This window comes from Eptatretus burgeri, chromosome 4 (genome assembly GCF_056783735.1).
Source record: "Eptatretus burgeri isolate ZD-2024b chromosome 4, Ebu_testis_v1, whole genome shotgun sequence".
Taxonomy (NCBI): Eukaryota; Metazoa; Chordata; class Myxini; order Myxiniformes; family Myxinidae; genus Eptatretus; species Eptatretus burgeri.
Genome location: NC_140964.1, coordinates 135,330,292 through 135,393,696, shown reverse-complemented (window position 1 = coordinate 135,393,696; position 63,405 = coordinate 135,330,292). Strand labels below are relative to the sequence as shown.

The window sequence follows — 63,405 nt, the reverse complement described above, 5'->3', positions numbered from 1 at the left end:
AAGAAACACAATGCAGATCTACTACCGACTACGCGAGCACACGGCAACACTTACACAGTTTTACTTCACAGACGGCGCCGACAACACATATACTCCAAAGCAAAAGAAAAAGGGGCCACCCTCAATGATAAGGGGGCAGACGGGCCTGGGGCGGAGACCGCGTCGAGCCTACCCGTCTGGTGATGAGCCGCAAAATGGCGGCGGCGCCCCGACTCCGCGGGCCTCGCTGGCACTGCCTGGAATGGGGTGGGAACGAGGCCCCCTTCTCACACTATCTCAGCGCGGGGGGAAACAGGGGGGGGTTGTTGATGCTCGGGGGAAAGAGGATATCTGGCTGGCTTGGGTCCCGCGACGAGCGACTCCACTGCGACCTCGACCGCGTTCCCGGCCTCCCCTCTCCGCAGCTCCCCGACTCTGACACGAGCGCAGACCTCCACAAAGCTCCTTGGCTTCTCCAGACTCTCCGGACCCCGACAGACACTCTCTCGACTGATTTCGCCGCCGCCACAACTCTCCAACTCTTCCCTCGATTCGCCCTGCGCTCGGCGCTTTATAGTGCGACAGAAGAAACCATATGCAGATTTTTGGATCAGGATCGGCTCGGGGGCGGAGCCACGCTCGCCCATTGGACAGAGGAAAAGTGGGCGTGAATCATTCCTGATCCTTGAATCTGCATATATCGATTATACTACGACGCGCCTGGAGACGGGGCCAAATCGCCCCACGCTCGCTGATAGGACGGAACAGAAGTGGGCGTGAATCATTCTTGATCCGATTTCTCGGAAAGGCCGCTTTTTGCACCCGCTGCTCGGTGCGCGCCCTGTACGAGTCCAGGATCGGTGCCCACAAGCGGCGCGGGAATGGCGGTGATGCGATGGTTGCGAGAGCGAGATGTGACGGTAAAGGTCGTGGCTGTTGGCGTTGTTGTTGTTGTTGTTGTGAAGCGGAGTTGCGGTTGGTGGTTGTTGTGTGATGGCGGTTGAGACGTGGTTGGCTCAAAATGAAGATAGAACAGAAAAACGGCTATCTTAAAGGGTCGCAGCCCGAATGAATGACATTTATTCCCTCTAAACAACGGGTTTGGGGATAACTACACATGTACTTACAGAGATATCTCACCTACGGGACATGAATAGTGGTTTGCGAATTTCCTCAACCACAACAATATCTTTCATTTTTATGGAAAGCCACTCTGCGCATCCAGGAGCTGAATGTTAGGTCTATATGTGTGTAAAGTTTCATCAAGATCGGTTCACTGGTCAAGGAGCTTATTGGTTACAAACAAACAGACAGACAGACAGAAGGACTGCCATTTATATCGTAGATTTGGCGATTCACCCTACCCCACGTGGTCTACCCATTGGCGTATTTCGGTCCAAAATAACCAGGACCCCTCGACCCCGGACTTCTCCGGGCCGGCGATCTGAAATTCCAGGGGATCGAGCCGAGGCGACTCCGCTGCTCCGTCTAGTGGTCGTGCTCGAGGCGACGCGCCGGCGAAACTACAACAATATATATATATATATATATATATATATATATATATATATATATATATATATATATATATATATATATATGATGTGTGTATTTACACACCCCAGGGCAAAAAAATGAGGCAAGCTGCTTTTGTTTTTCAAATCTGGAGCCACGAATGTGCAGTATATATTCCATTTTAAATTTATTACATATGTTACAGTCGTGAAAAGCTTTCCACGTGGTTTTCATCAATTTTTATGAAAAAAATTCTCCAAAGTTTTCTTCTCAAAAAAAACGACAATTACTAAATTTCCATAGTTTTACATGTCATCTGTTGAGGCTAATATCGCAGATCAAAATTTTACACATAAGAAAGGAAGATAAGACTGTTTTGAGTTGTTGTGTGTTGCAAAAACAATTTAAATTTTTTTTTTCTTTTGCTGTTGGAAGTACTGCACACTTGTAATGATCTGTAATGCATTTTTAGGGTGTTGTCATGTTTTTTTGACTGTTTAGTGCACATGTAGTGCCTAAATGGCTCTAATTTATGACAGTTAGTGTTGGTCATATTTTTTGTGTGTCAATTTAGAAATGTTCCAAAGAAAGAAATTCCATGCTGATGGGGCCATTAAAAATCGAATTGTTTGCTTTCGTTAAGCAGGCAAGACATATTCTGAAATCCACAAGCTCCTGAAGAAGGGGAAAATCCCTACTTCTCGACCTACCATGAAGGGAATACATTTACTGTTCCAGAAGACTAGTTTCACTCCAAGGAAGAAGGGATGTGTCAGACCAAGAGCCACTACAACTTCAGATGAAAATCCTGCGGAAATTCAGAAGAGTCCAGAACTGCTGAAAACAAGACAGTTTCCAGAAGGACGATCAGAAGAAGGTTGACTGATGCTGGTTTTGCTTCAAGATGTGTTAAGAAGCAGAACTTCCAGTGGTGGAGGTGCAGCGTGGCTTAGCGAGTGGTGGAGCTGCGGAGGGTGCAGGCAGTGGCGGAGGTGCAGTGGGGTGCAGGCGGTGGTGGATGTGCAGTGGGTACTGGAATCGGTGGAGGTGCAGCATCTGCAGGCAGTGGTGGAGGTGCAGTGGGTGCAGGCAGTGGTGGAGGTGCAGTGGGTGCAGGCAGTGGTGGAGGTGCAGTGGGTGCAGGCAGTTATGGAGGTGCAGCGGGTGCAGGCTGTTATGGAGGTGCAGTGGGTGGGGGATGTGCAGCAGGTGCAGGCAGTTGTGGAGGTGCAGCAGTTGCAGGCAGTGGTGGTGCAGCAGGTGCAGCTCATGTTGTATGTACAGCAATAGAGATTGGGAGAAATGAGGTAAGGGAGATAGTTTTTGTGGGTGATGCGATTATTAATTCTGTAGATTCTTCATTCTGCAGGTATGATTGTAGACATAGAATTCTGTGCAGTTTTTAAGGAGCGGGAGTTGGGGACATTGAAGGAAGGGTAAACGATATTTTATCAGGTCATGGGACGAAGAAGATGGTTGTGGTACACTGAGGAGCGAATTATTTCGGGAAAGTTTATTCAGAGGTTTTGAAAAATAGATCCTGGATATTGGGGAAGCGGCTGAAAGCAAAAGGTTGTGAAGTCATGTTTTCTGGGATCCTCCCAAGATTAGGAAACTAAAGAAAAATTATGGGCAGAGCATTAGATGTCACCCAATGGCTGAAAGAATGGTGTAGGGAGGAAGGTTTTCCATCTAAGAAGCAGTGGGAATCATTCAGGGGGCATAGGGAGTGTTTCAGAAGTGATGGCCATATGATAAATAGAAAGGAGGCAGCAAGGTTTGCAATGGGAATTGAGGAAGGAATTCAGGCTTTTTTAGGTTGCAGAGGGTGGGGGAAGCTATAAAGGAAGGAACTGATCATGTAATTGTGATGAGTAAGGCCAGGCAAGAAAATAGAATTTCAGGAAGGGAAAAGTTAAACATATTCTTCAACAATGCCAGAAGTTTGAATAATAAGATGGAAGAGCTTGAAGCCAAAGTGGATAGCGAGGAGTACGATATATTTGCAGTGAGTGAGACATGGTTTCAGGAGGAGAGTAACTGAAGGACAGGATAAGAAGGCAACAAGGTGTATTGGTGTGATGGGAAGGAGAGAATAGGAGAAGGAGTTGCAATCTGGGTAAAGGACAGCTTTGTATCAAGAGAAAGGGGTGACATTAAGGAGAGAATTTAGGTGAAGGATTCTGTATGGGTGGAGAATAGAGATTGTTTATAACAGTAAATACTGGTGGGATGCTTTTATGGGGCTCCGGGTGTGAAGGAAGGAGGAGTACATGGAGAATTGAAAAGGGCATGTGGTAAGGGAAGAGTATTGATTATGGGGGATTTTAACTTGCCAGTAATAGATTGGGTCCTGAAACAGGGAAAGGCAGAGCAGATGAGGATTTCCTAGTTTTAGTCCAGGATTGCTTTTTAACCCGGTTTGTAGATCAGCCCACGAAGGGGGGGGGGTGCAGTGTTGGACCTCCTTTTCAGTAATGATTCCAATATTGTTACGGATTTGGAAGCCTCTTGCACACAAACAGCCAGCGTCCCCGCAGTTCAGTTATTTCGATAAGTATGTGTTTATAGTTAGAATCCTTCCCTTGTGTCTAATGGGAATTTCGTGTGTGCGCTGCGAGTTATTTTTAGTCAGGTTTTTTTGTCAGGTTGTCAACGACAACAGCGGCACCATCACCTCGCTCCACCGACGCCATAACGCACGTGCCTCTGGCTGTGGACGTGGGTGGGACCCCTCGCTCCAAAGCCGACTCCGCCCACGAGGGCAAGGGCGTGCCCTTCATCCAATCAGGAGGCTCATCACCTCAGATCGGGACTCCACCCACAAGGGTTGGAGTTGTCCCGCCTACCGTGGGCCTGTCCAATGAGGGACGGCCAAAGAATCGTGCGACGCAACCATCCAATCAGGAGGCGAATGGCCAGGGAAGAAATCCCTCCCACCTCACGAGAGGAAAAAAGAACGGTCGGGGCGATGATGCTGTCTGGGTCTGCCTCGCCTGGTGTCGTCTTATCCGTGGAAGCTTTTTCGGCCGTTCATCGCCTGTCACCTTGTCGTCTCGCCTCGTCCCCCTTCATGCTGGCTGGCGTCCGTCGCTCTTTCCCTCGTTCCTGGTGCTTGGTGCTGCATTGAAGCGGTGGGTTCGAGTCCCGCTGAGCCAGCTCGACTAGACCGCACGAGGCGGACAGGTGCAAGTGCAGACTCTTGCCCTCAGGTCACCTTCCCTTCCGAGCTGAAGGGCCAAATAAAGGCCGCAGCCACCATTTATTTTGGGTGTGTGCGTGTGTGTCTGTGGGCCTTGTCTATAAGTAGCAATTGTTTAAATGCCTTGTACATTACTTGCATTCCTTCTTGATAGTTGGTTTAACTCTGCTCTTTTTGTGCTCCACTGCCCCATTATAAATGAACCCCGATTGTTCAATGTACCAGCTCGTTGTTGTGCTTTCTAATATTGAGCCAGCACGGTTCGTGCTTGAGAACCAGTAAGCCGATTGGGCTGTAAGTTGTCGTTTGGACCGACGGACTTTGGTAATTCCGCTCGGTTACACCGGACCGAGGTCGCGAGAGCAACCCGTTTCGAGCAACGAGTCCGTTGAGGGTGTGACTTACCCGGTAATTTGACGACATGGGTACAAAGGTAAATTCAAATTTGGCTATTAACCCTACCCCACACCGTCTGAGAATTCGCGAGCATGGTCCTTCAGTGTACCCTGACCTTTGGAGTTGTCCGAGAGTCACAACCTAAATTCTGGGTGTTCGGTGGGAGATGGCTCCACTGCTCCACTTGGCGGCCGTTCCTCGCCACCGACCCCCGGCCCACAACAATATGATGGTGGAGGTGGAGGAGAATTTCGGAGCAAGTGACCACAACATTGTGTGTTCAAAGACTCTGTGAAGGGTTAGAGTTCAAGATAGTAGAATAAGACTATTAGATTTCAGGAAGACAACCCTTGAGGGTATGAGGAGAGAGTGGGGTGATGCTGATTGGGAGAAGCTCACAGTAGGACAATCAGCATCGGAAAAATGGGAAACCTTCAAGGAGCAAATGTGTGCAGTGCAGAGTAAGTACATTCCAATAATGTTTAAAACTATGAGCAGAAAAAGGCCAGGGTGGTTGAGTCGTGAGATAAGGAATGCTATTAAGGAGAAGCAGAAGACATTTATTAGGTTGAAAAGAACAGGACAAGAGTTCGATTTATGTCAGTATCAGAGTAAACAGAGGCAAGTCAAGAAAATAACTCGACAAGCCAAAAGAGAGTTTGAGAAGGATATGGCTAAGAATATTAAACATAATAGCAAGGCATTATTTAAGTATATCAGGGGAAAAGAACAGGTTCGGACCAGTGTGGGCCCATTGAGGAATGGCACCGGGAGAGTCATTCATGAAGAAAGTGAGATGTCAGGCTTATTAAACAGATATTTTGCTTCAACTTTTACACAAGAACAGTCAAGAGAATTGCCAATAGCTTACCTGAGCAGGTAAGCGAGATGTTAATGGATATTTTCAATAGTTCACTGGAGTCAGGACAGGTTCCGGAGAATTGGAGAATAGCAAATGCAACACCATTATTTGAGAAAGGATCCAGAGAATAATTGGGAAACTATAGACCTGTTAGATTAACTTCAGTTGTGAGGAAGGTGTTGGAGACATGAATTCAGGACCAGAAAAAGAACCATTTAAATAAATACAAACTTATTTAAAGTAGTCGGCATGGGTTTACCAAAGATTATTGTTCCTGTCTAACAAATCTTTTAGAGTTCTCTGAAGCAGTAGCTGATTGGGTGGACGAGGGAAAGGCAGTGGATAGAGTATATCTAGACTTTAAGAAGGAATTTGATAAAGAAACACATCGGAGGTTGTCAGCCAAAGTGAGTGCTTGTGGAGTGGCAAGTCAGATAGCTAATTGGATTGCAAACTGGCTTAGTGATGGGAAGCAAAGAGTAACTGTAAGTGGGAGGATGTAAGTAGTGAGGCACCTCAGGGATTAGTACTCGGACCATCACTATTCATTATTTACATCAATGATTTGGATAATGAGGTGAAGAGTAAGCTTTCCGAATTTGCAGATGACACAAAGCTTGGTGATAAGGTGGATAGCAGAGGGCGGTGGTGACCAGATTCAGGAAAGTATTGATAGTTGCATCGATTGGGCAAAATATTGGCAGATGGAATTTAACCTGAGCAAGTGTAAGGTGTTGGGGGATGAGCAATTGTAATGCCAAAAATATTTGCATTTTCTTCTTTGGATCTTGTGTTGATAAATTAGGGTGGTGTTGATGCAGCACAAACATGATGGGCTGAATGGCCTCCACATATGTCTGATTTCCTTGTATTTCGTTGTTTCAGCCTCTCAGAAAAACATTCAGGACAGATTGCACTTTTTGGCCAAATATGGGAACTGTGATTCAGATTGGTTTCAGAGAGTTCTGTGGAGTGATGAATCAATATTTGAGATTTGCCGTGATGCCCCAGAAAGTTGCCTTCACAGATCTGACGGGAGATTCAACCCTGAATGCATTTCAACAACTGTGAAGCATGAAGGAGGTGGAATAATCATCTGGGGTGCATTTTCATCTGCTGGTGTTGGTGAGTTGAAAATGTGTAAACAGTCAATTACAGCCAATAAATACCAGAAAATATTAGACAAAAGGATTCTTTCACAGCCTCCAAATGTTGTGTCCTGTGAGAGAAAAGCAAAGAATTGTCATTTTTCAACAAGGGGAAAAGACATCAAACGTCCGAGCACCTGTTGTTTCAGTAATTGTGCTGTCTAGATTTGAAGGGCTCGCCCATATTTATTGACAACTAGAATGACCACCTGTCGACCAGTCAGCCATCTTTGATCAGATCAGAAAATAAGGAGAAGTACACGTGTATGCCATCATCGACTGTACTTGTGCCAAGTTTGAACAAAATCAGAACGTGCATCTCCGAGAAATGGTTGGGAAAACATTTGAGGAAGAAAATGGCCACCAGTCGGCCATCTTGGATTGGATGTCGAAAAAAACAAAACACGTATGTAAAGCATGAGACACATTAGCTCTAAGGCTTGGATACGGCAGCCGTACCCCCCCCACCTCCCCGAATTGACAGAAACGTGCAGCGGCCGCAGAGTTTCTGAGGTGGCCTCATGGTGGCCCTACACCGTATGGCTATCTTTTACAGGCCGTAGGGGTCTCCGTGGAATTAAAGCGCGGAGTTATAACTTTTTTCATTTCTAGGTTGGCCGTAGCAATTCGACAAGCCGTAGCCATGATGTAGATGTGTTCCACGTCGACCGTACTTAGGGCGTACGGTGGGCTTGCATTTTCCGTGTGGCTGCCGTAAGCTCTTCTTCATGAAAAATGAATTTTGCCAACCCCCAAAAAATTACGGCGGCCGCACTATTTCCACGTTTGCCTTAGGTCCCCCCTGCGGTCGTCTTACGGGCACCTTGAGGCTACCTTGCATCTGCCTTGAAAATTCTATGACCGCCGCAGGGACGCCCTAAGGTCACCGTGCGACATCAAATCAAAGACCGTACGGCACCCCCACGTTTTCAGTCTCCACAATTTCTAAATACCCCATGCGGCTACCCAAAAAATAAAAACATGTGACTGCTACATTGTGTGACCGTGGAAATACTGCGGCCGCCCTATAATTGCTAGTGGCCGTAGATTTTTTTAGACCCTACGGCCGCCGAGCCAAATGTGACTAAAGCATAAGCAATCATTCCGGTAATGTAATTTTTAAAGTTTGCTTTTGAAAGATAAAAATCTCAAATAGAATTTGGGATCCAAATGGCAATGTGCAATTAAATTCACAGATAAAAACAGTGGGAATGGGCTCGCGATTTTCTTCCCTGCAACTCCTTCAGCAAGACACCGGTGTGGATCTATCTATGTTTGTATCTATCTCTCTACTTGCTTTGACCATTGAAATAATTTCATAAATGCATTTTCAATGACATCCATTTCATGGTCACAACAGACACAGTGTACATCAAAACATTGGATTTACATCTCATAAGCTGAGATAAAACAATCTGTTCTTAGGATTAATTGAATATGTTGCAATGGTATATTTTAAATCCACTGAAAGGCTGGATCTGGATTCAGACCTTAACCAAAATCTGAGTATCGACACTCCTGTTGCCATGGTTATCGCACGATATGTTCACTTTCAGGCATCTGTGGACACTCACCTTCGTCCATCTGCCTGCAACAAATTCATTTTACAGTGTTTTTGAAATCTCTACAAAGGGCGACCTGATTGTCTGCTCTAACATGTGGTTCCCCCTACAATACCTTCCCAGTCGGCTCACTCAGTGCGGCGTTCAAATCCATAAAGGCCCTGTCACACCTTGACGATTTAGCCAACGTATGCCTGACGTGTGCAAAATTGGGCTAAAACGCCGGCACACATCGAATAAGTTATGGGTAAGTTTGTATACGTTAAGAGCACGCTGGCATACGTCGTAGTATGCTGGTATACATCGTAGTACGCTGGCAAACGTCGTCGTTCGCCGAGCTGTTAGACAAATTTTCCATGCTTGAAATTTCCCGACGTATGCCAGCGTATGCCTCACACATTCCGCATAATGCTGGCCATAAGTTGTAGGCACGTTACGCGATCGTTGACACACGTCGACACACGTTACTTGTAAGGTACTCATAAGTCGAAACATGTCAATGTAATGGCTCGCGTCAGTGTTCCAGACTCCCTGGCTTTTTTTTTCTTCGGTGTGACGATCATGTTGACACTTCAATTTCTAGTGCGGTTATAATATAATATAATGAATCGGCTTCCGCTCAACAATTTAAATCATCACCGTCATACCGAAGAAAAACAAAAAAAACAGGGAGTCTGGAACACTGACGCTAACCATTACGTCGACGTGTTTTGACTTTTGAGTAACGTGTGTCGACGTGTATCAACGATCGCGTAGCGTGCCGACCGCTTATGCCAGCATATGCGGAACGTTGTCATACGTCGAGTACGTCGAGAAATTTTCAACATGCTGAAAATTTCTCGACGTACTCGGCATACAATGACGTATGCCAGCGTACTACGATGTATGCCAGCGTGCTCTTAACGTTTACAAAACTTACCCATAACGTACTCGACGTGTGCCAGCTTGGTTCGGCAAAATTTTCATACATCGGCATACGCTGACTAAAACGTCAAGGTGTGACAGCAGTTTCACACTTCGATGTCTAGTGCGGTTATGATTTGAATCGTCGAGCCGCAGCCTGTGCAAAATTGTCAGCCAATGCCACGTGATCGTCAGCGATACGCTGCCGCGCGCTATGCATAAGTTAGACTATCGTTGGGCATAGGTTGTGAACGCTGACAACACGCTCAGCATTCGTTGGTATAAGTTATCAAAATGTGATTAAAACGTTCTGTGTACATTACTAACACGTTATGCATACGTCCAACACGTTATTATACGCCCAAAAATAAAAAAAAACATCAATGGTTCAGCGTATGCCAGCGTTTTACATATATTTTGATACGTTGCCAAACGCTGGCTAAAACGTCAAGGTGTGACAGTGGCTTTACACACTGGGGAAGTCATTCTAAATTGAAAAGTCATTCTTATCGCAGCATCGCACGCTGGTGGTTCTATTTTCACCAATGTGCTCACTTCACCAACCGCACTCAATATTGTTGTGGGCCGGGGGTCGGTGGCGAGTAACGACCGCTGGACAGAGCAGTAGGGCCGTCTCCCACCGAACACCCAGAATAGAAGGTCGTCACCCCAGAGTCGAGGACCGTGGTCGCTCAAAAGGACCGTGGTCGCCAATAATTCGACTGCGTGAGGTCGGGTCCACTTGTTTATTCCATTTTACCAAAGTACTCACGCCATCTAACTACCGGGGAAGCCACAAACTCGTCCGGATTTGTCCGAACCAAGTCGCTGTTACCGACTCGGATCCGGCGTAACTGAGCGGGAATTACCAAAGGAATTTCCAAATAATTTACGGCACAATCGGCCTCCCTAATTCTCAAGCACGAACCATACTGGGCCAATGGAAGAAATGACAGGCAATGGACTGGAACATTTCACACGAGGTTTATTTATAATAGGGAGGGAGACAGAGCAGAGTTATCATGACATTATATGCAATGTACAAAAAAACAAGGCACTTAAACGATTTTACTTAAAGACGCGACCCACAGACACACACACATCCAAAAAGAAATGGACCCCACCGGGTCTTTATTCGACCCCTCAGCCCAGGATGGAAAGGCGAGCTGGGGACTAGAGTCCTGTCGGTACCTGGCCGCCTCGTGCGCTTAGGCCCGCGACTGCACGTGTGGGACCCATGGTCCATGGGAGCTTGGATGGCGAGCAGCCGAGACTCCAGACTCGGCAACGAGGATACGGCGCCCAACATGGGGTGAAACAGGAGCAATGGCCACGAGCCCAGACACTAACTCTTTTCACTTGACCGACCGTGCGACCACCAAGACCAAGACCGCTTGAACCACGACCAAGACCGCCTCTTATCCCTGGGCTTTCTGGCTTCACATTGGCTGGGGCGCGCGTGCGATGCTCGCCCTTTGCTCATTGGGCAGAGAAAACACTCCATGCCCTTTTTTGGAGTGGGGCTCCGATCTGGGGCGATGAAAGCGCCGCACACGTCTGTGCTCGGCACGCATGCGCGTGAGGAAGGCCGATGGTGGCAGGAGCGAAGGAGTATGTTGTTGTTGTTATTAGTTCTAACTAAAAATAACTCGCAGCGCACACACAATTAATCTCCCGTTAAACATAGGGACTGGACCAGAATTATAAACACATACTTATCGAAATAACTGAACTACGTGCACTCTGGCTGTTGTGTGCAAATGGCTGCCAGATTCATAACAATATCACCAACGTTTACAGTCAATTTTCAATCTTTCTCCTGTGCCAACCAGTATGTGAGATACCACAATGTCCAACAAATTCCAACCAATTTTCGACATCATCCATCCGCAAACTGCTGCTCTGGTGCTTCTCACACCAAACATCTCGAGATGCACCCCGACAAACACACACCGACCAACCAGACATTCCTGTCACAATCAACTGCCAAAACCAAACCAGCAACCAAAGATGCAACCAAACAAGCTGACACAACTCACCCTTCCGCATCGATATCATCAATTGTTTCGAAATATATAATTCCAATTATATATTTAAACGACTTCATCGAGCTGACATCGAATCCCATGATGCAGTGCTCAGGTGTCATATTCGTTGGCAAGCCAAGCAAACGAGAAAAGGTGAACAAGACCGAATAAGGCCAAATAATTAACGAAACCTTTCCTCGACTGGATGCACACTCGCCTCTAAGCTCTCTCCTCTGGGTTCAATTCCCTACCTGGTGTTTCACATGATGATCCGAACATTTCAACCAGGAGTACATTTTACTGTATCATTCAATTGTCATAACAGATCTCTGCTTTCCCACCCTGCCTGCCTGTGAAACACAGGGATTCTCATCAAGGCAGAATTCACCCACGGGGCACGCTCACCATGCACACTGTCTGAAGCCTTAGCACAGCGCACTTGGAATGTGGCAGGGAAGAATCTTTCTCCCATCTGCTGATAATAATGTGAAACTTTTGGCAAAAGGCCACTGTATCTTTCGTCTGCCAATTTACCTTGTGTTTAAATTACTGGCAAACCGTTTGGAGCATCGGTGTGGTGAAATTAAAGAAGAAAAAGACAAAGCCGCACTTCGTGACTTGTGACTTGCTGGTGGAGCAATATCTGGTAAACTGCCCTGACTGAAGGCATGGTCCCTCGGTTCTTGTCGTTGACTGGCGTTGTAGTTTACTGAGGCTTGAACGGTGAGAGTTGAGAGTGTACCTCGCTCTGTGTGTTTGCTGGTTAATTTTTATTATACTTCGCTGTAATCGATTGTTGATGTACCTTTTTGTTTGTGTTTGTAGAGATGGCTTCAATCAAGCAAATTATAGCCTGATTCAAACTGAAGGCCTTTCTCTCTCACTCATTCCAATTTAATTTGCTTGATTCCTTCGATTGCTTCAATCGACCATGGACAAGAACTTCAAACCGGAGAAGTTCGATGCGGACCCAAACGCCGGTGCCACGGAGATGAGGTGGTGTCATTGGTATCGCACCTTCTCGAACTATCTGACGATCATTGAAGAACTTCATGTGTACAAACTGGCCGCCCTTATAAATCATCTCTCGCCGAGTGTATATAGACTTTTCTCGGAGTGTAACACTTATGAAGATGCGATCGACGTGCTGCGGGCGCTCTACGTGAAACGCAAGAACGAGGTATACACAAGACATCTTCTCACCATACGCAGGCAAGAGGCAGGTGAGACAATCGATCGGTACGTGCAAACTCTGAGACAGTTCGGCAAAGACTGCAATTTCCAGGCTGTAACTGCCGAGAAACATCGAGATGAAGCAACCCGAGAGGCGTTCATACAGCGGCTACGGTCTGCCCCCATTTGACGCTTACTGGAAAATGCACGACTAGATTTTGAAGCGGCTGTCGACCAAGCCCGAGCTATGGACGTGGCCCAGCAACAATCTGAGTCGTATGGGTCACCGGTCTTTCCAATGAATGCTGCTACCATGGAAACTCAAGGAACTCCCCGAGTTCCCCCCGAAACCGGAGATGGAGATAATTCCGGGAAATCAGACACCCCAACCTCGTCAAACTCCTCTGCAACCACTTCGGCTGGTAAATGTTTCTTTTGTGGGTATAAAAGACACCCACGAAGCAAATGCCCAGCCAGGATGCCACCTGTATCAACTGTGACAAGAAAGGACATTATGCCAACGTATGCAAATCTACTCTTAAAAGAAATAAACCGACTTCAGCTGCCCTCTACTCTCAAAAGAAGGTAACCGCTGCTTCCTCGGGTAGTCTATCGAAAGCTATCATTAAAGTACGAATCAATGGGCATATGGCTGAGGCGTTGATCGATACCAGTAGCTCTGAAAGTTTCGTCAACAGCTCACTCGCAAGAGACAGAACATGGAAGATTTACCCTACCGACAATACGGTATGCATGGCTTCGACATCACTACAGCCGAACGCACGAGGATATTGTAACGTTGAGCTGGACGTAAAAGGCTGCACGTATCGTGATTTAAAGGTACTAGTACTTCGTGATTTATCTGCAGATGTAATATTGGGTCATCACGTCCTCAAGCAGCACACTCGTGTCGAAATACCCTTTGGCGGGGAAAAACCTCGTCTAATTCTAAATGCTCTGACTACCGCAGAAGTATCACCCCCACCCCTACTGCTGCAAACTTATCTTCGGACTGCAAACTGATTGCGATCAAATCACGACGATATATCACTGCCGATACGAACTTCATCGCTTCTGAGACTAAGCGATTACTGGAAGAAGGGAACCGAGTGATTCGCCATGGCGCGCGCAAGTATTGGTGACCACCAACCAGAACCATAAGAAACGAATGGTTGTCGATTATTCTCAAACGATCAATCGCTACACCCACCTCGATGCCGACCCATTGCCACGCATAGACGAGATGGTCGAACGCGTGGCCAACTACAAAATATTCAGCACCATCGATTTGCGAAGCGCCTATCATCAGATTCCCATTCGAGAGGAAGACAAACCTGACACCGCGTTCGAGGCAGGTAGGCGACTCTATCAATTCAGGACAATCCCATTCAGTGTCACTAATGGAGTAGCTTGTTTTCAACGAGTCATGGATAATAATGTCATCTCAGACGAAAACCTAAAAGACACTTTTGTTTACGTGGATAATTTCACGGTGTGCGGAAAGAATGGGGAAGAACATGATGCAAATCTGGACAGATTCTTGATTATTGCAAGAAAATATAATCTGACACTCAACTATGACAAATGTGTATTCTCAGCAAAGTCAATCGATCCACTCGGATTCACGTCAGCCGACGGCGCGATGAAGCCCAATCCTGACCGTTTGGGCCCGCTCCATGAACTCCCCCTCCTCATGACCTGCAGTTATTGCGTTGGGTGATTGGGATGTTCGCGTAGTTCGCTGAAACGATTATATTTGGACATTATCGTTGGTTCGTATTATTATTATTATTATTATAATTATTATTATTATCATTAGTGCAATTGTACATTGCCAGTTAGTAATGTTCAATATGCAAATTCATGGCATTTTAATGTGTACCATATCGTGTGAAAGTAATCACACTAATATTGTCTATTTTCCCTTTTGGTTGCAGATAAAATGCCATTGTCATTGTCAATAAAATGTTCAACTTGACGGTTGGGTTGGGTCTATAGATAAGCTCGGTCGGGAGTTCCTCCTTCTGATTCCCCATTTATTTATCTTTCTTCCCCTCTTCCTGGTTCTCTGTCCTCGTGGTCGAACCAAGGTCCTCGTGGTCGGGTCGGATCTCCTGAGGAAGAGGTGTGTTCGGAGTTTCCTCATTAATACCGAGAAAGATGTGTAAACGTTAATTTAAATATAAAATAATAATTTTCTGTTCATCGATGACGGAAATGAAGGAAAGTTAAAGGAGTTTTTATTCAATGTTTGTTGAGGTGTTTGGTTGTTGATTTAATGAGGTGTTTTTCACTCGTTTTGTTTTATTCACCACATTGTTTAATAATCACATCATCACGAAACTTCGTACAACGGGGATTAAACCTCATTCTTCCTTTTAACCACAAAACTACCAGAAACCTTTTAAAATTAACTTGTAAATCCAATTTGATCTCTAAATGAGGAGGTGAAACGAGGGGATGTGCGTGTCGAAAACCGCCGCCCTGGCTCCGAGTACACCACACGATACCCCGCCAGATGTCGTGAACATCCTGGTGCCAGTGGGCGAAGGATCACTACTGAGTGGATGGGTTTGGCGTTCGATAGACCGGCCTCATGGGGCATTATGAATAGTCCTCCATGGGGCCTGGGAACACGAGTTAGTGGAAAGTTTTAGTTTGGAATTTAAAATGGATTGGGGACATGGACAGACATGGACCGCGTAGTGGGGACATAGATAGCAGTAGAGTTAAAAGGAGCGTGCATTAAAGTGACGGGGAGCACGAGCTAGTTAGGTGGACGTAGTTGTTAGAGTGTGTTGTAAAAAAAATCGAAAAAAGAACATGATGAGTGAATGTGGGACAGCGGGCCCAAGTGTGAATGGAGTGAATGTGGAATGCATGGTGCGAATGAATGATTGGGGGGAGGAGTGAATCCCACCCAAGGGAACCCCGGGGTCAGTGTAATGTTAGTTAAATTTACCAAAAGGAGGTTGTTTTGTTGGTGTTGCAAGAAGGCACGATACCTCTTTGAAGGGTGCAGGAGTCCATTGACCGACTGGGAGTGTGGCTGTGGAAAGGTGACTACTGAGTAGAGGGCACCCCGGGCACGGAGAAGTCGGCCAGAGTAGGCCATGGGTCCAAGCGACCGGGATAGTGAAATGGGCACGGGCGACCCTCGGAATGGGACCCGGAGCACCAAAATGCCACGTGGGCATATGCGGGGGAGTAGCCAGGAAGGGCACTCCCCGCGTTCATACAGAGTAGGTAGGCTCAGAGACCGCATTGGAGTTCGGCATATTGGAATCCCTGCCAAGTGAGCCACGCTGCCCAGCCACGAAATTGTGCAAGGGCACGAGAGGACATTTGTGGGCCGGGCCCAAATTAATACCGAAAACCATCACAGGCAACGAGAATCATGGTTGCTGGAACCGATAGTTTAAAGAGACAGGCGTTTTGAAAATCCCCTGGGATAGATGAAAGTTTAATAAAGGATAGGGTAGATAGGAAATGTGTACCCCTTCGCACCATCCATCCCTTCGCTCTCCGTAGGCCGCTGGATCCACCTTGGAAGGATTGCTGAAATCTGTGGAGGCTGTTCCGATGCTCCATTGGGTCTCGAGACAGATCCACCTCTCTTCCTTGTTTCCCTCAAGAAGGATTTTAGGGGTTGGGAGTAGACGGACAGGATAGGTTAGCTGGACAAAGACAGCAAGGGGGTTTGGGACAAGCAACTATAAAGAAGAATATATAAAAAATAAATCAATAAAAAGGGGGAAGTCTAAATTTTGTTGTTGCAAACTAAGGGAGTGGGTATGGACAAAGACAGGCAAAGGCAATAGGTTGGGGGGGGGGGACAGTTTGAAGGTCCGAGCCCGTTTTCAGAGTGGCCGGCACCACCGCACTCCCTCCACAAACCTCATGGGACTAGACCAGAGGCCGGCCAGCTTCATGAGCCGACCTGAGTTGTGCTGTATCTGCTGGTCCGCATTTGCCATGCCTTGTTCGCCTGCCTTTGCCTTGACCCCATGCCTGCTTGCCCTTGTTGCATGACCCCCCATGTCACCCTCTCCACCATGTGCGCCAGGACCATCCATCTTAACTGTGTTTGCAAAGACTGCCCAGCAGGCAGCTGCACCACCAGAGACTACATTGCGCAGCCCGGCTTCCCCCCTTGTTCTTCTTGCATAAAGGCCAGTTCAAATGGCCTGCCGTGTCAGGATGAGTTGCCTCCAGCAGCTGAAGACTGAAATGAAAAAAGAAGGTTCAGTGAAACAAAAAGAGGGACCTTTTGAGCAGGCTCTGACGACGTCTGACCTTCCAGCTGCTGGGCAATCACCGACACCAACTGTTGACCTTGCTGTGCCTCTTTTCCCACAGATAACAGGTCCTGGGCTATGGTTAGTGTCAATAGTTAAAGATGTAAATAATTAAAAAAACCCATTTGTGTGTCTGTCTTGTGCCGGCAATTTGTATATGTTGTCTGAGTGAGTCTGATAGTTAACCTCTGCCATCGAAGATGGATGGAGGTTACTGTTTTCACCACCTTTCTGTTTGTTTGTTTGTTTGTTTGTTTGTTTGTTTGTTTGTTTGTGAACAGTATTACGGAAAAACTCCTCGACGGATTTCAACGAAACTTGGTGGGGGGGGGGGGGTTAGGTGTGGTCTGGTCCAAGGATCATGCCATTAGATTTTGGACTTGGTCCAAAATCCAATATGGCCGCTATGGCGGCCAATTTGAAAAAATATTTGAATTTTTTTTTTTGCATTTCTACATGTTTTAAGTGATTTCCAACCCCCCCCCACCCCCCAAAAAAATTGTTAGAGAAAAAAAAAATTGCAAATTCTTTTTAAACAAACTTTCGATTTTTTTTTTTATTTCTACATTTATATTTTCTATTTATAAAAAATGCATTTCTACATGTTATAAGTGATTTCCAACAAAAAAAAAAATGCCAAAATTATAATTGCGGCTGATTTTGGAACTTCAGGTGGATATACCCACGTAAAATCAATTTCTGTCTCAAGGAATCTAGTTATGACGAATGAATTGAGTATGTAAAAGTTAAAAGTAAAAGGGAAAGTTGCAAACTATAACTCGGTGAGCACTGTTGACATCAAATTGAATGAATAGGATATCAGGTTCACTTGAGTGAACGAGCAGTATTAGCGGCGGAGGTTTTGCACTCTACCGAGTGCTCCCCCTCTAGTTTAGTTATGCAGTGCACCAGGTTATTTATTTTTGGGACATGTATTCAAATGTCGCACTCTGGGATCCGTAGTTAAAACGTACTCCGGTAAAAACCTACACCTGCATGGCACACGAAAACTTGCGACTCGTGACGAGTCTATAGAAGGGGGGGTGTGGTAGTGTTATGAATCTGGCAGCTATTTGCACACAACAGCCAGAGTCCCCGCAGTTCAGTTATTTCGATAAGTATGTGTTTATAGTTAGGGTCCCATCCCTATGTTTGATGGGTGATGAAGTGTATGTGTGCTGCGAGTTATTTTTTAGTTAGAATTAATAACAACACCAACATCCTCCTTCGCTCCTGCCACCATCGGCCTCCCTCACACACATGTGTGCCAAGGTGTGCGGGGCTTCCATCGCCTCAGATCGGAGCCCCGCTCCAAAAAGGGCATGGAGTGTTTCCTCTGCCCAATGAGCGAAGGGCGAGCATCGCACACACCCCCAGCCAATGGGAAGCCAGAACGCCCGGGGATAAGAGAATCGAGTGATGCGAGAGAAGAGGTTGTTGGTCGGAACCCCCCCCCCCGTGTTCTGTCCTGCTGGGCACTCCTTGTCGTGGTCGTCGGTCTTCGTCCCTGGTCTTTTCCTCGGCACTTGGTGCGAAGCTTCGGAGCATCCGACTTCCCCACCAAGAATCTCGGGCTCCACAGGGGCAGGTCGGCAAGCTGCACGATGCGGCCAGGTACACCACGGAACTCTGTCCCCCCAGCTGAAGTATCCTCCTCGGCTGGAGGACCAAACAAAGACCCGGTGGTGTCCATTTCTTTTTGGATGTGTGTCTGTGAGCCCAGTCTTTAAGTAGAAACGGTGTGAGTGCCTTGCATCATTGCACATTTGATTATATTCAGTGTAACTCGGCTCTTTGTCTCCCTTTCCCCATTATAAATAAACCCCATGTTAAATGTACCAGCTCGTTGCCTGTCGTTTCTATCATTGGCCCAGTATGGTTCCGGCTTGAGAATTAGGGAGGCTGATTGTGCCGTAAATTGCTCATTTGGTCCGGCAGTCTTTGGTAATCTCCGCTCGGTTACGCCGGATCTGAGTCTGTAACAGCGACTCTGTTCGGACAAAGTCGGCTGAGGGTGTGGCTTCCCCGGGAGTTCGACAGCGTGGGTTTTTAGGTAAATTGGAATTAGACAATTAACCCTTCCCCACGCCGTCGAAATATTGGCGTCCAAGGTTTACTAAGGGACCCGTGACCTTCAGAGTCATCCGAAGGTTACGACCTTCAATTCCGGCGTTCGGTGGGAGACGGCGCAACTGCTCCATCTAGCTGTCGTCCTGGCCATCGAACCCAGCACCACAACAATATAACATTCCTGGTTAACATTACACCAAGATTACATCCTCGGTTATTTAGGACTCCACAAGGAAATCATTCAGGATTTCCATAACCCAGAGGGAAGGGAGCATATCCTCCACCCCTCCAACCCCCCATCCACTGCCGTGCTGTCTCCAACCCTCCACCCCGCATTCCTGCCGTCTCCCCACATCCCCCCTGTTCTCGCGTTGTCTCCCCTGATTTCCCCCCCCCCCAACTCTCAGGCAATTTCCCTTCCCCCCCCCACTTTTGTGCCGTCTCCACCCCCGCTCATGCCGTCTCCCTCCTCCCCCCCCCCCCAGGAGAGAGGTGAGTGAAGAGAGTGACACCTCACCAAAGGTTGCTATTCATTGAGGGAGGGAGGTGTATATGTATGTGTGTGTGTGTAGGGTGTGGGGGTAGGAGCCAAAAAAAAAAATAATAGAGACAGGTGAGTGGTGGATCTGGGGTTGCAAAGAGAATGATGTGTGTTGCTTGATGAACGAACTCACAAACAAAAACAAAAACGTGTCAGAACAGTTGCACACACAACAACACAACAGAGTTTGTAAAGTAATCCGCTGGCACGTCTGGAAAAACTTTGTTCTTCCAGTCCCCGAAAATTTGTTGGAAAATGAACCAAAAGCATTCACTGAAAACATTGAAGTACCGCTCACGTACGACCTTATGATCCCATCAGGTGTGAACATCGAAAACAAAGCATTGTGACCAGATATCATACTTTGGCACAAAAAAAGAGAAGAAGGCATTGTTTTTGAGGTGTTCATATCAGTGATTTTGGACTGACGATGCAGAAATCAAGAAAATGATGAAAATACGAAGATCTCAAGCATAAAGTGAAAAGATTCTGGAAGCTGAAGAATGCCAAAGTTGTGTCAGTGATGATGAAGAACCTCACGGGAATGATGAAAAAGAACCTCACAGAGATATTGAAATCCATCCATGGGAATATCACTTTAAATGAACCACAGTTGGAAGCCATCCAGGGGTCAGTAACGATCTCTAAAGAGATCCCTTGGCACAAAACTTTTAAAACAGAAAACTTCACAACTTGGTCCATGAATCGTAACCCCTTACCAAAATGAAGGGGGATACTTCTTGAGCCCACCTTGGGAGGGCTCTATTCCACATTCTGAAACTCACATGTTGATACCACACACACACACACACACACACACACACACACACACACACACACACACACACACACACACACACACACACACACACACACACACACACACACACACACACACACACACACACACACACACACACACACACACACACACACACACTTTGAGACCGAGCAGGTCTCTGTTTCAGCTCCTGAAACCCACCCATGTGTGGAGATAGCAGGCAAAACCAGCATTTTTCATGTACACACACACACACACACACACACACACACACACACACACACACACACACACACACACACACACACACACACACACACACGTTCATGCACGTAGTTGGATCCGGATCAAGACCTCGTCCTTGTCACACACCCAACGTGTCCACAAAATTTAATCTGGATCTGTCCACAACTTCTTCAGATATTCTGAGATGAACAGAAACATAACCTCCTTCACCTTTGGTGGCAGAGGTAAACATGCAATGGGCCCAATCTGTTCTCGTGGGTCAGGCATTACATGGCGGAGGTGTGCGCTCTACCGAGTGCCCTTATAGTTTCAGAATAAAATTGGCTCTTCCTGTAAGTTTCTTCTGCTGGATAGTGGATTTCACAGTGAAGATGAAACCATGAGCACCAAGGAGCCTTCTCAAAAGACTTCTGGGATAAAGTTGTGGAAAGGCACAGATCAGGGTATGGGTATAAATATATTTCAAAAGCTTTGAATATCCCTTGGAGCACACACAAGATGATCGTAAAGACGTGTAAGGCATGTGGCACCACCAAGACCCTGTCGAGATCAAGCTGCCCCCCCCCCACAAACTAGATGACCAAACAAGGAGGAGACCGATCAGGGAGACTACCAAGAGGACAATGGTAACTTTGATAGAGCTACAGGCCTTTATGGCAAAGACTTGTCACTGTGTGCATTTGACAATATCCGAATCACTCCACAAATCTGGCCTGCACGGTAGGGTGCCAAGAAGAAAGACATGACAGAAAAAAAATCCCATATTGAGTCCCATTTGAAGCTTGCAAAAAAAAACTCTCCACAGATTCTGAAGCCATGTGGCAAAAAGTTTTGTGGTCTTACGAAACCAAGACAGAACCTTTTAGCCGAAATGAAAACGGTACGTTTGGTGCAAACCCAACACAGCTCATTACCCAGAGAACACCATCCTGACTGTGAAGCATGGTGGTGATGGCATCATGTAATGGGGATGTTTCTCATCAGCAGCGATTGGGGCACTTGTTCGTCCAAGAGCCTGGGCACTTTTATTTACCCGTCTGAGGCCATAAGGTTCGAGGATGTTTTCTAATTCAGAATTTTATGCAGATTCAGAAATCCATTTCTTGATGGTCAAAGCCTCTGCGTTCTTTGTGAAAATAACGTTTTCTTATTGTTATGGGTGGTGTTTTTTGTGAAAGTGAGAAAAAGCATTTTTGGTCGACATGATACAAAATTGCCAGGCTACAAAGTCATGGCCATATAGGGTATCAAATCATAGGTAGTGACCTGAATAATACAAATATGAATAAACATCATTACATTGTGTTTAGGTGAATTCATTGGCAGTTTTACCTCAAAATAGTTGATAAAAATTCATTCGCTAGTATATATTTGTATTAAAATATCTACATGATAACTTTATCTTTCTCAGACCAGCTGTTATTGTTCCAGTTACATAACAAGTGTCTGGTATAATTAGAAGTATTTCAATGAAAATACATAAAGGAAAATGAATATTGACAACAATGTTTGAACAAGACTTTTCTGGTTTTCAGGCAAGGCTAACAATTCAGTTGCATCACACAAATATGAGTATGAATTGTCATATTTATCATCGGTTTAAACATACTGATATTATTATTGAATTTCCAAGGTGAAATAGACAAGTGCATTTGAAAACCATTAAGTGTTAGCTTAAGAACCATAACCATTAATATATCTTCCCCAAAGTTTCTAGCTTAACCATCACCAAACAAGTATGTATGGTACAATCAAGCATGATATATGTTTGTGCTTTTTTGTTGTTGAGATGTGTCACTAATTATTATTCAAAGTCATCTTCAGATTCATCTGAGGAAGAGTTGTATTCCACTTTGTCATCATCATCATTGGTCAACTCTGCATCTAAGTCATTATCAATATGATTGTATAGTTCTTCTGGTACTTGTCGGCCTTCAAACTACTTTAGGGCATAATGGCCATCCTTGAGTATCCATCCATTTTCCTGTGGGTCCCAGCTGAAGGAGTGTGAGATTATTGCTGTTTTCCACACTGATACTACCAGATTGGTGCGTTTCAACTTCTCAAGTAGTACAGATCTGCAAGGAGGCAGGTTGCTCGGATTCGTTCCTTTGATTTTATACAAAGGTTGAAACCGGTTCTTTGGGGCAAAATGTTGGTGAAATAGTGCATTTCTGGCTAAATTGACTGATGTCAGATGTGGTTTCCCATACATGCTACACACAAAAGCTTCAAAGTCTGTCAATAAATCGAGTGGTATGACAGGAGATTCACCAAGTTTCTTGAATGCTGTCAATAACTTTTCGTTTTTTTCCATCAAAGCCAGATGGCGCACTTTCCCTTTGCATAAGAAACTGGCTGTAAAGTCACAACCTGTGAGGCATGCAGTCCTGCAATGGCACCACACAACTGTGGGCCCATACTAGTAGCTAACTGAGATACATCAATGTATCTTCTGGTGTTGCTGGAGCTAATTCCAACATCAAGCCATAGATGAGCTGGTAAGAGGTGGTTATGTGTGAGCAAAATAACAAGGACATCAGTGTCCGAGGCCCTGATAATAATCTTGCCATCTTCAAGAGCATCACACATATGTTTTATGTGCCAAATCAGCCTGGTATCTGCCTCCTGATGATTGCAAAACAGACCGGGGACCTCTTCCATCTGGACTTTGTCATCAGTTACTTCATATTTGTATGCTTTCTTACCCAGTCCCATAAAGAGTACATGGCCACAGAGTTGCTCTGTGTATGGTTTTGTTTGCCACTCTCTAAAGAGAAACTTCAAAAGTGCTGTCTTGAATTTAGGGGACTTGAGTGCAGATTGAAAATCTTTTTGAAAATTCTGATCTGGTCCCGAAATATTGTATTCAGCCTGTCTGCTTTCAGACCCATGGATGTCATGCTCGATATCTTAAATTGATTGAGTTTTGTATGAATCACAAACAAAGTCTATTCTCTTGGCAAATTCAACTGAACTTGTGAGAAGAACTTTAGCAATTCCACCAAATGTCACAGGCACATTCACAAGCGTGTGCATCAGAAACATGGCATCAACTGCAAAACAAAAAAAAACTTGCACACACTGATGAAACATCAAAAATGCATCTCGAGTAACTGGTTTATCACTTTGAACTCTTTCTTCTATCTTGTGCATGAGTTTTGATTTATCAGTTTTGTTGATGGAGCCATCCACATGTGCCAGTGCTGAGGGCACTGGTGTGAGAGGATAGCTGAAGACTAAAGTGAGATCCAAGTCATTACTTGCTGCTAAATAGAGAAGTCTGCCAACGAGGTCACCTCTGTGACTTTCCACTCAAAGGAAGGGGCATACTGCTTATCACATATTATTGCATCATCTTTAGACATATTTCTGTTGTACAAAACATTACCCTCCTTGTTACTGGACTTTCCTAACACCAGATCAGTTCCAAAATGATGCAGTATCTTTTCAGATAATAACTGAACTTTATATGCTGCAACATCAAGTCCTAAGTCATCCAATATTGATTTGTAACGAGCATGAATAGAAGTCATGAGCTCAGCACGCTTGTCATCTATGACATGTTCTTTTATGTACTGGGCAATCATCTCAAAGGCTTTTGTTTGAATGTCCCTTGATTTTCCATAATCAGTCTTTTCACTTGATGAATCTACTGCCCTGTGGGCTTTATTGACGTATGCTTCACGACAAGAATGGTGATATTTGACTTCCTTTGCAACAAAGTCCACATGTCCAATTTTAGCAAGAAGATGTGTGTCCTGAAGTATAATTGCAGCATCTTTTATGGTCTGCTCAGCATCTTTTGTTTCACAACTGCCTATCAATTGAACTTTATGATTCACAGTTTTACGTTTGTTGTAACAGAAGATACAAATGGCTTGAAACACCCCAGATGATGAGGCTTCCTGATGCTGTATATGTGATCTTAATAGTTTGTTTGGCAGATCTGTTAAAGGTGTGATAATGGGATGAACTGTGTCTTCTGTAGTTTTAGGAACTGCTGTGAAATTTTTGTAACAGATTGTGCGATATCCTATACTGTCACTGTCATTATAGTCTGTGGGTAAACTTGCACACACTGATGAATATTTGGAGCTTGTACTGAGTTTGGATAGTCTGGAAGTTTTAGCAGTCACATCAATTTATCCATGGTTGTACTGTCAAATGGTTTGATTTCATCTTTGCTGCGATGTCCCGTGTGCAAAACACATGAACGTGTTGTTGATGGTGTAGCCATTTTTACCAGGTCAGCTAATGAAAAATACAACAAACACTCAAAGTAAATTTACAGCAAAAACTTCTTCATTGCTGTGGACATGCTTTAAACACCAAAGGTTCTATGTGCTCAGCAGAATTGGTGCACATCCAAGACATCATTATTAATACGAGTCGACTGATTTATACAAAGGTTTGGAGTATTTCATGATGAAAATATAGCACAGATTACTTTTCAAAAGATCTTTAATGCTAATGTTCTATTGACAAGGCTACAACAATTCACTAGATATATAACGCCAACCCTAGTATGTAAGTAAGAATGTACACTTAGTGGTTTTTCCAAAATGACATCAAGAGAATGGATATTTTTCTCTAATTTTTGGCCATAAACAGCACTAATAACCATAAGGATCATCCCATATGCCATTATTTATATATAGTAACCTTCCCCAGGTCATTAGCTTAAATTTGATACCCTACATGCCGAGGTTGCCATGTGATTTTGGATCATGAAAGCTGAAACTGATATTTTCTATTTTTGCAGAAAATGCTACCCGCAACAATAAGAAAATGGTATTTTTCACATAGAACGCAGAGGCTTTGGCCATTAAGAAATGGATTTTCAGAATGTACACAAAAATCTGATTTTGAAAACATCCTCAAACCTTTTGGCCTCAGATGGGTAAATAAAAGTGCCCAAGCTCCTGGTCTTTGTCAGGAGAGAAGGGAAAATGGATGGAGCAAAATACAGAAAAACATGGGGGAAAACCTGCTGCCCTCTGCAATAAAGCTGAAATTGGGGCGGAAGTTCAGCTTTCAGCATGACAACGACCCAAATAATGCAGCCAAAGCAACACTGGAGTGGCTGGGGAACAAGAAGATGAATGTCCTTGAGTGGCCCAAACAGAGCCCTGACCTAAATCCAACAGAAAATCTGCAGCATGACTTGAAGATTGCTGTCCATCAACGCTCCCCATACAACTTGACTGAGCTTGAACAGTTTTGTGCTGAAGGTCCAATCAAGTCAGAATCAAAATCAGAAGGTCCAATCAATTAATATTGTCCAATCAAGGTGTGCAAAGTTGGTGGAGATCGGCCCAACCCTGTTTTCTTCAATGACTTCCATATGCACACGCATCCAGAGAATTGTCTTATTTAATTAAGTCTCCAGTTGGATATTGTTATTGCTTGCTTGAGTTTCCTTCTCATTGCCATTGTTTATTAAAAATCCCTCATATCGGGGTGAATTGTGGTTGTCATTGTTCTCCTTTGATAATTAAGAAAAACCTGTTAAGGGAATGATTGGCTTTGGTGATTCAACACCGAACATCTGCACCGCGTTGCACATCAAGCTTGCTCAGCCTAATTTGCATGCAATGTGTCTGGTCTAATTGGTACAACACTGGGTCGATTCAAATGGTATCTCGGCATAAACACATAATCTGGTTGAGCAAAACCCCCAAAATGGTCTTGCTTTACTATCACATTGATATGAATCACTAAATTTGAACAGGGCAACTGGGATGACTGGACGACCACACCAATATAACAACACTTCCTTTATTAACATCAATATTGTGTCCCTGGCAGGTCATCGGAGGAATGGGGAGCTTTTTGGAATGGCTCCAATCTCAAGGCCTGAGAGCAGAAACAGCCCAAGCAGTGATCGATAAGCTTGGAATTGAGAATGAGAAGGTCCTTCGAATTTGTACAGAGTCGGATTCATTGCGAACAGAGCTCCTCTCACTCTCCAAAGAGAAATTTCAATTTGCAACGTATGCTGACTTCTGTAAATTTGTGAATTCTTTTTTAAAGCCGCAGGTTGTCCAACTTGCAGGCTCTTCTCTGTTGGGAAGTCTGTTCGTCAACTTGGAGAATGTTTTTCGAGAACTTTCCAGTTTCTGCCAAAAGTTTGTTGGCTTCCAAAATGTGCAGCTGGAAAACGTTCCTGGACTCTGTGGAATCGGGTTCACTGATGTCTGCACCCCCTGCTCTCAGAATGATGGATTTAGAACCAAATCTGGTAGGTCACTATATTATACACCCAAGCGTGTCAATAAATACCTTTATCTTCCATTAACCCTTTACTTTATAACTTGTGGAATCTCTTGGAGCAATTTTGTGTTGTCCAACATGTTTGAACTCTTTATTAAATCAGCCTTTATTTTTTCTAAACTATTAAATTCCAAACCATTCCGTGTTTAACGCCACATGTAAGTTGTCCCCACACAGCAGGTGGTTTGTTTACTTCTTGTAGAGGTGTGCACAGGCTTGTCCTTGTTTAAACAGCAAAATTTATCAAATAATTCCTCATATCTTGGGTTGAATAATCTGATGTTTGTTTATTCATTTTTCTTTCAAAAACAAACTCCAACCTTCTGGTGGATAAAACTCACAAAATGTGAAAATTTGTTTGTTTTCCTTACAATTTGGTCTTCCTTTGAAAAATAATCATTTAAAGTCTGATATTTTGATTTAAACTTAAATCAAGGTCTGAGTTGTAAAGTAAACTTCAATAACTACAGTTTACATGTCTACCTTCTTTCTCCAATGTTGTGTCAAATGTCGAATTGTGTGCAGGTGAAGGTGATCTGGAAGAGGGAAATGATTTCCAAATGGATATTCCTCAAAACCTTTGGAAGTCATCTGTTCAGATTAAAGAGTCAGATGATGCAACAACACAAGAATCGAGCAGTGCTTCTCCTCGTGTTCATCCAGGTTTGTGGAACTTAACAGAGTGCTGTGTTGTGATTAGAAAATTGTCATTTGATTCATTTTCTGTCCATCACATCATTTGTGGTGATGGGAAATTTGTTTCCAGTTTGTGGAGAAAACAATTCCATTTTGATTCCAACTGGAAAGTTTGTTTCCTCATACATCCTTGGTTCATTTGCATACATTTGTTGAACAGCTTGGTTGATTTGCATTCCTTTAAAGATTCCTCATACATCCTCCTCTCCTTTATCCTTAATCCTACCACCCCCAAATATCTTTCCTTTCCACCCTCCCCCCCCCCCAACCCACCAAACCACCACCCCATTTCCCATTCCCTCAAATGTATTTTCCTCTGTTTTTTTTTCATCCCCACATTTTGGAAACATGAAATAAGCTCGGATGCGTCTTTTTATACAACATGCAGTCATGATTTCCATGCAGAATTACTTGCTAAAGAACAACAAGAAACACGAGCACAAAATTGCGTGATCTCGTTGAAGTTGATTGTGTTTTTGGAGCTCCAGTTCAGCACGCTTCAACATTTTAACATTGTGTTGTTTTTGCAGTTTCCTAGTTTGATTATATTGTTGTGGTTACCAAATTCGCAAACCACCATTCAGGTCCCTTAGGTGAGGTATCTCGGCAAGTATATGTGTAGTTAGGCCCAAACCCGTTGTCTAGTGGGAATACATGTCATTTATACGTGCTGCGACTCTTCAGGATAGCCGTTTTTCTTTTACTATCTTTATTTTGGACCAACCGCCATGATTACCATCACAACCACAACATCAACCACCAACCACAACGCCGCTTCACCACAACCGCCACGACCTTCCCGTCACACCTCGCAACCGTAGCATCGCCACCGTTCTTGCCCCGCTGTGGGTACCGGTGTTGGACTCATGCAGAACGCGCGTCGAACAGCGTGTACAAAATCACGGATTTTGTGCTTCAAAAACGGATCAAAAACGACACACGCCCACTTTTTGCCGTCCAATCGGTGAGCGAGGGGCGAATTGGCCCCGCCCCCAGGGCGATCGATATATGCAAATTTGTGGATCAAAAAGCCTTCACGCCCACTTTTTCTCGGGCCAATGGGGAGCGAGGTGAAAGGTCAAAGGGAGGGGGTCAAAGGCGAAGTTACGGGGGGGATAAAAGGACGGTGTTCGTCAGTCAGAAAAAGGAGAACGAGAAGGAGTCGGAACGGAGGGGACGAGAGTGGAAGTCTGGAGCCCGAAGCCTGCAGTAGCTGGAGAAGCTGAAGAGAGTCGAACGAGGAGAGCCCAAAGAAGAGTCCAGGGTGGAGAGTCCAGAGGCGGAGAGGCGGCAGCGGCGAGGGCAGACGAGGGGGTGCTCGCGTCGGTGCCAGGAGCTGCACGCCCGAGGGAGGCCGGCAGCGCGACCTGGCCGAGGTGGAGACGCACACCAGGGATAATAAAGATCCTCTATACCCCGAGCATCAGCAACCCCCTCCTGTTTCCCCCCGCGCTGAGATAGTGCGACCAAGGGGGCCCCTTTTCCCACCCCCTGCCTGACACTGTCCGCGAGGCCCGCGGAGTGAGGCGCCATCGCCGCTCCGCGTCTCATCACCAGACGGGTAGGCGCGACCCGGTCTCGGCCTCAGGCCCGCCTCATTCTTGAGGGTATTTCTTTTCCTTGGTTTTGGGTATGTGTTGTCGGCGCCGTCTGTGAAGTAGAATTGTATAAGTGTTGCCGTGTGCTCGGTAGTCGGTATTAGCTCTGCATTGTTTTCGCTTTTATATTTGCTTTTTGTGTAAATGGAATTGTGTTTTCTTTTTTTTGTGTGCTTTTGGTGGAATTGTATTTGTGTGCTTCCCGTGTGCCGCGAATAAATGTGCTTTATTGTTGAACTGTTCTCCCGCTTCGCTTCGTCTTTTCCCCCATTGAACCCTCATCTTGCTTCACGTAAAGGGTTGGTAGTGGGCTGAGTACGCCCGATAATTAATCGAACCGTCGAGGTCGACGATAACACCGCTCGGTTATTCTGATAGTACGGAACGGGTCGCTTAAGTGGCCCGTGTCCGAAGTCGACCTGCGGCGAGGTGCGATCGCCCGGTCTACCCTCTGTGTGGGTACTTAGGTAGGTCGAATTTGGCGAACAACCCTATCCCACGCGGGGGGCCGATTGGCACGATCGTGGTGAGGCCGAAAGGCCCACCCGTGACTAGTTCCCGGCGTTAGTCCGAGAGGGTCACGACGGGATTGTCCGTCCGGTGGGCGACGTGCCGCGATTCGAGTTACGTGGCCGCTCGCACGCCGGCGGGCGCGAATCTGCAACAATATGATGAGGTGGGTCTCCATGATCTGTGCCCCAAAGGCATCAGCATAGTTGGCAAAGTTCAAACAGCCAGCTGCCATATTTTCATCTTTATCCAAGAATGGAAATGACTTGTCAGAAAACTTCGTTTATGTATCAGACAGGTTCTGTTAATTGTGATCTCGGAGTTTTGATTTCTGTTCTTGCTGAAAAGCAGCAACACCAGTACAGATGAGAGAGAGAGACTTTGACTTTTGTATACCTTCATTTAAACAAGGTTGGATAAAACAGTTGGACATGGAATTCAAAACAAGAAATCATAAAAAGGAAGGTGAGGTATTAAAAACAGTATGTACACAGTTAAAATGAACATTTGAGATGATTGTGATCTATTTCACACAGTGTGTTCCTATAACACTGTTTCTGTTGTTACAATTCCAAATTATCCACTTTTTGGTGAAAATTGAACTCCATGCATTGTCTGGCCATAACAAGGGCCTGAAAAACTGATAAAACATGATAGTCAGCATCTGGGTTTGGAAGAAGTTTGGTTTTCCTTGTTTTATGAACTGCTAATTTCCCTTCGGTTTGGAAAACATTTGCAAGAGCAGATGCTGCAGTATTGCAACAGAAGATTTAATTACAAACCCAAAAGAAAAGTGTGTAAAGAAATGTACATCCAGCATGGTTGATTTCTCCAAACTTTCGTTTTCTGTGTGGATGACGTGTCCAAAGCATGTCAGTTTCTGTTTTCACATCAGCACTTCTCATGTACATGGTGATCTAATTTCTTCAATCGCTGATTTATTTGTTGCTGAAGGTGGACGGGGGTTATGTTTTCACCCTTGTCTGTCTGTCTGTCTGTCTCTCTGTGTCTATTTGTTTATCTGCTCGTAGGATATCTCAAAAAGTTTTGACCGGGTTCTGATGAAACTCGGTGGACAGGTTGGGTCTGTGAAGATGATGAATTTATTCGATTTTGGTGCAGATCCGGAACCGGATACATTAATTAATTTAATTTCTTAAAGTGATTCTTCATGATTGAGAAATGTGGCCAAAAAAGATATGCATTGTATGTTATTTCAAAAATTCCAGGTGGATTTTGACAAAACTTGGTGGATAAGTTGGGTCGGTGTCAATCACAAGCCGATTAGATTTTGGTTAAGGTACGGATGCAGATCTGGCTGATCAATGGGATACAAAACGTAAACTGTTCAGCCTGGTAGAGTTATGCACTCGACCGAATGCTGTTATAGCCGTTCTAATGCAGTCCATGGAATTTTTGACATCTATCTCCAACACCATGTTTCAAAACTGTCAATATTCTTCCTTCCTTTCTTGCTTTTTCACTGTCCACAACTCACATCCACATATTGCAATTGGTAATACCAGGACATTCTCCAACCTCCTCTTGGTTTCTTTTGTCACTTTTGTCTTTCCATATCTTTGTCAAGCCACACATTGCTGTTTTCCCAAATGCTAGCAATCTGTTAATTTCTTCTCCACATTCTCGACTCACCCCAATGTTGCCACCCAGGAAGACGAAAATTTCCACTATTTCCACGAGATCGTCTCCCCATCTGAACACGTCAATCTTCTCAGTTGACAAGACTTTTGTCTTTTTTATTTTTTTAAGGTTTAAGTAAAGACCAGCATTTTCACTTTCCTTCTTCACTGTATGCAGCATTTTCATCAATTCCTCTTTCTGGTCTCATCAGCATCGCTGACATTGTTGATGTATCTTCATCCAGTCCTGACCCCAGCCTCGATGTCATTCAAGTTTGATGTCTTCACGATGTACTCACTGCACAGATTGAACAAATAATTGGAGAGAATGCACCCCTGTCTTCCCCTTTTTCCAATTCCAAACCATTCTGTCTCTCCATGCTCTGTTCTTACTGTGCCCTTTTTTTTACTTCTTTTTTAGATCCTCATGGAGGATCTCTCAGTCTTACTCACGTTGTTCTTCTTGTGGACTTTTTTTGTTTCACAGCCTGCAGTTTTCTTTGAAACTTCCTGAAACTTGGCGTATATATGTAGAAATACCCCGCACAGACAGTAACGATCTCCGATTTTGAAGATTCCTCCAAGAAAAAAAAAGTTATGACATCAAAATATCTCCGCAAATGGAAATCGCCTAAAAAATTATCTCCGAAACTCGGCAAGCTTTTTACGGCATCTCTACCGAGATGACCTAATAAAGCCGGACCAAATGTCCGTCCGTCTGTACGTCTTTCCGTCCGTCAACAATTTTTCTTTTTGATCTTGATGAAACTTAGTATGTGGGTAGAGGTCGATGAGTGTTGCACAACTTTTGTCCGGGTTCAAGCTCAGGGTTAAGGTCACGAGGTCACGTGAGTTATAAAAATCGCCATTTTCAAAACCTATCTAGTCTGCCATTCTACAAGATATTCGGCAACTGTTTATTGATTATGACACCAAAAAATATTATCTTGTATCTCACCAGACAGATTTTTGAATTTCCATCCCGTTTGGCCGCCACATAACCTGGAAGATGGTCAAAAACACCTCCCAGTACAAAGAAAACTTTTTACTTCCGATCTTGAAATTTGGTATGTGGGTAGAGGTCGATGAGTGATACCCAACGACATATTTTTCCCCGGATTCGAAGTCAGGGTCAAGGTCACGAGGTCACGAAAGTTGTGAAAGTTGCCATTTTCAAAACCTAGTCTGTCATTTTCGGAGATATCTGGCAACGGTTCATCGATTATGATAGTAAAAAAACATTATAGAGATGACCGTCACCCCCACACGGGGGTAATGTTTGAATTCTGTTTGCGGGAATCGAACAGGGCATCAGCAGAGATGAATTACCACACATATGATACATCACTATGACGTCATATCAATTTTTATGACGTCATTCTTATTTTTGACATTTTTTGTTTTTTGTTTCATTTGTTTCACAGCCTACAGTTTTCATCGAAACTTCCTGAAACTTGGCACATATATGTAAAAATACCCTGCGCAGACAGTAACCATCTCCGATTTTGAAAATCCCTCCTAGAAAAAAAGTTATGACGTCAAAATATCTCCGCTAATGGAAATCGCCTAAAATATTATCTCCGAAACTAGGCAAGCTTTTTGAATTCTGTTTGTGGGAATCGAACAGGGCATTAGCAGAGATGAATTACCATACATATGATACATCACTATGACGTCATATCAATTTTTATGACGTCATTCCTATTTTTTTCGCATTTTTTGTTTCACAACCCAGAGTTTTCATCGGATCTTCATGAAACTTTTCATGTATATGCAGAAAGCCCACGCGCAGACAGTAACCATCTCCGATTTTGGAAATTCTTCCTAGAAAAAAAGTTGACGTCATAATATCGCCGCTAATGGAAATCGCCGATACCATTATCTCCGAAACTGGACAAGCTGTTTGAATTTTGTTTGTGGGAATCAAGCCGGGCATTAGCACAGATAATTTATCGCAAACCTGATACATTACAATGACGTCATATTCGTTTTTATGACATCATCATTAAGAGGATGAGGATCTTCGCTCATTCGAGCTTGTTTGTACACACTGTCGAGGCTCGTGTGAGAGCTAATGCACAGAAACACCCAATGAGTGGAGCAGGAGAGAAAGTCCTGCAGCATAGTCTGATATTTCAGATCAATTGTTCAAATTTGCATAAAAGCACCAAAATTGGTACACATGTAGAATAATGTATTCCAAACACTTCTAGATATGGAGCCACCCGAGATTGTGCCTTGGTCAGCTTCGGCGACCATTTTCCAAAATGGCCGCCATTCTACTTTAGCGAAATTGGCTATATGCTCTTATTTTCTTATTGTATTGGTGGTAGATATAAGGAAAGTGTAAAATTCAGTAAATTGACCATGAAAAGGTGTATTGAAATATTATGAGCCAGTATTTTCGGGAAAAAAAAGCCATTATTTGATTTGTAAATTGCTGCTCTCCTGAAACTTTTCGCTGAAAAGTACTCATTATTGCCTGGAGAAGAAGAATCAAATGATATTCATCACATTCAATGGGTTTGGAATCAACAAAAATTGCATTATACATTACATACTTTACTCTTTTGAAAAGGGAACTGATAATCATGATAATGACAAACTCAGAAAATGTCGTCAAATTATTGCACACTTCACTTTGAAGCGGCTACGGTTTACTGTCTACTTCCATTCTACCAGGACACATGGTACATGCATACATCAGTCTAGTACAATATGAGCTTCTGAGCTCAAGTGTACTGGCTCTGGATCAAGAAATCAACACTTTTACAAGCAATGCGACTTTGCATTTGCACATTCTAAGCTAGGCCGATATCTCAGTTTGTGTCGACTGCGTCTGTCTACTGGCATTCTCCTTCACAAGCACACAGTCCAGTGCATTGCAGATTAGCCTTCTTGCATTTGCAGCGGTTTCTACAGCCTTTTTTGCAGCCGCACGACACCAGCTCGAAGCAGCTTTTTGAAGCCTCAGGGAGTGTGGTCCAGAGCGGTTCGTAGGAGCCATCCTCTGTTTGCCGCCAGCCCCAGCTTGTTGGTGATGGAAGCACGGGTTGAGGGACCAAGACGTGCCCCCAGACATAGCCACCCTGGAAGACTGATCTCTTCACATGCTGTTCCAAAGCATCGTAGGTAGGTGGGATGCACTGGATGGAGTTCCTCTTGGCGAAGAGTTTCTTTCTGGCCTCGTTGACGTCCGTATATGGACTGGTGCTGTCATAGAGGAGCACCACAAACCTTTCAATGCAGTGCATTGTGTCATCCTGGATGTTGACTGGCATGGTGGTCAGGGTCACAAGAGAATCTGTCAGTTCTGGAAACGAGTTCCATGTGGCCCAGGCAGATTTCTTCCCATGCCCCAGGAATGCTGATACCGTGTCACATCCGGTCATGGCATGGAAGACAGGGAGGGCACCTGCCTTCTGTGGACCGAGGGAAGCAGCTATTTCATGGGCAGGGATGTAGCGGTAGTTCTTGCCCATCCAAAAGGCAATCCAGAGTTCATCCACACATGGTAGTGCCTGGGTAACCATCACCGCCAAGACGACGACGTCTGTGTCTACGGTTCGAACTTGAATCCGACGGTGGTCATGTTCTGCAGCATGGGCCACATGTAGCATGATGCGAGTGTCCGCCTCTTCTTGACTGCATGTAGCCAGAGATAAAAATGACCATTTTTCCCCAATACAATGGTTGGAAATATAATAAATCAACACAAATGACATTTGTATTGTTTTCTTTTGTAAATGCACATCACATGGAGTATTTATCACCTCTGAGAAACCTATAAAGAGAATAACAATGACAGATATCCCATGTTGTTAAAGTGAAATGGTGGCCATTTTAGAAAATGGCCGCCAAAGCTGACCAAGGCAATATCTTGAGTGGCTCGATATCCAGAATTGTTCAGAATACATTAGTCAACATATGTACCAATTTTGGTGCTTTTATGAAAAGTCTAACAATTGGTTTGCTATGCTGCAGTACTAATAGCACTTGAGGGATTGATGCGAAACATGGAGCAAGAACAGTGGACCACAAATGCAAAATCTCGCATTGAAAGGCTAAGCGGTTTCAGAGAAACTTTTTTTTTTTAATATGATCGACTCGGCATGGGGAATATTGGTTGAAAATTTCAACACCATTGGACACATGGTCTTGCAGCCATTTTTGACAAAAACAACCTTGTCTGATCAACGCAAAACTTCGAAGACATGATCGGCCACCCATTCTGAACTTGATCTGATAAAGATGACGTTGTGGGTCAGGTGCCCAATCGAAGCGTGGCGGCATAGTTTTTATTTTATTTTTAACCATAGAAATTTCACGAAAGTTCCACCATAGATGGGACTACTCATATCGAATGTTTATGTGATAATTATGACATCATAGATCACATGGTATGGCAGCCATGTTGGAAAAAAGGAAAAACTTTGGACCTCTGTCTCTCCGAAACTGCTCCATGGAAAAAATTAAAACTTGGCACATGCGAAGTACTCCCCATGGGAAACGAGGGTGATTTTTTGATGATGTTATGCATGGTTTTGTGATTATGTCATAATTGCATCTGGCAAAAGTTTTATCCGATCAGAATGAGAAATTTTTGAGGGTCATCTCAGGCTAAATTGTAGTGGGTGAAAAAAAATTGATGTCATTGTTCATGTGGTTTGGCAGCCATATTGTTTTTAACAGAAAACCTTCAAAAATCTTCTTCTCTGAAATGGCTGAACAGATCGAGGAAAACTTTACAGGTGTGATCACCTCTCCACGAGGAACTCCAACTTTGGCATTATCCATCACATTGTTTGGTAGCCATATTGGATTTACCCTCATTAAAAAATAAATAAATAAAATTTAAAAAGTGCAAGGCTGCCAATATTTTTGGCCACAACTGTATAAATATATCGGAGCAAATACTGTTACGGATCTGGCAGCCATTTGCACACAAGCAGACAGCAGTCCCCGCAGTTCAGTTATGTCGATAAGTATGTGTTATAGTTGGAGTCCCATCCCCTATGTCTAACGGGAATTACATGTGTGCGCTGCGAAGTTTCTTTATGGTTAGTTTTTTATATCAAATCCCATTCACTTCTTCCAACCACCGACTCCATTGCCCACGTGTTTTTGGCTGAAGGCGTGGGTGGAGCCTCCATCGCTTCAGGTCGAGGCTCCGCTCCGTGGAAGGGCATGGAGCGTTTCCTCCAGCCAATGGGTGAAGGGCGAGCAGGGCCGAGGTGCTCCGGGGAAGCTACTACGGAGCCTCTTCAGGGGGTGGGCCTCCGAGACGCCCCGACACCCCCCCCGAGACGCCCCGTCCAATCAGGAGGCTCGTCACCTCAGAGCTCTGACTCCGCCCAGGAAGGGAGGGGGTTCCCCTCGTCCAATCAGGAAGCGAGTGGTGAGCAAAGAAATCCCTCCCACTTGAAGAGGGTTCTGTGTGGGGAAAGTCAGCTCTGGATTTTTTGGAGCATTCGTTGGAGGATTCGTTGCAGCTCTGCGTGGTGCGTTCGTTGGAGTTTTGCTGGGTCTTGTCCTTGACCCTGATTCTCGCCCTGGGACTCAGACTACTCGACTCGAGTTCCTCCAGGGGCACGAGCCCCACGCGTGTGACCGTGGGCCGAACTGCACGACTATTGGCAGGTGCTGTACCACGGAGCACCCCCCCCTCCAACGTGCAGGTACCCAAGTGAACTGCGACCCCCAGCTCTCTCTCTCTCCCTGGCTGCGAGGGTCTAATAACACCTGGGTTTTATTTTCGTCTGTGTGTGTGGTGCCAGTCCATTAAGTAGAATTGTTTAAGTGTTTTATTTTCATTGTACATTGCATTTAATTTGTGATTAAGTCTGCTCTGTGTCTCCCTCCCTTATAAATAATCCCTCTTGTTAAATGTTCCAGTTCGTTGCCCGTGTTTTCTTCCATTGACCCAGCACGGTGTGGGCTTGAGAAATAGTGAGGCCGTCGGTGTCGTAAGTTGTCATAGGGTCCGATGGACTTTGGTAATTCCGCTTGGTTACACCAGACGGAGGTCGCTAGAGCGACCCGGTTCGACAGAGTCCGTCGAGGGTGTGACTTCCCGGGTAATTTGACGACGTGGGTATTTAGGTATGTTGAAATTTGGCTATTAACCCTACCCCACGCTGTCAGAGAATTGGCGATCACGGTCCTTAAGTGACCCGTGACCTTCGGAGTTGTCCGAGAGTCACGACCTAAATTACGGGTGTTCGGTGGAGACGGTTCTACTGCTCCCCCTGGCAGTCGTTTATCACCACCGACGCCAGCCCACAACAATACAACCAGTCGCTTTGCTGACGGGAATGTTAAAGAGGTGTAGGAACAGGGGAGAAGAAGGGAGGAAGGGGGGAAAGACTGAGGAAGGGGTGCGGGGGGGGTGAGCGACGCCTTTCCAAATGTTGTGCAGGCGGGGGGGGTGTGAGGAGGGGGTCAGAGAGTGACAGAGTGAGAGTAAGGTGGGGTTTGGGGGGTGGAGGAAAAAAACAGAAAGAAAAGTGTGGTATGGAAGTGGGGTTAGCAAAGAGAATGATATGTTATGCTTAATGACTGAACACAAAAAAAAAACTCGTATTAGAACAGCTGTACACACAATGACACAATAAAGTTTGTAAAGTAATTTGCTAAAACTTTGATATACGAGTTCCAGCCAATTTGTTATGTGGGAACATGAACCAAAAAGCAATCACTGAAAACATGGAAGTACCCCTCACGTGCGACCTCGTGATACAATCGAGCGTGAACATCGAAAACTAGCATTGCGACCAGATTTCACACCGATACAAAAAAAGAGAATAAGGCATTGCTAATTGAGATGTTTAATGCCAAAGTTGTACCAGTGATATTTTGAGCTGCGGGAATGATGACTAAGAACCTCACAGAGATATTAAAAACCATCCCTGGGAATATTACGACAAACGAACTTCAGCTGGAAGCTGTCCGGTGCTCAGTGACAATCCTGAAAAGAGCCCTCGGCACAAAACATTGAAAACAAAAAAACTTCAAAGGTTGGTCCATGAATCGTGACCCCTTATTGAAATTAAGGTGGATACGAGATTAACCATACACCTCCCGGACTCCAGAGACGCCCGAAATGGCAAATATGTCCGAATTGGAGAAATGAACACTTTTTAAGGAGTCGAAACTGCTTGTAAGTTCGATTCTGGAGCTTAACTTTTGTAATTCTGCTTAGTTTAGGAGATTATCGAGGTTATGGCATGTAAGAAAATGAAATAGCCATGAAGGCTGCCGACTTCGGGCATTTAGAAGCATTGCAATGTACCCATGTAGCTATGATGAACAGGCATTCGATACTATGAGTGAGGAGAATGGGGGAAAAAAAAATATCGTGAAGAAATCGTTACAGCCTGTACCAAGTAAAGGCAAAGTTGAGCAGGCCAAAAAACATGGCTGCTTCAAGACCCCAGCAAAGTTTCCCAGGAAGCACATTTCGACCCGAAAGAGTAAGGTAGCCAAGGAAGCACCTGAAAAAGGACACAATTAAATAAGGCCGTTAAATATCTTCAAAATGGGTGTTATAATTAAACCAATCTTCACTCTTGCATTTCCTTGGAGTTTTCGTAGTATGCATGCAAAGTCTCAGACCACCAAGTTTCATGGTTTTGGAGTTATGGAGGAGAGACACACACTGACACATACTGCCTTTTATTTGGATGTGCGAGCAAATACCTCCCGTCACTTCGCTGATGGTAATACGAAAGGGAGGTGGGAGAAAAGAGTGGGGAAGAGGGATCGGGAAGAGTGAAGAGGTGGAGGGGAAAGGAAAGAGGAGGGGGGTGAGGAGGGGTGGGGTAAGGGACGACTGTATGAGATGGAGCATTAATTACGATTCACACTGTTTCATCAAAATTATTCTGCATTGAATAACAGTGAAGAAGGAAACAAAATAATGTCTGAAATCCATTTTCTACTGGTCATATTGCTGTGTTTGTGCGGTAGATGGAGGAATTTCATCAGAAAGATAGGATCGTATGGAGTTGTTTGGACCGTGGACGTGTCGGAGGCATCTCAATGTGAACTGTTACATGTCACCACACGGGGGTGGTGCGTTGTTAATTAGATAGGGATTAAGCATAATTTTCCTCATATGTAATTGCCCCCCTGTGGCTTTCCCTATGTTTTTGTACTACTAACCAGCAATGATAGAATTACGTTTTTGAAACATCAACGACCTTAAAACAATTACAACCGAGCTTTACAACCAGGCAGGCGGAAAGCGCTGCCTCAAGGGGTGACAACGGGCGAAGTCACGCCCCCGAGGCTGATGATTGATGGGTGTGACGTCGAATAAGAAGGGTTGGAGGCAAGAAGAAGGAAGAAGGGTTCTTTCCTCTTGCGTCGGAGGCAAGAATAGCAAGAGGACGTTAGTCAGAGGACACGAAGGATCTCGCTTTGCTGTCCTCATGGCACGACAAAGGCTGTACAATTCTCGTGCTCATGCTGTGTGAATTTGTGACGTGCTGGGCAAGAGGCTGGCTGTTGACTGTTCGGCTGAGCCGTGAAGTGTGTGCGTCTCTGAGGAGGGAAGGAGAGTGTGCCTCGTGGCCTGATCATGGTGACTTAGAAATCGCCTTGTCGTGTGGGCCATCGTTGTGAATGCCTGGTGTTGGCTTAATGGTTGGGTTGGTGGGCTTGGGATCCTAGGATCCTGAGTTCAAATCCTGCTCAGCTGTTGAATTAATACCAGGTGGGGTTGACTCTGCCTGCCATCCTTCTGAGGTTGGCAAAATGAGTACCAGCTTCCTGGTATCCTGTGTCGGAGTGGCGACCTGTCCATGATTGTGCCTTCGTCCTGTGTCGGAGTGGCGACCTGTCCAATAGCCCATGAGAATGCTTCGGCAGCACCAACACTCTGCACAGAGTATGGTCCCAATGGATGGATGGATGGATCGTTTTGAACAGACCGGGTGTGGGAGAGGAACGGTCGGCATGTTTGCTCTTGAGAATAAGCTACACTGCGGCTTGTGAGCCCTGACATCGAGTGCTGTCTCCGAATTCCCTCACAAATTGCTCAGCACCATTTTTGTGGCGCAGTCTGCGCGCGCCGACGACACGGTTTGATCGTCAAGTCCAAAGAGATCACTCCTGGACCCACAGATAATTGACAAAATAAAAGAGGGATTGTTTTTCTTTATTTTATCTGTCCCCTTGTCTGTATTTAAGTCTGTGTGGAGGAACCTCATTTAGATTTAGGTTACCTCACGTCTTGGTTCATTTTCATTCTAATCTTTGATTTTTCTGGTTATTTAATCATTTATTCTTTTAGCTTGTGTCCGTGTAAATGTTGTGGGTCGAGTAAAACTCATGTGCCTCCGTCCTTAACCGCCATTTCTTTTCCGCAAGCATATTAATCTCTGAGGGAGAACTTTTTGGCCATCCGTCCAGGTAGGAGCAAACTCTTGGACACGCCAACACTATAAACACTGTCCTGAGACGAACAAGCACCGCCCGGAGACGAACAAGCACCGCCCGGAGACGAACAAGCACCGCCCGGAGACGAACAAGCACCGCCCGGACACATCCGGAGACGAACAAGCACCGCCCGGACGCGTCCGCAGACGAACAAGCACCACCCAGACGCGTCCGGAGACGAACAAGCACCGCCCGGACGCGTCTGGAGACGAACAAGCACCGCCCAGAGACGAACAAGTACCGCCCGGAGACGAACAAGTACCGCCCGGAGACGAACAAGTACCGCCCGGAGACGAACAAGTACCGCCTGGAGACGAACAAGCACCGCCCGGACGCGTCCGGAGACGAACAAGCACCGCCCAGATGCGTCAGCAGACGAACAAGCACCGCCCGGACGCGTCCGCAGACGAACAAGCACCACCCAGACGCGTCCGGAGACGAACAAGCACCGCCCGGACGCGTCTGGAGACGAACAAGCACCGCCCGGAGACGAACAAGTACCGCCCGGAGACGAACAAGTACCGCCCGGAGACGAACAAGTACCGCCCGGAGACGAACAAGTACCGCCCGGAGACGAACAAGTACCGCCTGGAGACGAACAAGCACCGCCCGGACGCGTCCGGAGACGAACAAGCACCGCCCAGATGCGTCAGCAGACGAACAAGTACCGCCCGGACGCGTCCGCAGACGAACAAGCACCACCCAGACGCGTCCGGAGACGAACAAGCACCGCCCGGACGCGTCCGCAGACGAATAAGCACCGCCCGGAGACGAACAAGCACCGCCCGGAGACGAACAAGCACCACCCGTAGACGAACAAGAACCGCCCGGACGCGTCCGGAGACGAACAAGCACCACCGAGACGCGTCCGCAGACGAACAAGCACCACCCAGACGCGTCCGGAGACGAACAAGCACCGCCCTGACGCGTCCACAGACGACTAAGCACCACCCGGACGCGTCCGCAGATGAACAAGCACCGCCCGGGCGCATCCGCAGACGAACAAGCACCGACCGGGCGCATCCGCAGACAAACAAGCACCGCCCGGACGCGTCCGCAGACGAACAAGCACCGCCCAGACGCGTCCGCAGACGAACAAGCACCGCCCGGAGGCGTCCGCAGACGAACAAGCACTGCCCGGATGCGTCCGCAGACTAACAAGCACCACCCAGACGCGTCTGCAGACGAACAAGCACTGATATCATAGCACCGTGTTCTGTCATTGGTTTGGTAAATAAATGGCCACAACTTGGGAACCACTTATCCGATTAATATCAAGCCTTGAAAAGGCACATACTCAGGGCCCCATCAATATACCTGGCAAGTTTCAATTAGATCGGACCAATGTTTGTCGAGAAACAGCGGTTGCAGACAGACAGACACACACACACACACACACACACACACACACACACACACACACACACACACACACACACACACACCCACACACACAGTGCTGGAACTTTCAATATATATATATATATATATATATATATATATATATATATATATATATATATATATATATATCATACATATTGTTGCGGATCCGGGGGTGGGGGGATTCTCACGATGGCGTCAATCACTGTCCATAACCAGTTTGGGTTTTCGCACCCTACTCTCGACAGCCAAATGTTACAGATTCGGCGCCACCCTCACCACCGCCGTCTCCGGGATAATAACGCCGGCTGGTTCGGCACAATTCTTGGGTTACGCGTCTCGAACCACGATACCAAAATACACCTTTACCTTGCCAGCTGGGGGAATAGACCCCGGTTACAGAATGGTTTTGTCAGAGACCGAGCGGAGTCGACTAGTCTGTAACCATTTTCGTTTTTATATTCAAATCGAGCAGATCGTTCCTCGACGCGGCACAAATTAATTCAAAGCGGCAACTTCATCCGAATCAGCCAGATTTATTGGAGACAGCAGGGAACATGACACAAGCAAAGCATTCACGACAATGTTATAATTAATCTATAACCCGTTCTTAACTGGGGAGCTACGGATTATGGGTTTCGAAGGGGACTCCAACGAAATAAGCCTTAAACGACATGCAGACAAAACATGGACAGCATGCAGACAAGACAGAGTACTTGGTGATGTTTCATGGACGTGAGTAAAGTGTCAAAAGCACAAATGTGGCTCGTGACAGGCCGATGTCCACGGATTCGAGCACGCCGTGTGGCAAGATGACGGCGCCGCACTCTTTCTTCTCAAGGCACCGCTTGCACACGCCCTCCTCAGCGCGTTCTGACCCCACGCAATGTCGACGGCACAAGACCGTCAGATCGATGGTGGGTCTCAGCTGGTTTCTCACAAGGTCCAGCTTTTCTTTCTCGGCCGATGGCAGACTCGACCTTCAGGTTCAGTTCCTGCCGATCGCAGACTCTGCGCACTCAGGTTCAGCTTGTGCCGATCGCAGACTCGACGCACTCAGGTACAGCTTCTGCCGATGGCAGACTCGGCACACTCAGGTTCAGCTTCTGCCAATCGCAGACTGACCTCGGTGCTCTCAGGTTCACCTTTTTCCGGCGCACACTCGCCTCCAAAAACCGACTGCTCATCCAGCAGATCGCGCCTCGACACTCGTCGTTTCTCTCTTGCCTTCCCGGCGCACGCTCGCCTCGAAGCCGACTAACTCCTCCCTTCAGTTTCACTTCCTTCTCCAGGCCACTCCCCCTCTCAGCGCTGGGCGGGGACTATTGTCCGGGGAGAGGAAGGAAGAAGAAGAATCTCTCTGTCCACCACCAATGTACCAACAATGAACAGCCTCTTACACCTCCCGACACACATGTCGCACCCATTTACCGAACAACCTGGCTAAACATGCATTTAATGGGGGATCTGGGCTAATCCCATATTTAATAACACACTAAGGGCCATTTCCACAACAATATATATATATATATATATATATATATATATATATATATATATATATATATATATATATGTTGTTGTTCGTCTTTCGGCTGCTCCCGTTAGGGGTCGCCACAGCGGATCATCCATTATGATCCGCATAATGATTTGGCATAGGTTTTACGCCGGATGCCCTTCCTGACGCAACCCTGGTCACCTCTTACGACACAGGGATAAGGATTGGGTTTTGCCATGATTCCGGGCTGCCCTACACCCTCTCATAGCGCGGCCCAGTGCAGAGCACCCATCCTCAAGCAATCCTCCAACCCAAGCCTCCGAGTAGCCAGATTACAGGCGCACGCCACTACGCTCGGTTATATATATATATATATATATATATATATATATATATATATATATATATATATATATATATATATATATGTATATATATATATATATATATATATATATATATATATATATATATATATATATATATATATATATATATATACAGTAGACTAGGCGTAAGTCGGCAGCGTCAAAAAGTCCCGAATTTATCTCATGTTAAATCCCTTTGAATAAAGGGTCATGGAATCTCTTTGTCTGTCACCGATTTAGCAATGTCAAGTATAGGGGAGTGATCTCTTACTTGAGCAGCATTTATTAGGGTTTTCCATGATTCAAAACTTTGTGGACTGGGAAGTTGTTCATTTGGATCAATGCTCAGTGATTCCTTGTGAATTATACAGTGTCTTCCAGTTGGCTCTTCGGCCTCATCTCTGGTTTGTTCTTCCATTGCAATTGTACTAGCAACTACACACACTGGGCAAGCACTAACACCACCACCACCACCATTACCACATTACCTGGAATGACAAAAGGAAATAACAATTTAGTTGGGTAATACAGATGGAAATACAGTAATGTTTAAGGCTATCCACTACTTTTAGGCATTTTTAATATTTGTAGATGTTTCAATTTGTGAAATATTGCATCTGGGATGTTGCATATTTATCTAGTTTTTTGTAATATTAAATAGTTAAACCAAAAATTACATTGAGATTCCAAAAGTAGACGAATAAACCTAAAATGTTCAAAATCTATGTTTTGTTCCAAAATATCAAAATTAGGGGGTATGGTTGAACTTTGCCAAAATATGTTCCCCAAACAGCCACCATATTACAAAGTAATGATGTATTCCAATGCAGTGGTTCCTTGCGAAGATTTTGAGGGGTCGAATGTTACTCTGGGAGTTTTCATTTTTGAAATATTGACAAAAACGTACAATGTGAATTCTGAACTCGAAGCGATTTCGGCCACTTTTTCACTAAATTTAACATATTTTTTGTCATTATATAAAAAAAAGTTTGACAAATAATCCCCATAAATGTTCGATATTTCTATTGCTATATTAGTTGGCATCTAGTATGCAAATTATTGGCACTCTGTGGTCCTTAAAAATATATTTATTCCAATTTTAGCAAATATCACATTTTTTTGGCGAAGCGAAGTGGGCGTATAATAATATTTCGGGTGATAAAACAGAGATGGCTGAGAGTTATTCACGGCTATCACTTTTTTCATATCTAGGGAAATATATCTTGCTAAAAATCACAATGAGCCTTACTCCATCTGTATGGTACCGACCGGTCAATTTGGGCGGTCTGGCTCATAGCCTAATATGTGGACACAAATATTCTTTTCATTTCAACAATTTTCTGGAAGAAATGGTGTATTATTTGAAAATATTGCAAGGGTGCCAATGTATAAATTCATCTTTGAGTATTTCATGGAAAACATTTTATTTTAAGTTAACAAAAAAAAAATCAGGTGGCTGGGCTGCTTGGAGTGCCTTCACAGATTTACCATTTCAAGTACTTTGCTGATGCAGTGGATGATTACACCTGGTCTTAAAATACTCCAGAGACCCTCCCATTCCATGTACAAGTGTCAAACCTTGTCCATGCAGAGGGTGAAACAAACGAAAGAAATTGACCTGGTTTCAACGTGGCTCCCAGACAATACGTGTCGCGTGATCCGTGTTTTTTGATTAGGTTAGAATGCCATGTGACAGGGACTTCTCAAAGTAAGTCGTTTTGATACATGTGATGCTGAGGAGGCAGCATACATAATTTATAGTCAGGTATGTGAAAACACCTCTTGTTTGTGGTGGGGCCAGGTGAGTAGTTCCCATCACAAAAAGGCACATGTGTCTGACACTTTATAAAAGCCATCACGATCTCAGGCCGATGTGTGCAAGCTATGATGGCGTTATGTGCTGTCATGCTTGGAAGCACGAAAAAAAAAATTTATTATTTGGGCCACCTGGTGAGCGGGACGGTCTGGAAAACGACTCTGCCAAAAAGGATGACGAGGGGCCAAGAGAAAGGACACAACAGAGCTCCTATTGTGCAGTAAAAATGTGTGGAAGAAGCGTGGTGGAAAGCACAGTTTCGGGAGCTGGAGATGAAGCTGTTAACACACTGAGTTGGAGCGGAACCTGAAAGCTTTAACCATATTTTTTTGCCTCTGCTTCACCACCATCTTTTCTCTCGGTCTTTAACCACGTCATCTTCATCTGTCTTCAACTGGATTGTTCCTGCGATACTTCCCATCTTGAGCAGCAGTTTGCCTGTGCGCCAGAGCCTTGCCTATACCAGCTGCTTTGTGCCATCCAAAACCTCGCCTGCCCGATTGCTCCTTCTATGAATCAGTGTTGTCGGTGCCTTATTGGGGTAAGTTTATTAGCCAATGTCCATACGTCGTCCCCCCCGCCCCCCCCCAAATTCATATCTGTGTTCATTGATTGCTTGGTCAGTATCATTTATGATTGCGTCTCATCTGCCCTCTTCCCTGCACCTTTCTTTATAATTAACAAACTTCTAAATGTAAGAGACATCTTCCTGCCCATTGCCTCTGCTGTGTTTTCTGCCACTTGGTTCAGTTTTTATTGAATGATCTTTGCGTAAAAATAACTGACCGCAGTAAGAGACCGTTTCGGAAATCCGTGGAGGCATTCATCAGACCTCCTGTGCTAAGGCAAACACGTTAGTGACCCTCAGACATGACAATAATAATCCGTACAGGAATAATCGGGTACCCTTATCTTCCTCAAACAGAACAATTTAAATTGGGTACCAACAAGCCTGTAAGGCTTGGTCCCCTCGCCTTATGTCTGAGCAGAAATAATGGGATATGAGCTTGTAAGTTGTCAACACATTATGTTCTGCAGTTTTTACTTAATATTACAATTATTATAATTGTAATTACTTTTAAAAAATATTACAAACTATATTTATTGCTCTGTTTTTTTCCAGAACAATCACGAGGTCCAATTGGAGCAATCAGGGCGATGTGGAGCCTGACGGTGAAGAAGTCTTTGAAGAAACAATCACCAGATCGAGACCCACTACCTTTAAAATACAAGTGCACGTCTGATCGAAACAACACAAATATTAAATTAACTAAACACAAAAAAGTTCTTGAAAGGCAAATACGTTATCCGTATCATGGGCGCAGGATGGATTTTGCTTCACAAAGTAATGTTAAAAGACCCATGAGGATCTATACAAGAGAGCGTCCTTACAAATGCTCCATTTGTGATAAAGCTTTCTCGAGAAAAGCCAATTTGAAAACGCATATGAGCATCCATACAGGAGAGCGTCCTTACAAATGCTCCATTTGTGATAAAGGTTTCTCTCACAAACGCCATTTGAAAACACATATGAGGTTCCATACAGGAGAGCGTCCTTACAAATGCTCCAGTTGTGATAAACGTTTCTCTCACAATAGCAGTTTGAAAATGCACATGAGGATCCATACAGGAGAGCGTCCTTTCAAATGTTCTATTTGTGATAAGGATTTTATTTATAAACATAGTTTAAACATCCATCGCACCACCCACATTGGAGAGCGCCCACACAAATGCTCCATTTGTGATAAAGGTTTCTCTCAAAAAAGCCATTTGAAAACACATATGAAGGCCCATGCAGGAGAGCGTCCTTACAAATGCTCTGCATGTGATAAGGATTTTATTTATAAACATAGTTTAAACATCCATCGCACCACCCACACTGGAGAACGCCCAAACAAATGCTCCACATGTGATAAATGTTTCTCTCAAAAAGGCCATTTGAAAACACATATGAAGGTCCATACAGGAGAGCATCCTTACAAATGTTCTATTTGTGATAAAGGTTTCATTTATAAATATAGTTTAAACATCCATCGTGCCACCCACACTGGAGAGTGTCCACACAAATGCTCCATATGTGATAAAGGTTTCTCTTACAAATGCAATTTGAAATCTCATATGAGGATCCATACACGAGAACGTCCTTTCAAATGCTCCATTTGTGATAAAGGTTTCTCTCACAACAGCAGTTTGAAAATGCATATGAACATCCATACAGGAGAGCGTCCTTACAAATGTTCTATTTGTGATAAGAATTTTAATCATAAACAGAGTTTAAACACCCATCGTACCACCCACACTGGGGAACAAACACACAAATGCTCAACATGTGATAAAAGTTTCTCTCGCAAAGGCAATTTGAAAACACATATGAGGATTCATACAGGAGAGCGTCCTTACAAATGCTCTGTTTGTGATAAAGGATTCTATGAAAACAGCACTTTGAAAATTCACGTCAGGATCCATACAGGAGAGTGTCCTTACAAATGCTCCATTTGTGATAAAGCTTTCTCAAGAAAAGACCATTTGAAAATACATATGAGCATCCATACAGGAGACCGTCCTCACAAATGCTCCATTTGTGATAAAGCTTTCTCTCACAATAGCAGTTTGAAAATGCACATGAGGATCCATACAGGAGAGCGTCCTTACAAATGCTCTATATGTAATAAGGATTTTATTAATGTACAGAGTTTAAACATCCATAGTACCACTCACACTGGAGCATCCCCATACAAGTGTTCTGTCTGTGATAAAGGTTTCTCTAAAAAATGCAATTTCAATAAGCATTTGATGAACCATGCAGGATGAGAGAGGGAGATTTGGAGAAATGAGGGAGGTGGGGGAGAATAAGGACGAGAGAAGGTCATGAGGTGAACAAGATGGAAGCAACCACAAACTCTCAATCACAAAAGTGGAAAGAAATCTGAGAGGATTTGTGGAGAAGGAGGAGGGCGTGGGGAAGCTGTGAGGGTCTGAAGAAGGTGGAGGGTGTGGAACTGAGAGGAGGAGGGTTTGTGGGAAGCCGAGAAGGGTGGGATGAGGGGAAACTTGTTCCCAACATGAATTCAATTAATTTCGTTGTTTGTTCCCAATATGTATTTCATTAATTTGTTTGCTTGTTCCCAAGATGTATTAAAATTAATTTGGAAATTTTTTTCCGAAGATTAATTGAGTCTTATGTTTTGTCTATTTCTCACATTTTCCATCGTCTTGCCATACACGGAATTATTCATTTCTTGAAGTCTTTCTCGATGTAAGTCTTCCCAACTGTTCACATCTGAGTGTTGAAATCAATGTGTTTTATCAATGCCTTTAATTAAAATAAATTTAATACTATGACTTTTCTTTGTTCTCAAGCCAACTGATAGATATAGTCTCAGGTTTTCTTGATCAAAGACTGAATTGTCTTCATCGTATAATGTAGTTGAAAGTTTTTCTGTTGATCTGTTTGTACATGTAATTAATAATTGTTGGTAATCCTGGAAACATTATTTTTGGTCCTTTCTTTATCTGGGGCACCAGTGAAGTATTTATGAGTATCGTGAAGTTCTGAGTATTTTAAATCCTCTTCAAAGTAACATCCTAACTTTCCCTCGTCCAATTATTTTTTTGTCGAGATTAAACATCTTTCAAGACTTTTTCACAGTTCTTCACTTTGACCCTTTTTCAATCCCCTGAAGGTCCTGTCACACCTTGAGGATTTAGCCAGCATATGCCCGATGTATGCAAAATTTGGCTAAAACGCTGGCACACGTCGAATACATTATGGGTAAGTTTGTATACGTTAAGAGCACGCTAGCATACGTTGTAGTACGCTGGCTTTTTTTGTAGTATGCTGGCATACGTCTTTGTACGCTGGCATACGTCATAGTACGCCGAGGTGTTAGACAAATTTTCTATGCTTGAAATTTTTCGACGTATGCCAGCGTATGACTCGCACGTTCCGCATACGCTTGGCCATAAGTTGTCGGCACGTTACGCGATCGTTGACACACGTTACTTGTAAGTTACTCATAAGTCGAAACACGTCGAGGTAATGTTTAGCATACCCGAAACTTATTTCTAACCTATGAGTAACGTGTTGTAGGCACGTTACGCGATCGTTGACACACGTTACTTGTACGTTACTCATAAGTCGAAACACGTCGACGTAATGTTTAGCGTCAGTGTTCCAGACTCCCTGTTTTTTTTTTTTCTCTTTTTCTTCTTCGGCGTGAGGGTGATGTTGACACTTCGATTTCTCGTGCGGTTATAATATAATATAATTAATAGGCTGCCGCTCAACGATTTAAATCATAACAGCACTAGAAATCGAAGTGACAACATCACCGTCATACCGAAGAAGGAAAAAAAAGAGAAAACAAAAAAACAGGTGTCTGGAACACTGACGCTAACCATTACGTCGACGTGTTTCGACTGATGAATAACGTACAAGTAACGTGTGTCAACGATCGCGTAACGTTCCTACAACTTATGCCAGCGTATGCGGAACGTGTGTCATACGCCGAGTCATGTATGTGGAACGTGTGTCATACAATGAGTCCGGCCTGCGATGGAGACGGGGAAGGTCGAGGGGACGAGCGATGCCATAATTGATGGGCTTGACATGCAGGGTGAGACACGAGGGGATAACGGAGAAATTAAAGGAGGTAGAAGGGACGACGGAAAAATTAAAAGAGACGGAAAGCCAGGAAGTAACAGGGGTAATGAACGAGGTGACGGAATTAACAGTTTTTTGGCAGCCACTATGGTTTGGCAGCCATATTGGATTTACCCTAAAACCGATAAAAATGATCTTCTCCAGAACGGCTGGACAGATCGAGGGAAAACTTCACACAAATGTTCCCCAAGCCATGTGTGTACAAGTTTGTTAAGGAATAATTGAAAGGTCACATGGTTTGGCAGCCATATTGAATTGAAGAAAAATATTAAAAAATGTTTTCTCTGGAACCGCTTTCTAAATTGACATGAAACTTTACAACTATGATCCAGTCATGATGGGGAATAGATGTTTTACATTTCAACTTGATGGGATGCATGGTCTGGCAGCCAGAAGTGTTTATTTTTTTTGATCTGGGTTTTTCATTTTTATTTTTTGCATAAGGCTCACTTGGTTGTGCGTGTATGGGTTTGAGCAGTGCCCTATATAAAGAGAGTCTGGCCAACTATTGTCTCGATCATGCTGCGCTCTGATTGGTCAATACCCGGTCACATGTGTTGCTGGCGCCATGTTGCAGCCCAACTCAACGCGAGTGAATCTTGGAGCGAAATTTGAATTGTTTTCGCCGGCTTTTCACGTTTTCTCATCAGATTTTGACTTTTTTTGATGACACAATGGTGTTCTGTGCGTCCCGGGCAAGGCGTGAAAATGCACCGCTTCCCCAGGGACCCGGAAAGACGTCGCTGTTGGGCCGTAAATGTGAAAAGGGAGAACCGGACTCCACACGACAATGCCTACCTTTGTGCGGTAAGTAGCGCCAGTTTGCAGTTCCCATCCGACGTCGAATCGGAGTATCAAGGTTAAAGTCAGATTGAATGAATGCCTGTCAGATCGGATCGCCGAAACAGCTCGGAATCCGAGATAACGAGACGTAATCCGATGCTGAAATTTCACTAATGCGTTAGTGAACAGATTTGCAATATATCCGATCCGATACACGCCACTAGCCGTAAGTAACTTTCTTACATTGGTTTTACCCATATTAGGTTAGGAAATAGTGTTTGCAGTTTTCCCAGAAAATTCAATCCCTTCAACTGACGACGGTCATCAAGTAGAACAAAATGCACTGACAACGTCGCTGGATGACTGCTGCCACTCACTGTTTTTCATTTCTAATCTTTATCTGATGTATATTTCCCCGGGATTCCCGGCGTAAGTTTCTCTGGAAATCGTTCCCACATTTTGACCGGGAATCTCAGGAATATCCCGTCCCGGGGTTCTCGACTGAAAATCGTATTTGGAAACTTTCATCGACTTCGAACTGACTGTCAACACGTACTTCAATTTTCCGTTTTTTTTGTTTTTTCAGAAGCATTTCGACATCTCAATATGAAAACAGGAGGGTTGATGGTTCAAGACCACTCAAGCACAATGTCGTCCCGACTGTCTTCCCGCATATTGTGCCTGTCACAAAAAGGAAGCCGAGGAAACGACCCCATGATGAGACGACACCACAGAAGGAGCCCGTCCCAGATCACACGTACGCAAAACAAGACATGCCTGTGAATGACGACGACAACCAAGATGTCCAACTCGTTGACCTTGCCTCCGATGCCCCTGTAACGCCGGCTGAAACCGACCAGGATCCTGACTACGACGCCAAGATCGCAGCAGTGGAGGCGAAAGTGGTCTCTCTCAAGTGGCGGTTACATGAGGCACAGTGGGACAAACGCAAACAAGCCAGGGAGCTCGTCACTCTGAAGGCGAATGTCCAGAAAGTTTTCAACCTCGATCAGATCAACAAGTTGTCTCATCTCAGCACAAGGGATACTCAGTGGTCAGCAGAAACCTACAAGAAGGCTCTGCAACTCCGCTTTGCATGTGGCAGTACCGGCTATGAAGTTCTGTTGTCGCAACACCAGCCGCTGCCATCACTTCGTTCGTTACGATGGAAGATGGAGGCTATTGAAATGGAACCTGGTATTCTTTATAAAGTGTTCGACTTCCTCCAGCTGAAGGTTGTTACTATGAAGGAACTGGAGCGTGAGTGCTGCCTAACGTTGGATGAAATGACAATTGAAGTGGGATTGCAGTTCGACAGATCACCCAGTAGTTTGCGCGGAAATGTAACTTTGCCAGGACATGGTGGCGCTGCAACTCATGCCCTCATATTCATGCTGGCTGGCATCACCTCAAGATGGAAGCAAACAATTGCCTATCATTTTACGGGCAATTCGGTGAACGGAGCCTACTTCCAGCCACTTGTGACTGAAATCGTACAGCGGGCTCATGTCATTGGGCTCCACGTCAATGCAGTCACATGTGACATGGGTGGTGCCAATCGGGCAATGTTCAAGAACTTCAGACTGGTTAGTACGAAGCACGCAGTGACAGTCAATCAAATTCCCCACCCATGCGCTGACGGCAGGTTCCTACACTTCATGTACGACGTGCCGCACCTGATCAAGAATGTCAAGGCGGGTCTGGTGAATGGGAACGAATTCAAGCTCGGTGCTGATGCATTCTGGGAAGGCATGATCTGCCTTCAATCTGCCATGATCGTCTCCAGGCATGATCTGTCTTCAAATGTCGTCAGCCTGGGGGCAATCAAGGAACTGATGACATTTCAGGTCAATGACGATCTGAAACTGATGCCCAATCTCGGCATGGAAATGGTGTCGAACACCGCCCATTTCGACAAAATGAAAGTGGGAAAGGCATTGAATTTTTTTCAGTAAGTCGGTCAGTGCTGGGCTGCACTACCTGGTGGAAAACGAAGGTTGTGACAACGTGTTGCTAACAACTGCCTGTTTTTTGGACTTTATGAACACCTGGTTCAACCTGATGTCCAGCCGTCACCCCGCCACCGCGCTTAGTAAAGCGAATATGTGTGCTTACGAGAAGGCGATCCGGCACCTTGAAGAGACGCTGGTGGTATTCGGAGGGATAGAATGTGGCAAATCGTAGAAGCCGTGACAATCCGGCGTCATATTATCGACTTCGTCTGTCCTCGACATTCAGAGAGAACTGCTGGCCAGGGGACACCACTTTGTGCTCACATCCAGACTCACGCAGGATTGCCTCGAGAACCTGTTTGGGTGCATCCGATTCAAGAATCCTGTCCCAAACGCGCTGGAATTCCGACAGGCTCTGAAGCTCATAACGGTGGCGCAATTTCTGAAGTGTCCCGCGTCCGGTAATTATCTCGAGGATGACCGGTCATTTTTAGCGGATTTCCTCGACACTCCGAAAGAGAAACCGGCGACACCAGACGAATGTGACGAGGACACATTCAGCTATTTGATTGGAGAGCTGCCTCCTGATCCTCTCAGCAAAGCCCAAGAGAGCAGCTTGTATTACCTGGCTGGCTACTGTATCTCCTCCATCTCCAAATCCTGGACACATTGCACCACTTGTCTGGAAGCCGCGGAGGACCGCCGAAAGTCTCTTTCGCAGGGCAGTCATGAGGCGATAACAAGACTGAAGGAGTACGAAGAAGGAACTTTGACTCATTGCAGTGACGAGGCTTTCAAGCTGTTCAGAGAAGGAGAGAAGCAGTTCAGGATGGGACAGGACCAGTTGAATGGGCATAACCTGGTTGAAAAACTTGTCCGTCGTCTGTCAGCTTTCTCAGTTGATATTCCCGACTGCCACGATCTGAAAACGAAGCTACTGCCGAAGTTTTTCACTGTGCGTCTGTACATCTATTCCAAAGCGCAAAATTCGATCCGTGTCAGCCAGGCAAAAGTTGGAACTGCCAGTCAACTCGGCAGCAAGAGCGTGGCAATGAGAGCATGTGTTAAAAAAATTAAGTAGAACTGAGCTTGGTGTCAGTTGTTCGTATTAACCCCTTCAGGACGGGAGGCGGCCATAAAGGCGCTGTCACACCTAGACGTTTTAACCAGCAATGGCAACGTATAAAAATGTATGTAAAACGTTGGCGTACGCTGAAGTTTTGAAGTTTTTTTTTTAGTTTTGGTCGTATTGATAACGTGTTGGTCGTATGCATAACATATTGGTAACGGGCACAGAACGTTTCGTTGTGTTATAGATAACTTATACCAACGAATGCTTAGCCTGTTGTCGGCGTTCACAACCGATGCCCAACGATAGTTTAACTTAGGCATAGCGCGCTGCACGTATCGCCGACGAACTCGTGGCGTTCTCTGTTAAAAACCTGCCGCTCGCCGATTCAAATCATAACCGCCTGAAAATTGGAAGTGTCAACATCACAGTCACACCTTGACGATTTAGCCAGCGTATGCCGACCTATGAAAAATGTGTGTAAAACGCTGGCACACGTCGAATACGGTATGGGTAAGTTGTGTATACGTTAGGAGCACGCTGAAAAACGATGAAGTACGCTGGTATATTTCGTGGTACGTCGAGTACATCGTGAAATTTCAAGCATGCTGAAAATTTTATGACGTACTCGACGTATGGTTCACAAGTTCTGCATACGCTGGCATAAGTTCTCTGCACGCTCCGCGATCGTTGACGCACGTCGGACACAAGTTACTTGTAAGTTACTCATAAGTCGAAACACGTCGAGGTAATGTTTAGCATACCCGAAACTTAATTTTTAACCTATGAGTAACGTGCTTTGAACCTTTGAGTAGTGTGCTTTGAACCTATGTGTAACGTATCTCAAACGCACATTGTCGTATGCAGACGAATTTGATTGACGTCTTCCGGACGACCACAGAACTTACTGAACGTGTTTCTAACATCTACCGTATAATGGCGTACTGGCAGCGTTTAGGGGAATTGGTATATACAAATGGGCTTCACAAGAGGAACCCGTCAGTGTTCCAGACTCCATGTTGAGTAGATGTCAATGTCAGTAGTATCAGTAGTAGTAGTAGTAGGTGAGCATGTCAGTAATAGTTGTAGTAGTAGTAGTAGTAGTAGTAGGTGAGCGTGATGGGGAGGGTGTGGGTGATGATGGATCCTCGTTGCGTCCACGAATAGGAGACTACTTTGCACCATTGTTCGATGTTCTTTTCAGCTAATTTTTTTTTTCTCATTCCCACGATGAACTATTTTTTTGTTTAAGTTTTAAAAGTATTCAAAACGACTTGGACAAATGCATAATGTACTAGTAATGAACACAGAACGCTTCGATAACTTATAGATAAGTTATACCAACGATTGATAAGCGTGTTTTAGGCGTCCACAACCTTTGCCCAACGATAGTCTAACGTATGCATAGCGTGGCAGCGTATCGTCGACGATTACCTGAGGTTTTCTATTCATAGGCTGCAACTTCACTTTTAATAAATGCCTGTCACTCGCCTAGTGTTTTTGGACGCTGGTGCTCGGCAATTGAAATAGTTTCCATTGAACGAGTTAAATCGCTTCCACTGGACTATTGAAATGATTTAATAATAATGCTTGGTTATCCTTGGACCCACTCTGGCTAGCAGCTCGTCGAACATCGCTGGGGGCATTCGCAGGAAGTTGATGAAGGATGCATGGTCCTCGTTCCGGAGTTCCACCATGAGCTGGTCATATATGCCGTAATGGCGTCGCCTCCCGATCCATGGTCTCACCCAGTTCCTTCTCCTCCGTTCACGTCTTCTTCTCCTGGCTCTATTGGCACGCAACTGGTGCAGTGTCAACTCGATGAGGTCATGTTGATGTTGGAGGACAGGTAGGTATTGTCGTCTCAGTGTTGCCGTATCCTCCATCTCTTGGAATGACATGGACATGTACTCACCATGAAGTCGAAAAAAAAAAGACGGGTTCCTCCTGCGAAGCCCCTTTTTATATACCAATTCCCATAATTGCTGCCAATACGCCATTATACGGTATCTGCAAGTTATAAACGCGTTCATTAAGTTCTGTTGTCGTCCTGAAGACGTCAAATACGTCTACGTCTTTTTCAAGTAACGCGTTGTGAAGTGTGAACAACGTTCGTGTAGCGTGCTTACAAAACGTTACTCATAGGTTAGAAATAATTTTCGGGTACGCTAAACACTACCTCGACGTGTTTCGACTTATGAGTTACTTACAAGTAACGTGTGTCGACGTGTGTGAACCATCGCATAACGTGCCTACAACTTATGGCCAGCGTAGCGGAACGTGCGAGTCATACGCCGGCATACGTCGTAAAATTTCAAGCATGCAAAAATTTGAGGACAACCCAAAAGTACAACGTTTAAAGCCAGCGTACTACGACTTATAGCAGTGTTTTTCAGCGTGGTCTTAACGTATACAAAACGTCCCCATAACGTATTCGACGTGTGCCAGCGTTTTAGACAAATTTTTCATAAATCGGCATACGCTGGCTTAATCGTCAAGGTGTGACAGCGGCTTAACCGCCTGGCGGTTATAGCCGCCTCCCGTCCTGAAGGGGTTAAGTCATATGGAGAAGAACCGAAGGTGGTTTTGACTTTTAACCCCTTCTGGACGGGTGACTGCTATAACTGCTATTGCAATAGCGGTTATAGCCGTCTGCCATCCTGGCCATCAAAAGCCGTCTACTGTACTTTTCGTTTTGGCGATTTATGAATCTTGTACTCTGCAATTCTGGGTCATGTTTCTTTTAATTCATCCTGAGGAGCTCTCCGAACCATGGTTGGCTTTGCTGAACTGGTCAATTTTGCGTTATATTTCGAGCCTCTGTGGTTCATTCGATACACAAGTTTCCATAGATTCAGGCAAGAAATCTTGTACAGTCAAGAAATAGATTAGTCCGTCCTCAGTATGTGACTTGCGGTATAATGCCACCTCAGTTATTTTTGGGTGGGTTTATCAGCATCCAGAATACACCATCTTGTAGAGCGATTTATTTTCAAGCAAAGCTCAAAATTTGAAGTCGAAACTCTCATTACTTTTTATGTAAGAAGGAAAATGCCCGTTCATATCGCGCCGCGCGTATGCTCCCGCATAACCAGAATCACGCTGCCTGGGATGCAATATGGCACCTGCCTAGCCAGTTGGCCAGACTCTCTTTATAGACGGCACTGGGTTTGAGGGTAGAGGAGTAGCAGCTGAAATGCGAATTATATCCAAGTTCCTCCTGATGACTTAACCTTTGCTTTTTGCTTGTTTGGGTTCCTTCTGATGACACCAATGCAGGATTGTACCTATTTGTTCTTCAATTTGATTTGAATTGAATTTATTTTAATCTCATTCTAAATTCAATTGAACAATATCAACCGTCATGGGTCATGGTCAGGTGTCCAATCAAAGTGGGTTTGCATCACAGCGGGACGTCTTGGCACCCAGTCATCACTGCCAGCAGTTATAAAATGGCAGTTCTAATTTTGTCTCTTCTTAATTATGTAACACATCAGTACACAAACGCCACACAAAATACACTACATAAAAGTACACAAACACCACACAAAACAAGTCCTGGTGAGGGTTTGCAATCCCTGATTGCTCTTTTTCTTGTTTATTTTACCATCCAAACTCCAGAGATTCCCCACGAAGAACCCAACCATGGCCGCTTTTCGGCAATCCCGCTGGTTAATTTTTTTTCATTACACTCAATGGAACCAGCTCAATGAAGCTGGTAAATTTCGGCACATTCCTTTATCCTTTCTTCACTCAATATAATTCCTTGAAAAACAAAAAGATAAGTTAAATGCTTTGGCAATTTCACATTTTCTTGTGTAAATGTGGAGAAGAGGGTTTAACAGCAGCAAGCGCTGATCTGCCGTTAGGCGTTTCATAATCATAGCATCGCATGTTTGTTGGATGTTGTACGTAGACATAGACACAAAGAGTAGTGTTCATACAGAAGCCTTCGGCCGTTTATTCATTCCCAACGAAGCTTCGAGAAAGTTATTTGGTTGCTGCGGAAAGCTCCGTGAAAGATCTGAAAAGCTCCCATCAGCTCCGTGAAAGCTCTGAAAAGCTTCCTGAAACTGTAAACGAATGATGTTGTTTTGTGACAGCAACACTTCAGAAATGCATTTCAGTTCCATGGAAAATCAAATTCAATATAACAAACGAACAGGAAACAGACCTTAAATTCCGTCAAAATACGTTATTGAAATGGCATGAATGTTCATGAAATGCAAGGCTTAACATAAAAACGCGTACGAAATACATTCCAATCTTTTTTTTTTTTTACCACATAAGGTCTTACAATTATCTACATAGAGAGAGATACCGACCACTTTAATTCTCCTTCACGAGATGCACTTGTACTTATATAAAATGTGGAATAGGCCCGGTCACACCAATGGCCTTGTGGCTTGATATGAACCTCACAACGCAGTACAAGCTCCATAACACAATGTAAACTTTGCAGGCATGATCCTTGCAATGCAGTATAAGCTCAATAACACTATGTAAGCTTCGGAGAGTGATATGAGCTTGCAGCTTTGGAGCGTGCCGAAGCTTAACAGAAAACCGAAGCTTTAGGCTTCCCAGAATGCATGTGCATCCGTTCTGTGTTGCACTCAGAACCTTCGCTCCATGCTCTGCTCCAAGCTCTGCCCAGTCACAGGGTGATAATTTTGGAAGTCTTTCTCGGGACTCTCAGCTCTGCGAACTCCCCCATAGTAGGATTTCCACGCCGCTCGGCCTTGACATTTTACAGCAGTGCGAGTTGCTGAGCTGCGGATCACACTTTAGCTACAGAGCGTCCATTTGGAAACATTTGGGAACAAAACTTGACAACATGGTTAAGAGATACAAAATTTCTCCAAACAGTTTAAACACTATCAAATGCTAATGCTGTTTCTTCGATGATGATGATGATGATGATGAACGTCCATTTCTTTTATGGTCAATGGAGCTGAAAATTTTCGGAAAAATGATCTGGAACCAATCTTTCTCATCACTATTTGGAATTCCATCAACATTTTACATCTCTGACAATGTCCATTTCTTTCATCCACTTCTCTCACTTTTACAGCAAGATGCTGCAATATCCCATCACACTTTCTCTATCCATCTAATTGCTTGCTCTGACCTTTTAAATACAAATCCATTCCTTTATCAAAACAAATAAATACAGTTGAAACCTCTGTTTTAAGCAGGTGTACAAAAATTGTCAAATCATTTGTAAAAATTGAGTCACGAGGTGAAAGGCATTCCAAATTGCAGCTCAAGGCACACTTCGTCTGTTTAACCTTGCTGTGGGGGAAGCATGACAGGCTTTGAACCTGCTGTAAACCCTCAACTGGTCCCTCTTCCCCTGATTGGCTACTCCAGATGACCACTAGGTTCAAGCTCCACCTTTGGAGTGTATTATTTATCGAATTTCGTTAAAACAGCTTTATGGTCTATCATTGTGACAATAAAAACAAAATTGTAAACGATATTTTATCAGGTCATGGGAGGAAGAAGATGGTTGTGGTACACTGAGGAACGAATTATTTCGGGTAAGTTAACTCAGAGGTTTTGAAAAATAGATCCTGGATATTGGGGAAGCGGCTGAAAGCAAAAGGTTGTGAGGTCATGTTTTCTGGGATTCTCCCAAGATTAGGAAAATAAATAGAAATTATGAGCAGAGCATTAGTTGTCAAACAATGGCTGGAAGAATGGTGTTGGGAGGAAGGTTTTCCATTTAAGAAGCAGTGGGAATCATTCAGGGGACAAAGGGAGTGTTTCCAGAATGATGGTCGTATGATAAATAGAAAGAAAACAGCAAGGTTTGTAGTGGGAATTGAGGAAGGAATTCAGAATTTTTTTAGGTCAGCAGAGGGTGGGGAAGCTATTAAGGAAGGAACTGATCATGTAATTATAAGATGGAAGAGCTTGAAGCCAAAGTGGACAGCGAGGAGTACGATATAGTTGCAGTGAGTGAGACATGGTTTAAGGAGAGCAACTGGAGGGCAGAAGGAGAAAATAGGAGTCACAATCTGGGTAAAGGACAGCATTGCATGAAAAGAAAGGGGTGACATTAATGAGAGAATTTATGTGGAGGATTCTGTATGGGTGGAAAATAGAGATTGCAAAAACAGTAAGATACCGGTGGGATGCTTTTCCGGGCTCCGGGTGTGAAGGAAAAGGAGGAAGGAGTACATGGAGAATTGAAAAGGGCACGTGGTCAGGGGCGAGTATTGATTATGGGGGATTTTAACTTGCCAGGGATAGATTGGGTCCAGAAACAGGGAAAGGCAGAGCAGATGAGGATTTCCTAGTTTTAGTCCAGGATTGCTTTTTAACCTGGTTAGTAGATAAGCCCACAAGGGGGAGTGCAGTGTTCGACCTTTTAAATAATGATCCCAATATGATTGAGGAGGTGGAGGTCGAGGAGAATTTAGGAGCAAGTGACCACAACATTATGTGTTCAAAGACTCTGTTGAAGGGTTAGAGTTCAAGATAGTAGAATCAGACTATTAGATTTCAGGAAGGCAAACCTTGAGGGGATGAGGAGAGAGTGGGGTGATGCAGATTGGGAGAAGCTAACAGGAGGACAATCAGCTTCGGAAAAATGGGAAACCTTCAAGGAGCAAATGTGTGCAGTGCAGAGTAAGTACATTCCAATAATGTGTAAAACTATGAGCATAAAGAGGCCAGGGTGGTTGAGTCGTGAGATAAGGAATGCTATTAAGGAGAAGCAGAAGAAATTTATTCGGTTTAAAATAACAGAACAAGAGTGAGATTTATGTCAGTGTCGGAGCAAACAGAGGCAAGTAAATAAAATATCTCGGCAAGCCAAAAGAGAGTTTGAGAAGGATATGGCGAAGAATATTAAAGTATATCAGGGGAAAAGAACAGGTTCGGACCAGTGAGGTGACCAGAAAACCGAATGAACCGTTTTTCAAGCCGCTCGGCAAGTGGAGCAAGCCCATCGAGAGAACCGCTCCAGCCGTGAAATCGCAAAAACGTCCGGAGTCGTCGGATTGAAAATCAAAACGATATCACAACCGATGAAATGTTCACAAGTATTTACCCCTGTGATGTTTCCTCATCATTTTACTAAAACTTGTATTTTATACTTTTATTGTAACTTTTCATCAGAATTCTTCAATGTGTAAAAACTCGAACCCCCCCGCCCCCCACCAAGAAAAAACAATCTGCACAATGGTCGGTAGGGTCTATAGATAAGCTTGGTCGGGGATTCCTCCTTCTGATTCCCCATCTATTTATCTTTCTTCCCTCTTCTCCGTACTTTGTACCCACTGCGATCACAACACATTCGATTGGGGGAAATTGTCACACAGAGGATCGAGGAAAAGTGAACACGACGGAGCGGACGGGATTTGTTCGAGTCCCGTCCGTGTCCCGGTGATCTCCTTGGAAACCTTGTACCGGAACTGGAACCAAGGTCCTCGTGGTCGGGTCGGATCTCCTGAGGAAGAGGTGAGTTCGGAGTTTCCTCATTAATACCGAGAAAGATGTGTAAACGTTAATTTAAATATAAAATAATAATTTTCTGTTCCTCGATGACGGAAATGAAGGGAAGTTAAAGGAGTTTTTATTCAATGTTTGTTGAGGTGTTTGGTTGTTGATTTAATGAGGTGTTTTTCACTCGTTTTGTTTTATTCACTTCATTGTTTAATAATCACATCATCACTAAACTTCGTACAACGAGGATTAAACCTCATTCTTCATTTTAATCACAAAACTACCAGAAACCTTTTATAATTAACTTGTAAATCCAATGTGATCTCTAAATGAGGAGGTGAAACGAGGGTACGAGGTACGATTACCTACTTCACCTGTTCCGTGGGATGTTTAACGTTCATAACGTGAATGAAGATTAAAAACCTGATTTATAATCCCAGAAGGTAAAACTAAACATCGTGTGGGGACAAAATAAAACATTCCTGGTTAACATTCCACCAAGATTACATCCTCGTTAACTAGGGCTCCACAAGGACAGGATTAGGGGTTTACAGAACACGGGGGAGGGAGCACATCCTCCACACCCCCCACCTCTCCACCATCGCGCTGTCTCCACCCCGCATTCCCGCCGTCTCCCCTGACCCCCCCGCCCACTCTTCTGCCGCCTCCACCCCCCTCCCGCTCATGCTGTCTCCCTCCCTCCCTGCTCGCGAAGTCTCCCCCTCCCCCCCCCCCGATGGGAGAGGTGAGTGAAGAGAGTGATACCTCACCAAACATTGCCACTCACTGTGGGAGGGAGGTGTATGTGTGCATGTGTGTTTGTGTGCATAGGGTTTGGGGGTGGGAGCTAAAAAAAAAAAAAAAAAAATAGAGACATGTGAGTGGTGGATCTGGGGTTTGCAAAGAGAATGATGTGTGATGCTTAATGAACGAACACACAAACAAAAACAAAAAAACGTGTCAGAACACTTGTACACACAACAACACAACAGAGTTTGTAAAGTAATCCGCTGGCATATCTGGAAAAACTTTGATGTTCCAGTTCCAGAAAATTTGTGGGAAAATGAAAACATTGAAGTACCTCTCACGAACGACCTTATGATCCCATCAGGTGTGAACATCGAAAACAAAACATTGTGACCATATATCATACTTTGGCGCCAAAAATAGAGAAGAAGGCATTGTTATTGATATGTTGATATCAGTGATTTTGGACGAATGATGTAGAAATCAAGAAAATGACGAAAATACAAAAATCTCAAGCATGAAATGTGCTTCAGATATTGTCTGTTCTGTAATGATTTCGGATCATTGGCATCTCCCGCAATGAGGCTGAGTCTTGGGGCCTCTCACTCTCTCACCGCAGGCTGGTCGGTGGTCTTTCTGTCTTCTACCGTCTCCTCTCCAGCCTCGCCACGACGCCACCCATGCTGTCTCTGTGATTTGTCCCCACCACATTTCCGCAGGGCGCTCAAGGTCCGCCAACAACCCCCTTCTGGTAAAACTACCAAAATCATGAATCGCTGGTCACCTTCACTCTTTCATTCCTCCTTTTTC

At 44.7% G+C, this 63,405-nt stretch overlaps 2 protein-coding genes across 11 annotated transcripts in view; both read left to right on the top strand.

Moving 5' to 3' along the window:
- The first annotated feature begins 2,842 nt into the window (after positions 1-2,842).
- On the top strand, positions 2,843-49,572 carry LOC147029182 (uncharacterized). Of its 3 annotated transcripts, none has more exons than XM_085876352.1 (5): positions 2,843-7,079; positions 14,858-14,892; positions 26,515-26,947; positions 27,505-27,642; positions 47,053-49,572. In XM_085876352.1, exons 1-5 carry the CDS (start codon positions 6,770-6,772, stop codon positions 48,738-48,740), a joined length of 2,604 nt encoding a protein of 867 aa, XP_085732478.1. In that variant the 5' UTR covers positions 2,843-6,769; the 3' UTR covers positions 48,741-49,572. The 3 variants fall into 3 exon arrangements, with proteins under 3 accessions (XP_085732478.1, XP_085732481.1, XP_085732479.1); XM_085876353.1 differs by lacking the exon at positions 2,843-7,079 and adding an exon at positions 12,970-13,352; XM_085876355.1 differs by lacking the exon at positions 14,858-14,892 and having other exon boundaries at positions 6,986-7,079.
- Positions 49,573-61,584: 12,012 nt separating this feature from the next.
- The window catches only part of LOC147029181 (uncharacterized), a 23,617-nt gene continuing 21,796 nt past the window's right edge, over positions 61,585-63,405 (top strand). For 4 of the 8 annotated variants that reach the window (XM_085876350.1, XM_085876348.1, XM_085876351.1 and 1 more), the window contains exon 1: positions 61,665-61,863. The gene's annotated coding sequence lies outside the window, so the exon portion shown is untranslated. Of the gene's footprint in view, positions 61,864-63,214; positions 63,347-63,405 lie in introns of all 8 variants that reach the window. The other 4 variants (XR_015056817.1, XM_085876345.1, XM_085876347.1 and 1 more) reach the window with 3 other exon arrangements.

Excerpts from the sequence above, each read along its gene's own strand:
- LOC147029182 (XM_085876352.1), top strand. The coding sequence starts at position 6,770 with ATGCAGCACAAACATGATGGGCTGAATGGCCTCCACATATGTCTGATT. Across the intron at positions 7,080-14,857 it reads ATTTTCATCTGCTGGTGTTG|GTCCTCGTGGTCGGGTCGGA; the intron begins GTGAGTTGAAAA and ends GGTCGAACCAAG. Across the intron at positions 26,948-27,504 it reads TGGATTTAGAACCAAATCTG|GTGAAGGTGATCTGGAAGAG; the intron begins GTAGGTCACTAT and ends AATTGTGTGCAG.